Raw genomic sequence first — 72,089 nt, 5'->3', positions numbered from 1 at the left:
AAATTTTCCTTTTCATAAAAATCGTTTTGTTATAAAAAAGGGTCCATGAAAAAAATTTTTCGGTTTGGGGTATACCCAGTACTCTTTATTTCACCCATTTACTGAGATTTTTAACAAACAAGTCTTTTTAACATCTTTGTCTTACATTAAAACAATCTTATCAAGAGTATCTTATTTTATTATTTTCCCAATTTTCCCCCCATTCATTACATTGCCCACCCCCTTACCCCTCATTCTGCACTTACTTAACTTATGTTCCGAGCATGCGATGGCGCAAAATTTAAAACGCGGATTTACAAACACAAACGGTAATTTTGAAAATTTTAGGATTTGGTCGCAGTATATTGTATTGTTGTAGTTTCTCAAACAGCCCATTTGAGGTCTAATTGTTTAGCAGGTAGTGGTTTTAATTTAGAAACATGACATTCAATTTTTTTGAGAAAAATTAGTATGACGCAATTCAATAAAAATCGTAAAAAAAATTTAAAAAAATTTTAAAAATTATCTGGGGGCCATTGGGAAAGTGGTATAAAAATTTTTTCGAAACTATAATTTACAGATTTTTATCCCCCCCGGATCTATGATGGGGGAGGTTTAAGGATTGTCCTGTCCGTTCGTTGTCCTCCGTGTACGAGGTTAACCAAATCACAATGTGTAGAAACGATTTAACAACAAAACGGAAATACGATGGATTTCAGCCTTTGTTGAAATTGGAAAAAGGTGGTCAACTTTTTTCGATTGTTTTGGGATTTTCCCAAATATGTTTGTTTATTCTTTGAGTTTGAGATGTTTTCGAAGGCTGTTTTAATGTTCCTTAAAATGAATTTCCAGAATGACTTACATAAAAAGGGCAAAAACAGATGTTATGCTGGACTTCCCCAAAGGGCGTTTGAAAGGTCGATCACATAAGAAAAATTTATAAACAAAAACCCTTGGGTGTCAACCCCAAATTACCAATTGGGTAAAAATCTTTCCGTCCAACGATCCCAAAATCCCGTTAGGTCATTTTCCAGTGAATTCCTGTCTGTCGGGGTTTCCCCAGGGGTCTGTTCTTGGGCCTGTCTCTTCGGGGTTTAATCAATGACTTACCAACTCGGTAAAATTAAAAAGCAAAAAATGTTTGCGTGCACCATAATATACCTTCCATCAATCCATTTCAGTAGTGTTCTCGCAAAAGACCTCTTAATTTAAAAAACCTGGGAGAAGACGCGGGGCCCCCTCGGGGTTTTTCTACTTGTCCCCAAACCTTTTCGCCAATTTAAAAAAATTTGGACCCACTTTGAGCTTTTTGACCCAAAGTTCTGAGCCCTTTTATTTCTTTTAGTTGGCTGTCAGGGGATAGAGAAAAAAAATTGAAAATTAATTTCTTTGGGAAATAATAAAGTTTGGGGTTTAGTTTATTGTAGAAGAATTTTTTATTTTCTACTTTTTGGGGGGGAATTTCCTTTTTTTCGGCCTTTTATTTTCGGAAGGAAAATTCGGTTTTTTTATTCTAAAAGGGATTTGGGAAATTTTTAAAAGATTTTTAAAAAGTATGGTAGCAAGGATATCTTCAGTTTTTGAATTTTTCCCAAAAAAATTAACCAGGCCAGGATACAAATTGGGTCGGTTTTTTTGTTTGGGACCCATCGTTTAAAATCTTTTATGAAAACTGAGGAATTTAAAATTATCTTGAAAAAAACTACAATTTAAATGATCATTGACTTAAAAAAATTCTCAGTCATACAATTTCATGCCACAAACAGTCGCTTTTTTTTTTTTTTAAAAAACGCCCAACACATAAGTACACAGTAATCGGGGTTTTTTTTGGTGAATTCTCGGCAAGGTCAAACTACAAACTGGCAGTGTTTTGATTACTGGTTAATCATCAATTCCCCACATTTTTAGCAATTATCTTTTCAAAGTGTCACCCCAAATTCAAAAACGAATTGTCCCCACCCCCGAATGGTACGTTTTATTCACTACCCGCGTCAGGAAACCGTGTATGGGAAAAACCAATTTTTGGCCCTTATATCACTACAAAAAAAAAAAGCCGGGGAAAAAAAAATATGGCCCCTTTTTTTCGCTATTCGCAAAAAATTAGGCCAAATTTTAAAAAATTTTCGCAAATGGCGACATTGGCGTCGACAGCGGGGGCCCGCAGGTCCCTGGGGGTTCAACCCCGGGCAAGTGGAAGTCTTAGAAACTTTTGAAAAAAAAACCCGTTCCCCCCACAAACTTTACAAAAAGAGTTTTAAAAATGTGACGCTAAAATACCTAGGCATAACCCTTTCCAAAAATCTAAAATGGTCCAAATATTGCAAAATTTACTTTCCCAAAACAACTTTCCCCTCTTGCTTCATAAACGGGAAGTGAAATGACAATAAAAAGGGCAAATTTCTGCCTTACACCAAACCCCTCATTTATACGTTCAAGCGTCTGGGATCCTTGGGAAAAAACCCTCGCTACAAAGCGAAAAAGTCCAGTGGTCAGCTGCTAGGGAGTCATGTACACTACGTTCACGTAGTGTTACAAAATCGAAAAATTTTTGAATGGAAAACACTCCCAATATAGAAGGTTACAAACTCTTTTGAAAATTTTTTTAAAAAAAAAGGACCCCGACAGTTGCGTCGATCAAACCAAACTTATTTCCAACTAGAAACCTAAATTACTTTAAACCCCCTGTCTCACATCAGTACTTTTTAAAATCCTCTTCCCAAGGACCTTTTCCTTCTGGAAATCCCTACCCAAAAATGTTAAAACTAGCCCCCCTTTGGTATCTTTAGAGAGGGCTGGCGGTGGCGTATTTTCTATTGCCCCGCCCCCTTTTACTGTGCAAACTGTCTTTTACTTTTATTTTTTTAAATTGTAACATATCATTTCTTTTTAAAAACTTTTTCTTGACGCGCCGCCCAGTGAAGTCGGGAAAAAAAACTTGGGGAAAGGGATGTAGGGAAAAATGAAAACAATTCATTAAATGGTAATGTTTATGATGTTACCAAAAGTAAGATTTTATTTAAAAAAACCCCATTTTCTGAAGCAGTCACATTATAAGAATTTTTTATTTTTTTTTTCATGATTCGATTTCAGCCTTTTTTATCCCTGATTTTGTTTAAAAAAAACAAATTCGGGTGCTTGTTTTTTATTTCGCCTATTTAAATGTAGTGAAAAGAATTTTTTGTTTTTAAACATAATTGTATACTTATTTCAAAATTTTTGATACGATTTTGCCCATACTGAACGGCAGATTGTTTTTTACTAAAAGATTAAAATTCGTTTTTTACCGTTTAGGGTACAATAAACAAAACAAGGTTAAATTGCAAAGAAATACACTGGTGACTGAAAACAAAAAAACACATTAATTCAAAATGACGAAAACTAGAAAAAATCGAAACCCAAAAACACTTTTTAAAAAAAGATTTTCCCAGTAATCCCCCAAAAAAATTAACAATCAATAAATGATATAATTTATAAAAAAAAAAATATAAGATAACAAAACCATTTAAAATGGGAATCCCCTTTAAAAGTACCAAGTAATATGTGCTCAGCAAACGAATACGAGATTAGGCAAAATTAAGCAGTCCAAATTAAAGACACTCGAAAAAAAATTTAAAGGGGAAGGATTTTTTAAGACACAAGTATTATTCTTTTTTTTCCACTTATCTTTTCAAACTATGATGTATTATTTAATCTGTACAGTATTACTGGGGAATAAATATGTTTAAATAAAAAAAATTTAAAGGGTTTGGCAATTAAGCAGTCCCCAATTTTAATGACCTCGAAAAAAAAAAAAGCTGTTTTTTATCCTGATAAAAAAAAAAAAGATGGAAAATGTTTTAAAAATTTCTTAAATTTTCAAATGTAACTGGTTTGTTGTATTATTTCATCTCGTTTCCATTCCCCTTAAGTTCATGGTAGGAAACTCAATATTTTTCCCCAAAACTGATGCCGAATTTCATATTTTTGGGGGACCCAACTGTTGTTGTTGCATATTTTTTTCCCCCGAGGGAGGATATAGTTTTTGAACGCTGTATTGTCGCTGTGGTCTGTCAGTCTTCAGTCAGGGTTTTCGCGCCGCAAATTTTTGGGGGCCATATTTTTTCATCGGGAGATTTTTAAAAAAATTGGGAATGTACCACAGTAAGACGACTTCGCCGAAAAAACCAGGGCCGTGTCAAAGGTCAAAAGGCAACTTAGCTTAAAGGTCATTTTTTCATGAAAGTTGGGCGTGTCCGGTCCATATCTTTGTATCCCGGAGGATTTTTCAAATAACTTGGCATGAATGTGTACCACAGTAAGACGACGGTCGCGTGCAAACCCCGGTCCTAGCTCAAAAATCAAGGGCACACTTTGACGTTAAGGTCATTTTTCAGATTTGTGCATTCGTTCCGGGCCAAAACTTTGTCTCCAGGATGGATTTTTTAAAAAACTTGGCATAATGTGTACCACAGAAGCGAGGGTCGTGGCAAACCCAGGTCCGAGCCAAAACAAGGCCAAAAACGTTAAGGTCATATTTCAACTAGTGCATTGTGGGCGTGTCCGGTCCTATCTTTTTCATTCATGCTTTGGGTTTTTAAAAAAATTTTGGGGAGGAGTTACCACAGTAAGCGACGTGTCACGCCAAGACCCCGGGGCCGTTTGGGCAAGGGCTAAACTCAACATTGGCCATAAACACATTCAAAGTGCCATGGGGGCATGTGTCATTCTATGGGGACAGCTCTTGTTTTTCTATTTGTTTAATTTGCTAGTCCTATTTTTGACTAAAAAATTTTGATATTTCATTTATATTTAAACTGTAATGGTAGTAAAAAAAGGTTTTTAGTCCCGGCATCTACTGTAGGGGCAATAGTGACGCCCTGCCGCCGTCCGTAAAAGGAAAACCCAAATTGGGACCGTTTCGTCAGCACAATACCCCTCACAAATACTGTACAATGCAGATGTAACCCGTGACTATTTCCCCTCTTCAGAAACACCTGGCCTCAGTTTTACCCCTTTACTCTTTTGGACTTAGGTTGCTTTATATGGGGCCCTCTTTTTGGGTTTAAACCCAAAAGGGACGTTTCGTTGCATCAAAACCCCTTACAAAAATGAATTTATAATAATATGTAACCTGTGACCATTTTTCTCTTTAAACATCACCTGACCCCATTTACTTTGACCTTGACTCATTTTGGACTTTGGTTGCTTTAAAGGGCCACTCTCGGTTAACCAAAGGGGCCGTTTTGTTTTCCTTAAAAACCCCTTCAAGAATGAATTGTACAATACGAGTAACCTGTGACCATTCCATCTTAAACATCCCGACCTCAGTTTTTACCTTGCCGTTTTTTGGATTTGGGTTTCTTTGTTCGACAAGGGCCACAGGGGGCATCAGGGGGGTTTATTAAAGCGCTCCTTGTTACTTTGCATTGGGAAATATCATTCGTTCTTCGCGAAAGAAAATTTTCGCTCCTAAGTTCGCAAAATTTTTGCTGAGAATCTTCAATTTTCACAAAATTTGTATTTTTTTGACAGTTTTTTTGGAAAATTTTAAACCCCAGAATTTGGGAAAAAAAGCAAACTTTGCAATTGGGGTGGAAAACCAAAATTCGGCCCCAAAATTCCCCCAAAAAATTCCTGCAGAACCTTCTTTTTTTTGCGCAAAAAAAAACAAACACAGATTTTAAAGTACCCAAATTTCAAGTATTTCCCTTTTTTTTTGCAAACAAAAGAATGGAAAGGCACCGCTGTGTATGCAGACACCATCAGACCCAAACAACAAAGCTTGAGTGTGCTTTTGCAGCTTGAAAGTCCAAGGACAATACCGTAGTACACAGGATATAAACCTCACTCTCCTTTTAATATTAAACTTGGGGGATGGCGAAATTAAGGTTTTATGTAAAAATGACCTTTTTAAAAAGTATAAAATGAATTCAAATTTACCCAAAAAACCCCTCGCGTGCAATTATGTTCATCCAGGTGGGGAGCACAGTTGTAAAAGGTAGTTCCATTTTTTTTTTCCCCCCCAAAACGAAGTTTGGGGGAAAAAAAGGAGGAGCTTGGGAGTGGTTGGTTGGGTTGGTCGGTCAGTTGGCGGCTCGGTCCTTTTTTTTTCATGGTTTCCCCGGGTGAACCCCTTTAAAAAAGGGTGGCCGATTTAAATAATTTTTGGACACAGGTGCAACATCAGAAAAAACAGGCCAAATTTTGGGAAATTTGGGGGGCAGTAGGGCAAAGGCCAAGGTCACAGTGACCCTAACGAAAACGGGGTCCGGGGTGATACATGTAACTCATGGAAGGCTTGACCCATTTAAATAATTTTGGTACGCGGGTGTATCTAAATTCAAGTCAAGTTCACTTTGGGTCTTTTATCAAAGGGAGGTCACGGACTCTGCAGTTTTTGGGTTTTTTGGAAGATTTGGGGGAACGGTTGGGGGCCGGACAAAAATTCTAGCACAGGGAAAAATTTGAGTACAGGGCAAATTCACTTTTGAGGTGTAGGGTGAAGGTCAAGCACAGTGACCGGACAGTTTAAAACGTTTTTCCCTTTTTTTCAGAAACTTGGGGTTTTAAAGGGTCATAAATTTTTGTACACAGGTTAACGATTGAATACAGGTCTGTTTAAAAAATTGAGGCTAGTGGCAAAAAATCGAGGCCCCAAAAATAGAAAAGTTTTTAAAACGGTTTCGGGGGGAAACTTGAGAAAGCTGGGCCTAGGATCTGAAAAATTTATAGGGGGGTTGGTTAGGACCAATCAGAGACCCTAATTATTTGAGGCAAAAAGGTCAAGGTCACGTGACCCCAATACTTAAAACCCCCAAAATTTCCTACCGGGCAGCGAAAAAAGTGGGAGGGGCAAATTTTTTTTCCAGAAGCAGTAGCTAAAAATAACCATTGTAAACACAGGTAGCTTGTAGCAGACGATCTTTCAAAATACAGAAGAGCATGCAACTTACTTGCCATTTTCAGTTGTAAAAGTTATTAACCCAATTTTTGTAAATATTGTCTTTAAAACCACTAGTTTTTCTTTTCTTCACAGGTACTTGATAAGTTTTGTGTGATTTCTTTTATAAGACATTGTTCTATAGGAAGTAGATTCCCTATCAATGCTATCATTCCAGTAAACAAAGCCAAATTTATTCTCATTTGATATGTTGTTTCGTTTGAGAAATTATTTAATTAAATCCAAATTAATCAAGATGAATGTAACACTAGGACTGTGAAACACAGTGTCAAGACATGAAATGAATATTTGGCGGGATTTTTGGAGGCCTGTTTCAGTCTGACAATGTATTATCAAGGAAGTCAAGATAATAGGCAATTAGTGAGGACTGTCAAAACAATACACATTCATGGCATCAAATTTACTGTAGTTTGTGGCACTTTGCAACTGGACTTTCATACCAGATTATTCCCAAATTCAATTGATTCAGAAAATAATGCATTGAGTGGGGAAAATGGAAAATAGTTACTGTGGAAACAGAACAGTCAGAAATTACAACTTATTTATCTAACACAAGCTTCAGTAAATAAACAATTATGTACTACATGTACTAGTTATATAATAAATATTTATTCACTTCATGCACATAATAAGTGTAAATCATTTTCTGAGATGAACACAAAGGTGATAAAAAGCAGGTAAACAGAGGTGACTGTGAATGTTGTGAATAATCTTCTGCTGCAGTATTTTTGTTGATAAACAAAGCCACGTGCTTCTTCTGTTTACATTTCTCTGCTCTCTGAGGTTATGACCTCTAAGCACCTCCCGGGAAATTCAAATTTTTGACAGTTGAGATTTAAAAAAAATCTATAAGTATACTTTCTTGACATTTTTTGAAAAAAATAAATGCACCAATAGAAATGATACATATCAAAGTATAAAAGTGCATGTTTTAATTTTTTTTCATTCAGGAGTTCTTTCAGGATTTCAAAAAAGGGTTCTCTGATGTTTACCATGCATATTTTATGTAGAAACCTGCCCCAGTGCCATCTTCCTGCTTTTATATCCCAGCTGGGGGTTTAAACTGTTTTCGGACAATAACTTCAGAACGCTTGGGACTAGGATCACGAAACTTAATAGGGACGTTGGTCATGACCAGCAGATGACCTGTAATGATTTTGAGTTTCAAAGGTCAGAATGACCCAGAATGTTCATTTAAACCTTTTTCAGACAATAACTTGAGAACGCCTGGGCCGAGGATCTTGAAACTTCATAGGGAGTTTGATCATGACCAGCAGATGACCTCTATTGATTTTGAGGTTAGTAGGTCAAAGGTCAAGTTCAGCTTTGACATTGGCTTAGTTCTGTGACAAGGCCATATTGTGGGGGTATAATTCCTCACTCCTGTGACAACACTAGTTTCTAACACTGTTGATATTAGTATGTCGTGTTAGAATAGAAATAATAAGTTCCTAAGTGTGATTTATTGTAGAATAACCCAAGTTTTTCGTTCTTATGCGAAACAATATATCACTCAGGCCTATGGCCTTCGTGATACATTCTTGCGCATAAGAACATAAAACTCTGGTTATTCTAAGATAAACCACGTTTGGGAACTTATTATTTCTTAAATAACTGTACAGATTGATTTTTAGCTCACCACAGCACAAAGTGCTCAAGGTGAGCTATTGTGACCGGTCATTGTCCGGTGTGCGTTGTGTGTCGTCTGTCGTACGTCCTCTGTCAACATTTGCCTTACAAGTGAACACTCTAGAGGCCTCATTAATTTTGTGACCCAATCTTTATGAAACTTGGTCAGAATGTTAGTCTTGATGATATCTAGGTCAAGTTCAAAGCTGGGTTATTGGGGTCAAAAACTATGTCAGTAGGCCAGATCAAAGGAAAAGCTTGTGAACACTCTAGAGGCCGCAGTTGTGACCCAATACTATTACTAATGAAACTTGGTCAGAATGATTGCCTTGATGATTTTTAGGTCAGGTTCGGATCTGGGTCATGTGGGGTCAAAAACTAGGCCAGTAGGCTAGATCAAAGGAAAAGTTGTGTAGAGGCCACAGTTGTGACCCAATATTTATGAAAATTTGTCAGAATGATTTCTTGATAATTTCTAGGTCATGTTAGAATCTTGGTTATGTGGGATCAAAAACTAGGTCACCCTGTCAAAATCAAAAGAACAACTTGTGTACACTTTAGAGGCCACAGTTTTGACTCAATCTTTATGAAACTTTGTCTTAATGATTAACTCTGGTGAGCAATATAGGGGCATCATGGCCCTCTTGTTTATTTATTCCCTATTTCCCTTCACTCTTCACAGTTTTCTCAACACTTTCATTAGTAAAATGGTACCGTCATATGGTTTAAATGTTTATTCAGACAGCACTAGGACACAGAGTATTTTGAAATTTTTATCATAAGATGTTAAATGACTCTTTTGTATTAATTTACTGCCATTAAGGACTTGAAATGCTGGCCCAAATATTTCCTGTAACTTCTAGATTAGGCCTATATCAGAGGTCACAAACCTATTTTAGAGGTCAGGATGTTCTTGAAAATTTTTTTTCATTTATTAACAGTCGGGTGTTACTGTTTCAAGTTATCGCAGTTTATAACCCATGATTTGAGTTATTGCTTAAACTTTCATAACTTGTTTCAGTGATCATAAAATATTACAAAGCCCTCCTGTGCCAATTCCTCATTTTGAATGAGACTAATGCAATTATTTCCTGAATCTTTGAACTTTTATCTTTCCAGCTACAATGTATGCAGTAAAAAATGTAAAAATTTTTACCCAAGGCTGATAAGGTTTTACACAACTGTTTTAAAGCTATAAAACTTTTAATATCCCATTATGCTTATCAGGTCAGACTAAAAGAGAATTTGATTAACCACAGTTTGCTACTAATTTCACTTTAAAGGTCACTTTGTGAGAACAGCAAAAAGACTTTTTTTGAATAACTTACCTGAGTTAACTTATATTTTATAACTAAAACAGGTTATAAAATGCTTGAAAAAGTAACTAAAATAGGTTACATAACTTAAAACAGTTACACCCCTGACTGATTAAGGGATTTACCACAACAACCCAGCCATTTGGTACTATTAAGGGATTTCTACTATTATAGCAGTTTTATCAATTAAGGCGCTATCCCTGCAATAACTCAGCTTTACAGGATTTACGATTTTTAGCACACCAGAGCACAAAGTGCTCAAGGTGAGCTATTGTGACCGGTCATTGTCCGGCATGCGGTGTGCGTCATCCGTCGTGCGTCAACATTTGCCTTGTGAACACTCTAGAGGCAACATTTGTAGCCTAATCTTTATGAAATTTGGTCAGAATGTTAGTCTTGATGATCTCTAGGTCAAGTTGGGTTATGTTCGGTCAAAAGCTAGGTCAGTAGGCCAGATCAAAGGAAAAGCTTGTGAACACTAGAGGCCACCTTTGTGACCCAATCTTAACGAAACTTGGTCAGAATGTTTGTCTTGATGATCTTTAGGTCAGGTTCGAAACTGGGTCATGTGGGGTCAAAAACTAGGTAAGTAGGCCAGATCAAAGGAAAAGTTTGTGAACACTCTTGAGGCCACATTTATGACCCAATCTTTATGAAACTTGGTCAAAATGTTTGTCTTGAAAATATCTAGGTCATGTTCGAAACTTGGTCATGTGGGATTAAAAACTAGGTCAGTAGGCAGGGCTTTTTCTGGCCATTTTGGGAAAAAGGCCCCTGTGCTTTTTGAGAATTTTCGACTCGTGAATACTGCCATTTTGGGAAATATATGTATCGGTTAAACATCCAAATTAGGAAAGTAATAGTCTTTTTTTTTTCCTTACGTATATTTCTGTGATTTCTACTGCTAATATTCATAAAAGGAAACTGCTTTATATTCAAATTCAAGCTGAAAATTCAATAAAATCTACAATACAATGGTTGCACCACTATAATTTGCAACAAAATAGGTCTAAAAAAAAAAAAAAAAATTTTTTTTGTTTTTTTTTGTTTTTTTTTTTGGCTTTGATTGGGAATTTTTGAACAGCTATTGGGGAAAAAATATGCATATTTGCCATTGGGAATGGGGCCGAATTTCGGCCCCGTGGGACACACTGAAAAAGCCCTGGTAGGCCAGATCAAAGGAAAAGCTTGTGAACACTTTAGAGGCCACATTTTTGACCCAATCTGTATGAAACTTGGTCAGAATGTCTGTCTTGATGATCTTTAGGTCAACTTGAAACTGGGTCATGTAGGTCAGTAGTCCAGATCAAATAAAAAGTTTGTAAACACTGTAGAGGCCACATTTGTGACCCAATCTTTATGAAACTTGGTCAGAATGTTTGTCTTGGTGATCTCTAGGTCAAGTTCGAAACTGGTCATGTTGGGTCAAAAACTAGGTCAGTAGGCCAGATCAAAGGAAAAGCTTGTGAACACTCTAGAGACCACATTTGTGACCCAATCTTTATGAAACTTGGTCAGGTTGTTTGTCTTGAAAATATCTAGGTCAAGTTCAAAACTGGGTCATGTGGGATTAAAAACTAGGTCAGTAGGTCAGATCAAAGGAAAAGCTTGTGAATAAGAGGCCACATTTGTGACCCAATCTGTATGAAACTTGGTCAGAATGTTTGTCTTGATGATTTCTAGGTCAAGTTCGAAACTGGGACATGTGAGATCAAAATCTAGGTCAGTAGGGCAGATCAAAGGAAAAGCTTGTGAACACTCTAGATGCCACATTTGTGGCCCAATCTTTATGAAATTTGGTCAGAATGTCTGTCTTGATGATCTTTAGGTCAAGTTTGAAACTGGGTCATGTGGGATCAAAAACTAGGTCAGTAGGCCAGATCAAAGGAAAAGCTTGTGAACACTCTAGAGGCCGCATTTGTAACCCAATCTTTATGAAACTTTGTCAGAATGTTTGTCTTGATGATCTCTAGGTCAAGTTCGAATCTGGGTCATTTAGGTTCAAAGACAAGGTCACATGGTCAAATCAAATGAAAAGTTTGTGAACATTCTAAAGGCAACAGTTGTGACTCAATCTTTATGAAACTTGGTCAGAATGTTTGTCTTGATGATCTCTAGGTTAAATTTGAAACTGGCTCATGTGTGGTCAAAAACTAGGTCAGTAGGCCAGATCAACTCTGGTGAGCGATATTTAGGGCCATCATGGCCCTCTTGTTTAAAGAATTTTGATGATTTTGGTACTTTCAAATCATATGTTTAAAAAAGGCATGTTTAACTGAAGTCAGCTGAACTATTAACATTATTTTTGAAGTTGGTAATCATTTAAACTAAATTTTGATTTCAGAAATGACGCAAGCACGGTACAGAGAAGTTGTAAGGGGTGAGTTAAAGTTTAAAAAAGCCTTTTAAGGGACAATCTTGTAATTCTGATTGAATGAAATTAAAGGCATTGTTTATATTACTCAAATATATATAAGTTGTAAGTTCACAGTTTGAATGAGAAAAAAAATCCATTCCAACAGAGTTAGACATGGATGATAATATCTTACTTTAAAGGCTTTTTGCTGAAAATGACCTTTCTTTAAAATTGAAGTTAAGTCATATTATGAACATTAAACATGTTAAAATATTAGTTTTTGTTTCGAAACTATCTTAAAAATGCAAAAACAAGGAAAAAAGGTGGCCGTGTGTGGAATTGATTCTGGACCACCATGGCAATGAAATTTTTCGTCATTTTAATACGAAAAAGGGAAATTTAGCCAAATATAAATGTTACTATTTTTCACTTATTGATACTATTTTCAATCATTTCTATCAAATATTCACTTATTATTGGGGTCCTTTATGTGCATGTGCTCTAATTAAACAGTATATAAAGACTGACTTACTATTCAGATGATTAGGCAGTTGTTGGAGACATGCACTTTTCTCAAAAGCAGCTCTAGTTTATACTGTTTTCAATCATTTTTAGCTCATCTGATTTTTTGAAAAAAAAATGATGAGTTATTGTCATCACATGATCGGTGTGAAACTTGCAGCACTTGTTCACCATCATAAGCTGACCATGTACAGCAAGAAACATAACTCCAACCTGCAATTTGCAAGAATTATGGCCCCTTTTGTACTTGGAAAATATCAGTTTTCTTGAGTTATTGTCATCACTTGATCGGTGTCGGCGTCTGCGTTGGCGTTGCCTGGTAAAGTTTTATGTTTAGGTCAGCTTTCCTCATAAACTATCAAAGCTATTGCTTTAAAACTTGCAACACTTGTTCACCATCATAAGCTAACCATGTACAGCAAGAAACATAACTCCATCCTGCTTTTTGCAAGAATTATGGCCCCTTTTGGACTTAGAAAATATCAGATTTATTGGTAAAGTTTTATGTTTAGGTAAACTTTTCTCCTAAACTATGAAAGCTATTGCTTTGAAACTTGCACCAGTTGTTTACAATCATAAGCTGACTCTGTACATCAAGAAACATAACTCCATCCTGCTTTTTGCAAGAATTATGGCCCTTTTTGGACTTAGAAAATCATGGGTAGGAATATTTTTCTATTACTGTAAAATCAATTAATTTCGTGGGCATGAAATTTCGTGGTTTTGGGCAAAACGACAATTTCGTGGGGATATGAATTCGTGGATTTCAACTTTCGAACATAAAATGAATGGGAATTTTACTTGTTTGTTGGGATTAAATTTCGTGGATTGACTCAACCATGAAATCCACGAAAACTAGTCCCCCACGAATATTAATGATTTCACAGTATAAAAAAAAAATTCAGATGAGCATCAGCACCTGCGGTGCTCTTGTTAACAAATGTAACTATATTGCAGCTGTAACCTTCTTTAGAAGCACTTAAAAGAGAGTTCATATTTTTTGTTTTTAGGGGAATTTTCTTCTGAGAAAAGGGGAAAAACACTATTTTATGAGGGGAATGGGACCCATATTCGACCCAAAAAACATTCAAATGAGTGCCCTGGTTTCACACAAATGGTCCTTGTGTGACCATCTACCAAGATTGTTTAACATTAGTTCAAAATCAAATGTTTTAGGTCTTAAACGAAAATTTGACGATGACTTTTCTTTTTGAAATGAAAAAGTAGGATAAGAATTGTCTTGAAAGTCTTGTTGAATTCAAAATGAAGACTAGTGTTCTATCTATATTTGCAGATAATCTTTTGAATGGACTTAAATGTGATGCCTGTGTACCTGGAAGTGAAAGTATGTATATTTCATAATACAGCAAAAGCTGTAAATAATGAACATTAGGGATGGCAAGGATTAGCATTTTGGGTATTCAAATAATTGGTAATCAACAGTTTTACTGATCATCAAAACAAGTCAGAAGCTTATGTGTTCATCAGACCATAATAGAATAAATTCTAGATTTGTTAACATTTGAGAGACTCATAGTCCCCTACTGGTTGAATACCAGTTTCGGGGACTATAGGAATGCGTTTTTCCGTCATTCTGTCTGTCCGCAAATTCGTGTCCGGTCCATAACTCTTTTATCCATGAAGGGATTTTAATATTACCTGGCACAAATGTTCCCCATGATGAGACGACGTGTCCTGTGCAAAACCCAGATACCTAGCTTAAAGGTCAAGGTCACAATTGGAGGTCAAAGGTCAACAGGGCTTTTTTCCTGTCCGGTCCATAACTCTCCCATCCTTGAAGGGATTTTAATATCACTTGGCATAATTGTACCTCATAATAAGACGATGTGTCATGCACAACTTTCAGACCCCTGGCTCAAAGGTAAAGGTCACACTTAGCAGTCAAATGTTAACATAGCATGAACAGGGTCTGTTTCGTGTCCGGTCCATAACTCTGACATTTATTAAGAGATCATAATATCACTTGGCACAAGTGTTCCCCATGATGAGATGACATGTCGTACGCAAATCCTGGACCCCTAGCTCAAAGGTCAAGGTCACAATTGGGGGTCAAAGGTCAACAGAGTTTTTTTCCTGTCCCGTCCATAACTCTGCCATCCATGAAGGGATTTTAATATTACTTGGCACAAATGTTCCCCATGATAAGACAACATGTCATGCGCAAAGCCCAGACCCTTAGCTCAAAGGTCAAGGTCACAATTGGAGGTTAAAGGTCAATAAGGTTTTTTTCCTGTCCGATCCAGAACTCTGTCATCCATCAAGGGATTACAATATTACTTGGCATAAATGTTCCCCATGATGAGACGACGTGTCATGCGCAAAACCCAGTGCCCTAGCTTAAAGGTCAAGGTCACACTTTGAGATCAAAGGTCAAGAGGATTTTGTTTCCTGTCCAGTCTATAACTTTGTCATGCAAAACAGGATTTAGATATCAGTTGGCACAAATATTCCCCTGGATGAGACAACATGTCATGTGCTAAACCCAGGCCCAAGGTCTAATGTCAAGGTCACACTTAGAGACCAAAGGTCAGACACAAGAATGACTTTGTCTGGAGCATTTCTTCTTCATGCATGGAGGGATTGTGATGTAACTTGGACCAAATGTTCATCACCATGAGGCACCCTTGTTTTTATGCCCCCAAAGGGAGGCATATAGTTTTTGAACCGTATGTCGGTCTGTCGGTCTCTCAGTCTGTCCGCAATTTTCGTGTCCGGTCCATATCTTTGTCATCGATGGATGGATTTTCAAATAACTTGGCATGAATGTGTACCACAGTAAGACGACGTGTCGCGCGCAAGACCCAGGCCCGTAGCTCAAAGGTCAAGGTCACACTTAGACATTAAAGGATAGTGCATTGATGGGCGTGTCCGGTCCATATCTTTGTCATCGAGGGATGGATTTTCAAGTAACTTGGCATGAATGTGTACCACAGTAAGACGACGTGTCACGCGCAAGACCCAGGTCCGTAGCTCAAAGGTCAAGGTCACACTTAGACGTTAAAGGATAGTGCATTGATGGGCGTGTCCGGTCCATATCTTTGTCATCGATGGATGGATTTTCAAATAACTTGGCATGAATGTGTACCAAAGTAAGACGACATGTTGCGTGCAAGACCCAGGTCCGTAGCTCAAAGGTCAATGTCACACTTAGACATTAAAGGATAGTGCATTGATGGGCGTGTCCGGTCCATATCTTTGTCATCGATGAATGGATTTTCAAATAACTTGGCATGAATGTGTACCACAGTAAGACGACGTGTCGCGCGCAAGACCCAGGTCCATAGCTCAAAGGTCAAGGTCACACTTAGACATTAAAGGTCATTTTTCATGATAGTGCATTGATGGGCGTGTCCGGTCCATATCATTGTCATTCATGCATGGATTTTAAAATAACTACGCATGAATGTGTGACACAGTAAGACGATGTGTCGCGCGCAAGACCCAGCTACGTAGGTCAAAGGTCCTAAACTCTAACATCGGCCATAACTATTCATTCAAAGTGCCATCGGGGGCATGTGTCATCCTATGGAGACAGCTCTTGTTAAAATTACGTCCCTTTGTTTTTATTATAAATAGATTTTATTTAACTTTTTTATTACTGGCGGTAGAAAAACATCGAGACCACTTTTCTGTGGTACAGCATTCATGTTACATCCAATTTTTAATGTATTTTGACCTCTACCTGGTATAGAGTTTCTTGTGGACTTATATTATATAGATTTTTTTTTTTTTTTTTTTTTTGATTAATTTCCCTTTGTTGTTATTATGTTGTTACTATAAATAACTTATATGATAACTTTTTTATGATCAGCCAAAACAATTCAATATGAAAACAACTGTGGGTTTTTACATATGCACATTTTAATCCAAGTGTGTTGTTGTAACTTATTAACCAGGTTTTCAACGAAAACCTGAGTTATTAGATTGGGGTAGATGTCGGTCGGGGGGGCGGGCGGCGGTGGCGGTGGCGGCATCAAACTGGTGTTTCCGGTCAATAACTTTTGTTTCGGTAAAGATATTTGAATAAAACTTGGTATGTATGTAGCATATATCAAGACAAAGGCTGGGATTGATTTTGGGGTTTCTGGGGTCAAGGTCAAGGTCACTCTTACTTAAAATAGAAAAAGGGTTTCCGGTCAATAACTTAACTTAGGAATGAGCTATCATGATGAAACTGGGTGTATAGAAAACTTACATAAAGTTGTAGCTTGGGATTGATTTTGGGGTTTCTGGGATCAAGGTCAAGGTCATTGTTACTAAAAATACGGTTAGGTTAGGGTTAGGGTTAGCATATCTTCTACATGCATGGAGGGATTTTGATGAATGTTGGCACAATTGTTCACCATCATGAGACGGAGTGTCATGCGCAAGAACCAGGTCCCTAGGTCTAAGGTCAAGGTCACACTTAGAGGTCAAAGGATACAAGAATGAAAACTTTGTCCGGAGCATATCTTCCTCAGGCATAGAGGGATTTTGATGTAACTTGGCACAATTATACACCATCATGAGACGAAGTGTCTTGCGCAGTTCCCTTCTTTAGAATTACTTCCCTTTGTTGTTACTATAAATAGCTTATATTGTAACTTTTCATTACTAGACATAGGGAAAAATCGAGACCACTTTTCAGTAGTACAACATGCATGTTACATCCAATTTTGAGGTGTATTTTGACCAATCTCTACCTGGTAAGGATTTCTGTGTGGACTTTTTTTTTTGTATTTTTTTTTTTTTTTTAAGATTAACTTCCCTTAGTTGTTACTATAAATAACTTACATTGTAACTTTTTTATAATTGACCGTAGGGAAAAACCAAGACCACTTTTCTGTGGTACGACATAGTTGTTACTTTCTAATTTTAGGTGTATTTTAAGGTATCTCTACCTGGTAAGGAGTTTTTTAGTGGACTTAGAAAAACAAAAGAATTACAATGATTACTAAACAACCACAAAATTAAAATTACATCTGCAAATACAGGTGCTAGAGTAAAGAAATTTGCTTTGACGGGCATATATTGTGACATTCTGGCACTTTTGTTTATTCTTATGAAAAGTGTTGAAAACCTTGTTTCGTGGCATTGCCGCGTTTCTTGTTGTATATATAGTACAATATTGTTTATACATCATTGACAGATATCGTTTCATTATGTTATACTGCAGTAGAGAAAATTAGGTGCCTTCCAGCAGGGGACTTTGTATTGCATGGCAATACTTCATTCACTTGTTTATATAGTAAAACAGAATTTCAGTGGTTTTGTAATTAACAAATATTTATTGCCATGCTTAAAAAATGTTTTAGAGAGTCAAATGTGGCCTACATGTCATCATTTTCATACTTTTGTCAGCTTGACTATTTGAAATAATCTCAAAGGTCAAGGTCACACTTCGCGGTTGAAGGTCAGTATTGTTTTTCCAGTCTGGCCCATTACACTGTCATCCAGGTAGGGATTTTGATATTACTTGGCACAAATGTATCCCATATTTAGATGAAGTGTCCTGCATTAACGCAGATCACTAGCCCAAAGATCAAGATCATACTCAGATCAAAGGAAATATTGTTTTTTTCCTGTCCTGTCCATAATTCTTGTCATTGTTGAAGCAATATTAATATTAGTTTGCACAGATGTAACCAATAATGAGTTGACATGTCATGCTCATCACCAAGACACCTAGCTGAAAGGTCAAGGTCACATTTTAGTTATTTTTTTCACATCGGCCTGTTTGTAGCAAGTTTAAAACTATAATAAGTACAACACATATAGCTGCAGCTGTCACAATTTCCTGACTATGAGACCAGTTTAGAGGATGAAGAAAATGATCGATTTCATTATAAACAGGAGTCTAAATAGATAACGAGTTTAGAATTAAAAGAAGCTTTCATAACTGTAAATTGTTCGCAAGTAGAAGTTGAAGAGCTGAAATGAATATAAATAGTAGATTAATTAAAAGCAATTTAGCACTATCTCTTCAATTTGTGGAACAGTGATACATTGACACCTATTGATAACATGTTTTTCACTGTCTCCAACAGTACAGGTATTAAAGCATTATCCTGCTGGAGGACAGAGAATAGTTACCACATCAGCTTCAGGAGAGAGCATAGTAGCTACATCAGTTATAGGACAGAGCATAGTATACACTTGTACTGGAACTGATAGCATGGTATTTTCAACCAGTGGAGGACAGACCATTGTATCGTCAATAAGTGGAGGACCGACCATTGTATCGTCAGTAAGTGGAGGTCAGACCAATGTATCGTCAGTAAGTGGAGGACAGACCATTGTATCATCGACTGGTCTAGGACAAAGCATGGTATCGTCAACCAGTCAGGGACAAAGCTTGGTATCAACAACTGATGGAGGACAGAGCATTGTATCATCAACCAGTGGAGGACAGAGCATTGTATCACAAACCAGTGGAGGACAGAGCATTGTATCATCAACCATTAGAGGACAGAGCATTGTTTCAACAACCGGAGGAGGACAGAGATTTGTATCATCAACCATTGTAGGACAGAGATTTGTATCGTCAACCAGCCCAGGACAGAGCATTGTATCATCAACCAGCCTAGGACAGAGCATTGTATCGTCAACTAGCCCAGGACAGAGTGTTGTATCGTCAACAAGCAGAGGACAGAGCGTTGTATCACCAACCAGTAGAGGACAGAGCATTGTATCAGTAACCAGTGGAGGACATAGCATTGTATCATTAACCAGTGGAGGACAGAGCATTGTATCACCAACCAGTGGAGGACAGAGCATTGTATCAACAACCAGTGGAGGACATAGCATTGTATCATCAACCAGTGGAGGACAGAGCATTGTATCACCAACCAGTGGAGGACAGAGCATTGTATCAACAACCAGCCCAGGACAGAGATTTGTATCATCAACCATTGCAGGACAGATATTTGTATCGTCAACCAGCCCAGGACAGAGCATTGTATCATCAACCAGCGGAGGACAGAGCATTTTAACGTCAGCCAGCAGAGGGCAGAGCATTTTAACATCAACCAGCGCAGGACAGAGCATTGTATCATCAACCAGCGGAGGACAGAGCGTTTTAACATCAGCCAGCAAAGGACAGAGCGTTTTAACATCAACCAGCGGAGGACAGAGCATTTTAACGTCAACCAGTGGAGGACAGAGCACTGTATCGTCAACCAGCGAAGGACAGAGCATCCCTGCTGTGCCTACTGGAGAAAAGATTGTAGGTATGATATTGTCTTGTTTAGAATGTTTAGCATTACTTACCAATTATGTATACAGGAAAGAATGACAAAGATTCACTGAAACCTCTCACTTGAATTTTTGCTTCTCTTTTTAGCTCCCTTGAGCCAAAGGCTCAAGGTGAGCTTTTGTGACAGCTTGCTGTCCGTCGTGTGTCTGTGTCAGCAATTTCTAAAAAAATCTTCATCTTTAAAACCTCTGGGCAGATTTACACCAAACTTCACAGGAATGATCCTTGAGTGACCCCCTTTCAAAATTGCCCAAAGAATCTAAATCCATGCAGAACTTTGCTTGCCATGGCAACTGAAAGGAAAATCTTTAAAAAGCTACTCCTCAGATACTATGAGCTGGATTTGAAAAATATTTGTATCTCTAGGTGACCCTCTACCAAGATTGCTCAAGCATTTCTATTTTTGTAAAAAATATGACCACCAGGGGGACTGGGATTATTTTAGCTAGATGGCTATATTGTAAACTTCAAAAATCTTCTTCAAAACCTCTGGGCAGATTTAAAGCAAATTCCACAGGAATGATCCTTGGATGGCCCCTTTCAAAATTGCCCAAAGAATTAAAATCCATGCATAACTCTGGTTGCCATGGCAACCAAAAGGAAAATCTTAAAAAATCTTCTCAGAAACTGTGAGCCGGATTTCAAAAATATTTTGTAGAAATGCTCTCTAGGTGACTGTCAACCACAATTGCTTAAGCCATTCTATTTTGTTAAAAAAACATGACCGCCAGGGGGCCAGGCTTATTTTCCCTATATGACTATATTGTAAATTTAAAAAATCTTCTTCCTGAAACCTGAAGAACTGGAGCCTAAATGTTTGGTATGTGGCATTGTCTAGTTGACTTTTACCAAGATTGTTAAAGTTATGATCCCAGGGTCAATATTGGTCCCGCCCATAGTCCCTTGAATAATAAAATTTCACTGAACTGTTCCTCTGGTGACCTTCCTGCAACATTGTTCAAATTATTGCGACTTGTCAAAAAAACTTGGCCGCCTTGAAGTGTAATCACTTTTCCTAATTAACCAGGTTTTCAACGAGGTTTTCAACGAAAACCTGAGTTATTAGATTGGGGTAGATGTTGGTCGGGCGGGCGGGCGGCGGCGGCGGTGGTGGCGGCGGCGGCGTCAAACTGGTGTTTCCTGTCAATAACTTTTGTTTCGGTAAAGATATTTGAATAAAACTTGGTATGTATGTAGCTTATATCAAGACAAAGGCTGGGATTGATTTTGGGGTTTCTGGGGTCAAGGTCAAGGTCACTGTTACTTAAAATAGAAAAAGGGTTTCCGGTCAATAACTTTTGTTTCGTAAAGATATTTGAATAAAACTTGGTACGTATGTAGCTTATATCAAGACAAAGGCTGGGATTGATTTTGGGGTTTCTGGGGTCAAGGTCAAGGTCATTGTTACTAAAAATAGGGTTAGGGTTAAGTTAGGGTTAGGGTTAGCATATCTTCTACATGCATGGAGGGATTTTGATGAAAGTTGGCACAATTGTTCACCATCATGAGACAGAGTGTCATGCTCAAGAACCAGGTCCCTAGGTCTAAGGTCAAGGTCACACTTAGAGGTCAAAGGATACAAGAATGAAAACTTTGTCCGGAGCATATCTTCTTCATGCATAGAGGGATTTTGATGTAACTTGGCACAATTATACACCATCATGAGACGAAGTGTCTTGCGCAGTTCCCTTCTTTAGAATTACTTCCCTTTGTTGTTACTATAAATAGCTTATATTGTAACTTTTTCATTACTAGACGTAGGGAAAAATCGAGACCACTTTTCTGTAGTACAACATGCATGTTACATCCAATTTTGAGGTGTATTTTGACCAATCTCTACCCGGTAAGGATTTCTGTGTGGACTTACAATTTTTTTTTTTTTTTTTTTTTTGTTTTTTTTTTTTAAAGATTAACTTCCCTTAGTTGTTACTATAAATAACTTATATTGTAACTTTTTTTTATAATTGATCGTTGGGAAAAACCAAGACCACTTTTCTGTGGTACAACATAGTTGTTACTTTCTAATTTTAGGTGTATTTTAAGGTATCTCTACCTGGTAGGGAGTTTTTTTGTGGACTTAGAAAAACAAAAGAATTACAATGATTACTAAACAACCACAAAATTAAAATTACATCTGCAAATACAGGTGCTAGAGTAAAGAAATTTGCTGTGACGGGCGTATATTGTGACATTCTGGCACTCTTGTTTATTCTTATGAAAAGTGTTGAAAACCTTGTTTCGTGGCATTGCCGCGTTTCTTGTTTGTACTTTGTATAATCAATACCCTATTCGTATGAAATATGGTATATATTGTCAAAATGAATTAGAGTTCGATTATTATCAAGATTTTCATACCTGATTATTATGTCACCCCCATAGGTTTGCCATCTGTCTGTCCATCCGCATTAAGCTTGTCAGGCTTTCACAGGTCAGATTTCAATGAAACTTCACAGGAGTGATCAGTACCAAGCCAAGTTGTGCTTTTTGCCGGCACATTCTGCTTCGTAGCACAAAATGACCACCAGAGCTCAAAATAGAAAAATCTTGTCCTGCTTTCACAGGTCAAACTGCTGACTGGATTTCGATGAAACTTCACAGAAGTTATCAGTACTAAGCCTAGTTGTGCATATCACCGGCATGTTCTGTTTTACTGCACAAAATGGCCACCAGAGCTAAAAATAGAAAAAATTTGTCTGGCTTTCACAGGTCAGACTGCTTGCTGGATTTCGAAGAAACGTCACAGGAGTGATCATTACCAAGCCTAGTTGTGCATATTGCCGACACGTTCTGCTTTGCTGCACAAAATGGCCCCCAGAGTTAAAAAATAGAAAAATTTTGTCTGGCTTTCACAGGTCAAACTGCTGGCCAGATTTCGACAAAACATCACAGGAATGATCAGTACCAAGTCTAGTTGTGCATATTTCCGACACGTTCTGCTTTGTTGTACAAAATGTTCACAAATCAATCTGCTGGACAGATTTCTATGAAATTTCACAGGAGTGATCAGTGCCAAGCCTAGTTGTGCATATTGAAGACACATACTGCTTTGCTCTCAAAATGGCTGCCAGAGCTAAAGGTATACATGGGGGGAGACATAATGTTTTTGTGACAAAAACACCTTCAAGTTGTTTTTTACATTAGGCCCCATTTTTGACTATATTTTATCCTCGCAAACATTTTCAGGGAGCATCATCGTCCTACAGTGTTATAAAATGTTGACACCAGTCTTGTTTCCTTCCTTTGCTTAATTTCGAAATAGTCAAATGCCCAGTCTACTCTGACAGTTCTTGTCTTTAATGATGCTGATATTGATGACATATATTCTATAAGAATTTTATTTGTATTACAAGTGAATTAAATGAATTTGTTTTTAAATGGCTCCTTTTGAATAATTAGATTAAGAAAATGTGAAATTTTGCAGTTTGAATTGGTTACATTCCCACAAAATTGTTCTTTAGCATTGATCTTTATATGAAACGTCAATATATAGACTCCAGTTCTCTTGTACCATTTTTTGTTGCAGATGTTCCTGTAGGTAAACAGACACCTTTCACAAAGAAAACTGATGACATATTTACGGCTACTTTAGGTTAGTTAGTGTTCTCTGGTATCTACTGACTTTCTGTTTCATGCTATGAAGTGAATTTGCTCATATTATCAGGACATGAATGTACCATGCCCAATGTAGAAGTTTTGGCCCTTAGAAAATTAACTGTGTTATACTGAGTATATATAAGTAATGGAAGGTTTGCAAGTTCAACTGTCTGCAGAACAAATGCAGATATTAAATTGAAACTTCACATATTTGCATTAGAGGTTCTAAAACTAGTTGATTGCATCAAGTCCCATAACTCTGACATGCATTTTGGTCAAATTATGTCCCCTTTTGAACATCTCCAGAACTAATGCAGATACTGGATTGAAACTCTATAGATATTTTAACATTTAGGGTAATATTTTCTTGCTTCTGGGACAGTAATTCGAATAGTCGAGCATGAGCTGTCTTATAGACAACTCTTGTTAAAAGTATGAAGTAACAGCTGCAAAAATATTACTGTCAACAGCATTTCAAGTCTGAAGAAAAAGTTGTAAGAAAACAGAAGTAAGTAGTTTATGATCTCAAAATAGTACACGCGACTTAAAATTATGACAACACTACACTCGAATACCCAATTAAGTCATTTTGGTATACATATATCATAAACACTAGAGTCAGGACGATTGGAACATTGATGATAAATTATTGATTATTATATTATTTAATATTTATTGTGTCTGCATTAACTGCACTGAGGAAATTGTAAAATACACTGCCAGATAGATGACACTGATGTTGAATGGGCAGTCTAGACCAACAAACATTTAGGGATTTTTCTAGAGTGGAGTAGCAGGGCGCGGCGCCCTGCCCATTTTTAGCGCCGCCCTTCTGCCCGAAATCGCCGCACTTTTGCCTTTCTTCAGCGCCCCATTTGCCCTTTTAGCACCACCCCTTTGGCCATTAAGTATTTCTAAACGAACTTCCCATCAATCATCTGTCAAAATACCATCCCAGATAATTGTCAACCGATACAAAGTTATGACACGCACCGACTATACACAGGTGCTGTGTATTTGCCCGAGGCATGTATGCAGTATCAGTATGCAGACAACGACCGACCGAATTGTAACAAACAACAATTAGATAGGTCAGCAATTAAAGCAAACTGCAAAACATATTAAAGAAGGAGAAAAAACATCTTAAAGTCTGCTGCTTATAAAATGCTGATTAATGGCCAGTAATTATTAGCGTGGCACCTTATGTCAATTTTGTTGTTCACAGTTTGATCTCAGTTGAAGATAACAGTCGATATTTAATTAGTATCACTGCCTATCAGAATATCTATGATTTTGTTATATTTATTTCATCAAAATATTATTAAATTTCTATAATATTAATTTTGTTTAAAAGAAAATAAACCACTCGATCTTTTACGGAACGTAACGGCAATCTCAGAATTTAGCGTAGACAGTCAGCGCATAGAGTAGTTTCCCTTTACCAAAATGGCGAAAATCGTAAACAAAGTTATTTTGTTAAATTTTTAGTTGGAAAGTTGTCTACACCTTTGTATAATATGCACCCACGATTCGGGGTTGTGGGGGGGGGGAGGGTGTCCAGGTTAAAAAAAAAAATGTGCATTTATACACGAGTATCAACGGAACGTTTTTTGAACAGTAATATAATGAATGTATTAATAATGACAGATTTGCACCAGAATTATTAAATTATTCAATAGTATCTTTATGGTATATTTCTAATCAAGAAAACTTTCCAAACAAAAATAATGTATGCAAACATAAAACAAACTGCATGTATTTATAAATGATAAGCATGTTATATAGACAAACAGGTATTAAATTAATTATGTTTTTCCTGTCATTCAGATTCATTTCAAATATTTCTGTTGTACCTTTCAATGTAGACATTACAACAAAAACCATGGAAATCTACCTTACGATTTTCGTAGACAAAGGTACGCAATGCGCAAAATGCACCCTGCCCCTTTTTACCAGCACCCTGCCCTTTTTAGAGGTCTAGAAAAATCCCTAAAACATTTTTCCATGGTAAAATTCCAAGTAATACATGAATATCAGTAAAAAATGGTTTAGTTCAGAAAATTTGATGTTCTTTGTATTGCTACTATTTTAACTGAAAAAAGTGTATGTAAACGGCGTATAATGAAAATAAGGTAGAATCACTTAGGTTACTACAGTGGAAGTGTGAAATGGAACAGCTATGTTATATCGCAGTGCATGTATAGGCGATTTTGCTATATGTTTAATATAGCAGTTGTTGCAGATTGTGTTATAATTATCATTTAGTTATATTATTCTTTTTATCTTTACAGCAGGAACAACTGCATTTAATTCTGAAGAATTTTTCTTTCATCTGAGTAAAAGTCAAGCAGATAGGATCAAAAATTCACTGTAAGTATCAAGGGAAAACCAACTTATTTACAATGTATGTTCAATTTAGACAACCTTTTTGTGAAATAGAGAAAATATATCTGTTTGAAAACGTCCCTGTCTTTGGAATCAACAAAGGAGAATCATTGAAGGATGATTTCAGGTCTTTGAGAATAAAAGCGGTCTGTTTTGCTATATAGGAAGTAGCTTACATTTTTGCTACAGTTTAGTTTCATTTGAGGCTAATGGTTCATGCTGAACTGCAAGTACAGATGGAGTGGCCATCATTCATGATCTGTTTCTGGCTCAACTATCTGAAGAATAGCTCAAGCTATTCTCATCTGAATGTTTTTGTCGGGGGGTTACACCTTAAAGTTGTTTTGTGTGCAAGTTAATATCTTAATACCATTGCATGTATTAGGTTGATATTTACACAAGGCCCGCTACTCATCAAACTTGCTGAAACAACCAAGTTAGGTAACTTTTGATTGAATTTTAATCAAATTTTAACCATTTTCAACTTAGAAGATTATGTCTCCAACATGTTAGGGGAGACATATCGCTTTAGTGCTGCCTGTCAGTCTGTCACAAAGTTTGTGTATGCAGCTTCTTCAACACCATAAGGATTATTATGCACCAAACATCACAAAAATGATTGTTGCCATGCAGTGTTGTGCATATATCTCTCCTATGCCTGTTTTGGATAATTTCAGAGGAGTTACGGCCCTTGGTTTGTCAAATCTTATGATGTTTTTGGCCACTTCTCTTATATTATTTGGCAGATTTTCAGCAAAACTTACACATGTCATGTCATAAGTGCCAAGCCTCATTATGCATATTGTGGAATCTGATCCCACAGAGTAATTTTCAGTGAAGTTATGGCCCTTGATTTGTTGTATTTTACCTTGCCCTGATACCACCAGAAGAAATTACGCTTCATTTCAGGGACACATTTCGATTGGGTTATGACCCTTGATTTATCGTATTTTACAGAGTTTATACTACTTTACTTCAAAGTTCACCAGAATCTTACGAGTTACCAGTATGAATTGTCAACATGTTCAAGTTAAATGATTTTCGTTGGACATATGACCTTTGATTTGTCCAATTTTATTATTTCTTTGCAACTTGCTATACCACTGGTTGGAATTCCACGAAATTTTACAGGAATGGTCATTGCCAAGCCTTATTGTGTATATATTGTTGGAATGTTAGGGTTCTAGCTTGGTTAACGCTTTTTTGAGCCACTAATTAAGCTGTATCTCAGGAACAACTGTATGCATTTGATTTAAACTTCCTACAATATTTATCATCCAATGTCAGGTCATTGACATTGGTGCTTCAAGGTCCTTTTGTATGATGTATTGATATAATAAAATATATCTACTATTATAACATAGGTTAAAAATGCAGATTTTACTCTGAACTGTTAGAGTTTAATGAGTTTTAACATGAATAAAATTCTTTATTATTTCTTTCATACAGGGACAGTACTGGGAAAAATGAAACCAAAGTGCAGCTTAGGTAAGATTTTAATGCAAGAATGTTTTTCTTGATTCTTGATATCAGCAAAGTACAGAAATATAATTTTGTTATAAATGTGACAAACAATTGTTAGATTTAGTTACATGAGTGCATGTTTTCTTGTGTATTCAAGAATTCCAGTTTCTGAACTTTGTCCAAGATAAGTTTTGCAAAATGTTTGCATCCATTGGGAAATGTGGGTGTGAATGAAAGATGTTTGGTTTTTGAAAAAAAAAGTGTAAGGTAGGGTGAAATAAATGTGCAAAGGGACACTTGTCTGTTTGACTCTTGTTACTGACAAATTGGCAGATTGATAGATGAAGGACATTATGGAGAAAATACACACAGTTTTCTTTTCTCTGTTTGTCTGTCTGTTCGTGCATCTATCTGTCCATTCATCACTCAAAAATGATGAATTTTGCCATTACTTCAAAAGTACAAGATTTTGTTATGAAACCTGGAACATGGATAGAGTGAATAAGCACCTTATTTTGTCCATTTGCGCATCCATTCATCCAATATAATTATATACCACTGTCTGTCACAGAAGGTAGATCTTGTAATAACTTAAATAGTACAATGGCTAAAAAAAGCTCACCTGAGCAATGCGTCAGCAACAATTGTGTTTAAAAGACATCTCCTCCAAAACCACTGAATGGATTTTGATGAAACTTGGCATGGATTTTCCTTAGATGTTCCTCTACCAAAGTTGTTCAGATGGTTTCACTTGGTTGTACATAGTACAAAGGCAGAGCTAAAAATAGAAAAAATATTTTTTAACAACATCTCATCCTAAACCCATGGTCCGATTTTGAAAAGAATCTAAAACAAATGGTCTTTACGTCACCCACTACAAGGATTGTTCAATTTATACCGATTCGTCAAAAAACATGGCCGCCAGGGGGCATGGTCACTTTTCGCTATAATTATGTATATAGTGGAAATTGAAAAAAAAAAATTGTGTAAAACTCCTGGCCAAATTTTAAAATAATTTTCTACAAATGGTCCTTGTGTGACCCTCTACCAAGATTGTTCAAATTATTCTGATTTGTCAAAAAACATGGTGGCCAGAGGGCGTGGTCACTTTCCCCTATGTGTGAAACTGCTAGCCGGATTTTAAAATAATTTGACACGAATGGTTTTTGTGTGACCCTCTACCAAAATTGTTCAAATTATTCAGATTCATCAAAAAACATGGCTGCCAGGAGGCATGGGCACTTTTCCCTTTATGTATAAAGTAGAATCTTAGAAAATCTTCTTGTATAAAACTGTTTGCCCAAGTTTAAAATAATTTCACACAAATTGTCCTTGTGTGACCTTCTACAAATGCTGTTCAGATTTTTTTTGATTCGTCAAAAAACATGGCTGCCAGGAGGCATGGGCACTTTTCTCTTTATGTATATAGTAGAATCTTAGAAAATCTTCTTGTATAAAACTTTTCATCAGCAATTTTTTTATACGACATCTCCAGAACCACTGAATGGATTTTAATGAAACTTAACACAAATGATCTCAATGTAGCTCTCTTTCAAAGTTGTTCAAATGGTTCCGGTTCATTGAACATGTTGGTCTTTTTGGTTAAAAATAGGTTTTCAGCTATCAGACTTTTAACAATCCTTTTCTCTAGAGCTGTGATATTTGGCATGTGATATAAGGGTTTGACTCTCTACTATACTTTTCGAAATCATTGCCCTAAGGTAAAAAAAAATGGCCATGCCCCTGTGTCTGACATGTACTTGCTATAAGCTTTTATATAAGAAACTTTTAAAAGGATTCTTCTCTGAATCAATAATAGCTAGAGTATTGATATTTGGCATGTGATATCAGATTTTTAATGTGTACCTTAATTGTTCAAGTTATTGCCCTAGGTTCAAAAATGTGTGTGACATGTACAGTGAAACACCGCTGGCTCGAGCATCGATGAATCGAGCACCCGGGCTCACTTGAGCAATTCATGTGGTCCTGGTCGATTTCCTTCTATTTCCTATGTGAAATTACCATGGCTGGGTCGAGCAGCGATAACTCAATTGCTCTAGCTTGACACCTGGTCCCTGTGTATTAATTTACTCTTTGTTGCTTCTAGCAAACTCGAGCAGAGGTCTAAAAAAAAAAATTTCATATCTTCGCGGACAGAATGTATCGGTTAATTTAAGATTTTCTTACGTCAAAGAATTGTTTGGTCTATTCCCTGACTATCTTAAATGTTTGTTTGTTGGTACATTTGATTTGGTACTGAGATTAATTATTAATGAAAGGTTGAAGAAAAGTTTTATTGATCAATTTCTGTTTGTTTTAGATTAAAGCAATTATGTTATTACTTATTACAGTAAACCTCACTTATAAGGAACTCGGATATAAGGAACACTCGGTTACAAGGATCAGTTTTCAATTCCCCGATCTAATTCCTTCTTTATTCAATGTAAAAATCCTCGGTTATAGGGAACTCGGTTATAAGGAACACTCGGTTATAAGGAACACTTTTTCCAGTCCCAAAGTATGAAATTCAATGGAAAACACCTCGATTATAGCGAACAGACATCATGGACATAAAGAATAAAAATAATTGAAAACCGGAAATAAACAGCAGAATCGCTGATGACGTCAGAGTAACGCCAGCACTTTCATGCGCTTTCATGTACATGGATAGACACAAATTAATTTATTTCTATGATATTCATGGATATGATTAAAAGAAAATATATAATAGCATCATTAACATTTACCAAATACTAGAAGATAGTAGGCTTATATTTACTTAAAATTATGTACTAGAGCTACATGTATTAGAGTATTTCATGTTAACAATAGTGAACGAAAATCAGTCACGGTCACGGTCATACTATCCTTAACAAATGTGCTAATTACGTGTGATTAACAATGGCAAACAATCCAGTTTACCAAATTTTCAATTGTAAAAAATAAAGCAGGTGCTAAAATGGACAGTAAGAAACTATAGGTATAATTTACACTTTGATCTGTATGTATGGCGCCGTTGTCTAGTCGCAATACACTGTATGTCAAAACACCCTACTTTTAATCTTAACGGGTAGTCTAATTTAACATTTTTGTAATAAAAATATGAACATTTATTTTATATTAGTATTGGTGCCTATTCACATAACATGCAGTCGAGCAAGGTAAGGGGGGTAACTGCAACTATAGTCATAATAGGCTCTCATAAAAAGAAATAGAAATGCCACAACAAGTAAACACAAATCGTCATTAGAGTACTTTGGCTTAGTTTAATGCCTTTTAACAGTCCAGCACAACATACGACTTACACCACAAGGAAAGGACGTACAATTGCACTTCTACTAAGTTTAGCGTCCGAATTGAAGTGAGTCTTTCAGCTTAGTAATGTGTTCGCTATACAATTGTGTCTTATACAACTTACAAGGATAGTTGCATACGATAGACTTATAAGACAATTTTAGAGCCAGCTTCCTTATAGCAGGTTAGTACACTTTCTACAGAACATAAGAGACATTACCATCATTGCATCTCAGAAGGACCTCGTACTGCTTGCCAATGCTTTTTACTCAAATCATGGTAAACTGAGATTTTTGATGGTCTCTCGTTGAATTGAGATGAGTCATTTTCAGACTTATTCAAAGTAGTTATCTGCTATACAAAGTTCATTATACAACCTGTTGACAAGGTACAGTTCCTTAGGATATAAGGATCTTGTTGTTGACTGAATTTAGTGAATTTTTAACTGAGCCAAATGTTCCTTATAAGCAGTTTATGACCTTTTGTACAAAGCATAATTATGTTCGTTATCTTCACGATGTTGGCCATAATGTTTGCGGTTCTCAAAAAGTCTTACTGGAAATTGAGCATTTGTGTCATCCTTACAACCTTGGGCTGTCGATGTCATGATTTTGGATGAAACTTATAAACACCTGAGCCTTTTAAAGTGCCTTTAGTCAATACATTGTTTATGAATGGTCATTAGATTTATTTAACTTGAAGTATGCGGTCTTTCAGTTTAGCATTTTACTGTCTAACAATCTTGTCTTATCACTTGATGGAATTCTGTAAAAATCTTTTTATACTGTTTGAATTGTACCTCAGTGTTAAAGCCTGTCGCCTTCTTGTTTAGACTGCAAGTTGATACACTACAAAAGTCAAAGATACCTTGTGACAACTTAAAGCTGTTGCTTGCACCTGTGTATGCATCGTTGCTTTATTAACAGTGTTTACTAAATCATGATGGATTTTACAATAAGACTTTGCCTTAAGTGTTTAGGTAACATTATTGCACGCTATGTCGCGCGCAAGACAATACGTAAGACAAAACGGTCAAGTACTTTACAATTCTTAACTCTGAACTACTCCTTCAACAGAGACTCTGTTAACTGAGTTTCACTAAAAGTTAGTCAGAGGTTTGTAAAGATGTTGGTTCATCTTCAGTACCAACTTAGACCCATTAGTGTTCACTTTTTATTTCAGATTCTGGAAGATTAATACCAAACGTGAAGAAGAGCAGATACGGTCTGGGTCTTTTCACGTGGTTGTAAACTTTCACGTTGTAGATAGTGTAAGTTGGGTAAAATAACAGTGCTCACCCTGAAAGTAACACCTTGTAGCAAATTGCTAAATTATACTGAGTACATCTAGAAACGCAACACTTGGGTCTTTTAACTGACGATGCCTTGCATTGGTAAATGCAAATGGTGGTTTTACACCGTATTAACTGTGTGCTTGTTCAAATGTGAATTTGGACCCTTGATATGATTAAAATATACATGTACAAGGAGATTATAAAGGAAAGTATGAAAAAATCAAGGGTAAAAACGTTTCTATATGTACTGAGCATATAAACTTAACGCAATGCTTTCCAGTCATCAAACAGCTGAAATGATCAAATTAGCTTACTCTTGGTTGAATTTAATCCAAATTATTGCCCTCTTTATACGCCCGTCTCTGAAAGAGCGGGGCGAATTATGTGAACACGCGTTGTGGGTGAGCATGTGGGCGATCAACGTCCAAACGCATGTCCGCTCTCTAAGTCAAACAGTTTTCATCCGATCTTCACCAAACCTGTTGACAATGTTTGTGGGCATAATATCTCGGCCAAGTTCGATAAGCAGCAAAATTGCTTTAGGCGCTCTTGAGTTATGGCCCTTGAATTACTCGAAATCTGCAAATTTAGCCTTGCCTGCTCTCTAAGTCGAACAGTATTTATTCAGTTTTCACCAAACTTGGGGACAATGTTTGTGGGCATAATATTTCGGCCAAGTTCAACAACCAGCCAAATCGTCCCATGCACTCTTGGATTATAGCCCTTTTTAGCTCACCTGTCACAGAGTGACAAGGTGAGCTTCTGTGATCGCGCAGCGTCCGTCGTCCGTCCGTGCGTAAACTTTTGCTTGTGACCACTCTAGAGGTCACATTTTTCATGGAGTATTTATGAAAATTGGTCAGAATATTCATCCTGATGATATCTAGGTCAAGTTCAAACTGGTTCACGTGCAGTCAAAAACTAGGTCAGTAGGTCTAAAAATAGAAAAACCTTGTGACCTCTCTAGAGGCCATATTTTTCATGGGATCTGTATGAAAGTTGGTCTGAATGTTCATCTTCATGATATCTAGGTCAAGTTCAAAACTGGATCACGTGCTTCAAAAATTAGGTCATTAGGTCTAAAAATAGAAAAACCTTGTGACCTTTCTAGAGGCCATACTTTTGAATGGATCTTCATGAAAATTGGTCAGTATGTTCATCTTGATGATATCTAGGTCAAGTTTGAAACTGGGGTACATGCCTTCAATAACTAGGTCAGTAGGTCAAATAACAAAAAAACCTTGTGACCTCTCTAGAGGCCATATTTTTCGTGGGATCTGTATGAAAGTTTGTCTGAATGTTCATCTTGATGATATCTAGGTCAAGTGCGACACTGGGTCAACTGTGTTAAAAACTAGGTCAGTAGGTCTAAAAATAGAAAACCCTGTGACCTCTCTAGAGGCCATATTTTTCACAAGATCTTCATGAAAATTGGTCAGAATGTTCACCTTGATGATATCTAGGTCAAGTTTGAAACTGGGTCACGTGCCATCAAAAACTAGGTCAGTAGGTCAAATAATAGAAAAACCATGTGACCTCTCTAGAGGTCATATTTTTCATGGGATCTGTATGAAAGTTGGTCTGAATGTTCATCTTGATGATATCTAGGTCAAGTTCGAAACTGGGTTAGCTGCGGTCAAAAACTAGGTCATTAGGTCTAAAAATAGAAAAACCTTGTGACCTCTCTAGAGGCCATACTTTTGAATGGATCTTCATGAAAATTGATCAGAATGTTCGTCATGATGATATCTAGGTCAAGTTTGAAACTGGGTCACGTGCCTTCAATAACTAGGTCAGTAGGTCAAATAATGAAAAAACCTTGTGACCTCTCTAAAGGCCATACTTTTCATGGGATCTGTATGAAAGTTGTTCATCTTGATGATATCTAGGTCAGGTTCAAAACTGGGTCACATTAGCTCAAAAACTAGGTCACTATGTCAAATAATAGAAAAAAACAACATCATACTCAGTTCAAAACTGGGTCATGTTGGAACAGGTGAGTGATTCAGGACCATCATGGTCCTCTTGTTTATATATATTTTTTATAGGCCAAGTTTGATGACAAGCGTATTTTGTGACAGTCTGCCAGTCTTGTTAGCTATTTCTTTTGGAATTCTAAAACTTTTGCAGCATAAATCTAGTTACATTTGAAGATATGGATCACAGATTTACTTTCCATATTAATCATTTACTCAGATACAGTGTATAAACATGCTTTCACAAACAGATTCATGTATGTATAAAATTCCGTATGTGGCAAGCTTATACATTCTGCTATTTGGTAAGATAGTTCTTCAAATTTTTATCTGCAAAGAAATGGCATTTTAAGTAAAAATTGTCTATGCAAATTAGTAATACACTAAGAGACTTTTTAGCTTGACTATGTATGTAGAGCTATCCTACTCAACCTGGCATCGGCATCCTTCCGCATCCCCACTTTAGTTAAAGTTTTGATGCACTTTCTCTTTATCTTTGTTATTACTCAATGGATTTGCTTTAAACTTAAAATATTTGTTCCTCATCATCACCCACATCATATGGCACATGGGTCATAACTCTTGCACCAATATTTCATGAATTATCCCCCCTTTTTACTTAGAATTTCAGGTTAAAGTTTTGGTGCACTTTCTCTTTATATCAGTTATTACTAAATGGATTTGATTCAAACTTAAAATAGTTGTTCCACATCATCACCCACATCATATGACATAAGGTCCATAACTCTTGCACCAATTTTTCAGGAATTATGCCCCCTTTTTACTTAGAATTTTATTTTGATTTTGCTGCATTTTCACTATATCACTGTTATTTCAGAAGGGATTTGGTTCAAACATAAAATAATTGTTCATCATCACCCCTACATCATTTGACACAAGGGTCATAACTGTGACCATGTATTTTATGAATTATCCCCCTTTTAACTTAATTTCAGGTTAAAGTTTTATGCACTTTCACTCTATCTATGTTATTACCTAACAGATTCTATTCAAACTTTAAACAGTTGTACCACATCATCATCCACATCATATGATGCAAGGGTATAACTCTTACACCAATATTTTTTTTTTTTAATTATACCCCTTTTTGCTTAAAATTTCAGGTTAAACTGATGCACTTCCACTTTATCTGTGTTATTACCAAATGGATTTGACTCAAACTTAGAATAGTTGTACTACATCATCACACACATCATATGATGCAAGGGCCGTGACTCCTGCTCCAATATTTCATGAAATATGCCCCTTTTTACTGAGAATTTCAGGTTAATTGTGGTGCACTTTCACTATATCTTTGGCATTTCTTAATGCATTTTATTAAAACTTAAATTAGTTTTTCCAAATCATCATCAGTACTTGAAGGTGGGGATCGAAATAATTATCTAGCTCTTTGGTAACGTTTTTGTGGTAACTCATTAGAGCCTCGTTATTGTTGAGCCAGATATTTCCATCTGCACATTCAACCAGTGGAAGATGCATATATTCTGATACTGTTCTTTTATTTCGTAGTTTTATGCAACCACGAATTTCATGAAAATTAATCCATCACAAGTATTTATGGTTTCAGTTTGTCTTGAAAATATGCTAATCTGGAGACCAGACCTGTCAAAAATATGAGATTAGATTTGCATTTTCTTTCAGGGAAAGATGGTTTTTGATATTGACAAAGAACAGAAGAAGCAGGAGCCTGTTGACATAACAGCTTATTTACACTTAAATTCCAGGAATAGAGTAAGAGTTGCCCACATTATGAAAGACGTAAGTTTCCCTTGCAAAAATTATAAAATTGAGTCGCGCCATGAGATAACCAACATAGTGTGTTTGCGACCAGCATGGATCCAGAAAACCCTGCGCATCTGCACAGTCTGGTCAGGATCCATGCTGTTTGCAAACAGTTTCTCTGTTTGTAATGGGCTTTGAAAGTGAACAGTATGGATCCTGACCAGATTGCGCAAATGCTGGTTGCAAAGTCACTATGTTGGTTTTCTCATGGCGCAGCTCAGTTATCTTTCCTGATAATTTAGAAGGTATGAATTAGTGTAAATTAGTTGTCAGTTCCGGAACTTTTACATCTGCATGTAAATATTTCTCGTCTGAACCCATTTGGTGGAAGTTGATGTTTCTTTGATGGTCATCTTTTGAATTTGACAAGTGGATTCAGAAATCAATAGCCACATAGAATAAAAATCAATTTATTATATAGGTCAGACATTTCAACTCTTTAACTAGTCTTTTTTCAAGGTAAAGAATGTATAAAAAATATCAATGTATAGAAAATTGGGAGTAAGTTTCGCTCACATGATATATTTCTGAAAAATATGATAGTTAATATATTCATCCTATCAACTCGTTAGCCTTAAGCATGTTAAGTGGCGGTAAGTGTTTCTGTCTTTGCAACCAGTGCATGCCAAGATCAGCCCACACATCTAATCCTGGTCTGCACTGTTAGCGATTTTGTCAATAAATTTTCAGTCAACAACACCCCTTTGAATAATAAGTGGTACTGCCCAAATTGAATGATGGACAAGTTCATTTTAGAAATTTGGATGGGTAAAGTTTGAAAAGAAGTACTACATTTAAGAAATATTATAATTCATAGCAAAAGAGTGTTTTAACACTATTTGTGCACGATGGGTGGTTTTATGTCGGTCATAATAATTTCACGTGGGTGCAGCCTGATTGAAATTATTTATATGATGTATTACTGCCAGAGTGTATGAATAGTGTTAAAACACAGTTTTGTTATAAATTATTTTGATTCTAGAAGCGCTTTTTCTTTGTCGGAACAAAAATATGTACGTCACCACATGTTAATCTGATGTCATCCTAGCGTAAGAATGTTTTAAGAAAGAAAAGTATATTAGAATGTACAATATCAAACATCAAAAAAGCTTTTCATGTTTTTTACCAGGCATTTCATTGTGCTTGTGAATTGGTACAGAAGAGAACTGTAGATGAGTTGGTAGATGTGATGACTGTTGCTTCACCACAACATACAGAAGACATGAGTAAGTTTTCTTCTATATCGAGCAGTATTGAAATAATTTTCATAGCATTTTGAAATTTTTTGACAAGAATCTCTGACTTGAGTTATCTTCCCCCCCCCCCCCCCCCCCCCCCCACCCCACCCAGATACGTATTTCATAAGTAAATAAGTAAGTTATTCTAAACTAGTTTTGTGGTGACTATAGCTTTATGCCTCATACCTCCGTCTACCTCATTAAGGTCAGGGTAATATTTTAGCAAAATTATGCCCCTTTTTCAACTTAAAAAAGAGTTTGTTAAGTCTTTTGTATGTTGGAAGAACTTCAAATAGTCCAGTATGCTGTCATCATGTCATTCATATCTCAGAAAGTATTTGATCAAGAGTCATCAGACTTCACAGGATTGTTATTCAGCATGGGAACCAGTGCACCTGGCCTTTTTATTTGGATCTCACACAGTCAGACCAGAGTTATGGTCCTTGACTCAGTCAAAAATAAGCATAAAAAGGGCATAAGTTTGTTTTGCATGTATTTCAAAAAAAGTATTTGACCCAGTATTATAAAACATTGCAGGAATATTATTTAGCATGCATCTGGAGTTTTGTTTGAGATATCAGTCGGACTAAAGTTATGGCCCTTAAGTTTAAAAAAAATGTGCATAAAAAGGCATGAAAGTTGGGTTGCACATACCTCAAAAAGTATATGACTTAGGATCATGAAACATCATAGGAATATTATTCAGCATGTAAAGTTGTGCACATGGGATTTTGCTTTGGATTTGTTTAGTTAGAGCAGAGTTATGATCCTTGATTGTATAAAATATGCATAAATGGGATACAAGTTTGTGTCAGATGTATTTCAAAAAATATTGTTTAGCTCAGTTTGGTGAGCGTTGGTGTAAGGATTGTGGGGTCGTGAGTTCGTTCTCCGTGACTATTTGGTAAAAAACATTTTGTCTAAAATGATTTGTCCTCAACCTCTGATTCATGTGGGGAAGTTAGCAGTTACTTGCAGAGAACAGGTTTGTAATGGTACAGAATCCAAGAACACTGGTAAGGTTAACTGCCTGTCGTTACATGACTAAAGTACTGTTGAAAATGGTGTTAAGCCCAAAACAAACAAAAAGTATTTGACTTAAGAGTCATAAAACAGTTACGTACCTGTGTTCTGTTTGGGATTTCAGTCAGTCAGATTGGAGTTATGGTCCTTGATTTAGTGAAAAATACACTAAAAGTGCTTGTGCTGCATAAAGAAATTCTCGCAAGAGTCATGAAATCATGAAAGAATATTATCCAGCATGTGAATTTGTGCACCTGAGTTATGACCCTTGATTTAGTACAAATATAAGTTTATGCTGCATGTACAGTTGACATCGTACTTGCGACCACCTCTATTAAGCAATTTTTGTATTAAACGACCAGTCAAAATCCTTCCCGAACGTTTTTAGTATATCAATTCATTCCATTAAACGACTTTTTATACGCCCAAAGGGACGTATTATGTTATGACACTGGTCTCCGTCTGTCCGTCCGTCCGTCTGTCTGTTAGCAATTTTGTGTCCGCTCTGTAACTCTTGAACCCCTTGAAGGATTTCAAGGAAACTTTACACAAATGTTCACCACACAGAGACGATGTGCAGAGGGCATGTTTTGGATGTCTCGCTTCAAGGTCAAGGTCACACTTAGGGGTCAAAAGTCGTATCAGTTTGTTTCGTGTCCGCTCTGTAACTCTTGAACCCCTTGAAGGATTTCAAAGAAACTTGACACAAATGTTCACCACACCAAGACGACGTGCAGAGCGCATGTTCCGGATGACTTGCTTCAAGGTCAAGGTCACACTTAGGGGTCAAAAGTCATATCAGTTTGTTTCATGTCCGCTCTGTAACTCTTGAACTGCTGGAAGGATTTCAAAGAAACTTGGCAGAAATGTTCACCACATTGTAACAATGTGCAGAGCGCATGCTCCGTATGACTCGCTTCAAGGTCAAGGTCACACTTAAGGGTCAAAGGTCATATATGACTTTGCTTTGTGTATATTGCTCTGCATTGCAGTGCTCTTGTTTTTATTTGGCAGATCTCTTTTTTGTATTTACAATAATTTTTTTTTTGAATTACTTCCCTTTTATGTTACTATAAATAGCTTATTTTGAAACTTCTTATTATTGGCCGTAGGGAAAAACCGAGACCACTTTTCTGTGGTACAACATGGATAGTACCTCTAATTTTAAGGTGTATTTTTACATACCTGTACATGATAAGGATTTTTTGTAGACTTTGAATAATTTTTTTGTGGACTTAGTCTCTTAGATTTGTTTTTTGAAGTTTTCCTTTTGTTGTTCCAGTCCTTTGGGGCTACAACAGTCAAGTTCTTAAAATTTTGCTCCCATCCTATGGTGTAAGCCTTCGGGCGTATATTGCCCAGCTTGGCGGCGCTCTTGTTTATTAAGTGACCAGCAGTCCCGACAGGTAATATATTCAACAAAAGTATCCATTAAGCGACCAGGTACCAAAATTCTACCGGGCATTTCTTCATTGGTGTAATTAGCATGTATGTTTTGTGCGTGACTGAATGCAATTAACCTTTGTATCAGTTAAACTGACAAACAATCTAGCCCTAATTTTTACGGTTTGTGGACATGGAAAAGTGTTCACGATGTTAAAACAGATTTTGAAACCATATAATCTATGTTCATAATAAATACAGTTGCATTAACAGTTAAAAATAACTTTCCTTTTCATCTGACTGAAATTCATTAAGAGACCATTCCATTAAGAGACCACTTCTTAGCAGTCCTTTGGGTGGTCTCTTAATACAATGCCGACTGTATGTCAAAATGTACTTTACCTAAAGGATTGTTTTATAGCCTATGAAGTGTTGCTCTGGGTGTTCTCTTTGAGATTTTACTCAGCTAGGTCAGAGTTATGGCCCTTCACTAAGTGAAAAATATACATAAAGTTCTAAAAAGTTTATGTTGCAAACATCTTAAAAATATTAAAACTTGAGTTATAAAACCATGTACAATGACAAGAGTGGGGGTGGGGGCAGGAGTGCACATGTGTATATGGGCACACATCTAGTTTTAATTAATACTTTTATTATATTTTTCAGTCAAGGAGAAATTTAAAGGAGACGATGACTGTGAGGTAGCAACTACAAATATAAAGGCCAGCTTGATATGTCCAGTAAGTGTTGATTTGGTTTTTGTGTCTCTTTTTTAGCTCACCTGTCACAAAGTGACAAGGTGAGCTTTTGTGATCGCGCGGTGTCCGTCGTGCGTCAGTGCGTCCGTGCGTCCGTAAACTTTTGCTTGTGACCACTCTAGAGGTCACATTTTTCATGGGATCTTTATGAAAGTTGGTCAGAATGTTCATCTAGATGATATCTAGGTCAAGTTCGAAACTGGGTCACGTGCCATCAAAAACTAGGTCAGTAGGTCTAAAAATAGAAAAACCTTGTGACCTCTCTAGAGGCCATATATTTCACAAGATCTTCATGAAAATTGGTCAGAATGTTCACCTTGATGATATCTAGGTCAAGTTCGAAACTGGGTCACGTGGGATCAAAAACTAGGTCAGTAGATCTAAAAATAGAAAAACCTTGTGACCTCTCTAGAGGCCATATTTTTCATGAGATCTTCATGAATATTGGTCAGAATGTTTATCTTGATGATATCTAGGTCAAGTTCGAAACTGGGTCACGTAGGGTCAAAAACTAGGTCATTAGGTCTAAAAATAGAAAAACCTTGTGACCTCTCTAGAGGCCATATTTCTCAATGCATCTTCATGAAAATTGGTCAGAATGTTCATCTTGATGATATCTAGGTCAAGTTTGAAACTGGGTCACGTGGGGTTAAAAACTAGGTCAGTAGATCTAAAAATAGAAAAACCTTGTGACCTCTCTAGAGGCCATATTTTTCATGAGATCTTCATTAATATTGGTCAGAATGTTCACCTTGATGATATCTAGGTCAAGTTCGAAACTGGGTCACGTGGGGTCAAAAACTAGGTCACTAGGTCTAAAAATAGAAAAACCTTGTGACCTCTCTAGAGGCCAAATATTTCACAAGATCTTCATGAAAATTGGTCAGAATGTTCATCTTGATGATATCTAGGTCAAGTTCGAAACTGGGTCACGTAGGGTCAAAAACTAGGTCATTAGGTCTAAAAATAGAAAAACCTTGTGACCTCTCTAGAGGCCATATTTCTCAATGCATCTTCATGAAAATTGGTCAGAATGTTCATCTTGATTATATCTAGGTCAAGTTCGAAACTGGGTCACGTGGGGTTAAAAACTAGGTGAGTAGATCTAAAAATAGAAAAACCTTGTGACCTCTCTAGAGGCCATATTTTTCATGAGATCTTCATGAATATTGGTCAGAATGTTCACCTTGATGATATCTAGGTCAAGTTCGAAACTGGGTCATGTGGGGTCAAAAACTAGGTCAGTAGATCTAAAAATAGAAAAACCTTGTGACCTCTCTAGTGGCCATATTTCTCAATGGATCTTCATGAAAGTTGGTCAGAATGTTCACCTTGATGATATCTAGGTCGAGTTCGAAACTGGGTCATGTGCGGTCTAAAACTAGGTCAGTAGGTCTAAAAATAGGAAAACCTTGTGACCTCTCTAGAGGCGATATTTTTCAATGGATCTTCATGAAAATTGGTCAGAATGTTTACCTTGAAGATATCTAGGTCAAGTTCGAAACTGGGTCACGTGGGGTTAAAAACTAGGTCAGTAGATCTAAAAATAGAAAAACCTTGTGACCTCTCAAGAGGCCATATTTTTCATGAGATCTTCATGAATATTGGTCAGAATGTTCATCTTGATGATATCTAAGTCAGATACAAAACTGGGTCACGTGGGGTCAAAAACTAGGTCAGTAGGTCTAAAATAGAAAAAACCTTGTGACCTCTCTAGAGGCCGTATTTCTCAATGGATCTTCATGAAAATTGGTGAGAATGTTCACCTTGATGATATCTAGGTCAGGTTCGTAACTGGGTCATGTGCGGTCAAAAACTAGGTCAGTAGGTCGAAAAGTAGAAAAACCTTGTGACCTCTCTAGAGGCCATATTTTTCACGAGATCTTCATGAAAATTGGTGAGAATGTTCACCTTGATGATATCTAGGTCAAGTTTAAAAGTGGGTCACGTGCCTTCAAAAACTTGGTCATTAGGTCAAATAATAGAAAAACCTTGTGACCTCTCTAGAGGCCATGTTTTTCAATGGATCTTCATGAAAATTGGTCAGAATTTTTTATCTTGATGATATCTAGGTCACATGTGCTCAAAAACTAGGTCACTATGTCAAATAATAGAAATAAGGATGTCATACTCAGTTGAACACTGGGTCATGTGGAGATAGGTGAGCGATTCAGGACCATCATGGTCCTCTTGTTTTTTTTGCTGGCCTGAGCACGAAGTACTCAAGGTGAGCTATAGTGATAACGCTGTCTCCACAGTGCACTCCTTTGGCCGTTTTGGGGTCGAATATGGCCCCCATGCCCCGCATTTAATAATAATTTTTCATCCTCTTTCTCAGAAGAAAATTCCCCTGACACAACTAAATATGAACTCTCTTTCAAGTTATATTATAATGCTTCTAAAGGTTAGTGCTGCAATATCATAGTTACATTTTTATAGCTAAAAATTTCCCCTTTTTGTCAATAAACAACAAAAAATCCCCTTCCTGAGGGTATGGGTACCTGTCCCCAAAAGTTACTTAGTGCCTTGCTCTGTCACTGTCATCGTCCATCATTAAATCTTCTGCTGTATAGATCTTATTTTGGCCCAATTTTAATGAAACTGAAAGAATGGGTGCCATAATAAGATGTAGGACAATACCTATATTGAATCATTTGTGGTTGAAAAGTAGATTACTGAAAACCTTGTTAACACTTTATACCATTGAATCCTGGTCAGATTGTTTTTTTTATGGAATCCATGTGAAGTTTTAGGAAAGTCTTGTTTACAGTCTAGAGGACATATTTTCTACAAGGTATTTATGAATCTTAGTCAGAATTAGGCGAAGTTAGAAACTGGTTCAACTAGGGCCAGAAAGTAGGTCACTAGATCCAGTCAAACTTTGTTAGTATTCAGAGGAGAGCTTTTGTGATCACCCTGTGTCTGTCCATTCTCAACAATTTGACTTTTGACACTCTAGAGGTCACAGTTTTGGCCCAGTTTTAATGAAACTTGCTCAGAATATTAACCTCAGTAAAATTGTGGATGAGTTTGATATGAGGTCATCTTGGGTCAAAACCTAGGTCATCAGGTCAAATCAAAGGAAAAGCTAGTTAATGCTGTAGAGGCCACATTTATGATAATATTTCTATGAAACTTGGTCAGAATGCTAATCTTGATGACCTTTAGGTCAGGCTAAAATGTGGGTCAAAAACTAGAGAAACCCTAGAGACCACATTGATGATACATCTTCATGGAACTTTGCCAGAATGTTAACCTTGATGATATTTAGGTTAGCTTTAAATCTGCGTCATGTGGGGTAAAAAAGTAAGCAACCAGGTCAAATCAAAGGAAAAGCTTGTTAGCACTCTAGAGGTCACATTTATGACTAAATCTTCATGAAAATTTGTCAATGTTAATTCTGATGATCTTCATGTGGAGTTGGAATCTTGGTCATGTGGAATAAAAAATTATGTCACCAGGTCAAATCAAAAGAAAAGCTAGTTAACACACTAGAGACCACATTTATGACCATATCTTAATGAAATTTGGTCAGAATGTTAATCTTTATGATCTTAAAGTCAAGATTTAATGTTGGTCAGGTGGGTTCATAAACTAGGTTAACAGGTCAAATCAAAGGTAAGGCTTAACAATCTAGAGGCCACATTAATGATTATCTTCCTGAAACTTGGTCAGAATGTTAATTTTTATGATCTTTAGGTCAAATTCGAATGTGGTTCATTTGGGATCAAAAACTAGGTCAAATCAAATGAAAAGTCAGTTAACACTCTAGAGGCCACATTTATGACCATATGTTAATGAAACTTGGTCAGAATGTTAATTTTGATGATCTTTAGGTCAAGTTGTAATCTTGGTCAGGTGGGATCAAAAACTAGGTCACCAGTTCAAATCAGTGGTAAAGCTTGTTAGGCCTAACACTCTAGAGACCCAACTTCAAGTTTAAAACTCATGAGAATTGATCAGAATATATGTCTTAATGACTTCTAGGTCAGGATTGAATCTGGGTCATGTGGGGTCAAAAACTAGGACACCAGTTCAAATCAAAGGAAAAGCATGTTGACACTCTAGGGGCCACATTTATGACCTTATATTCACCGTACGTGATCAGAATGTTATTCCTGATGATCTTTAGGTCAGGTTTGAATCTGGGTCATGTGGGATCAAAAACTTGGTCTTTGGGTGAAATTAAAGGAAAAGGTTGTTAACTCTTTAGAGTCCACATTCATGACCATATATATATATATATATATTTTTTTTTTTGTTGGGTTTAACGTCGCACCGACACAATTATAGGTCATATGGCGACTTTCCAGCTTAGATGGTGGAGGAAGACCCCAGGTGCCCCTCTGTGCATTATTTCATCACAAGCAGGCACCTGGGTAGAACCACCGCCACCGACCTTCAGTAAGCCAGCTGGATGGCTTCCTCACATGAAGAATTCAACGCCCCGAATGAGGCTCGAACCCACATCGATGAGGGACAAGTGATTTGAAGTCAGCGACCTTAACCTCTCGGCCACGAAGGCCCCCTGACCATATCTTCATGAACCTTAAATTTTAATACGGGTTATGTGGGGTCAAAAACTAGGTCATATGCTGAAATCACAAGAATAGCTTGTTAACAGTCTAGAGGTCACATTTATAATCCTATCTTCATGAAACTTGGTCAAAATGTTTATCTTGATCTCTGCACCATATTTGAATCCGGGTCATATGTAGTCAAAAATTAGGTCACACGGCTTGAAATTTGGATGACCTGTACGGTTTTGCACATCAATCTTTCAGTGACCATGAATGTGACCTACTGACCTACATTCTTGTTCTTGATGATACAGCCTTGAAATTCTTAATCGTAATATTTGGTACGGATTTCAGTATTCATATTGAATAGCCCTAATTGTGACCTACTGACCTACTTGTTTTGAAGTTACAGCGACGAAATTTGGACCACATTTATAATATTTGATACATATTTCAGTATTTGTCTTGAATAGCCTAAATAATGACCTACTGACCCCAGGGCCCTCTTGTTTAAACCATTGTCCTATCTTTCATCTTTTAGGGTGAATGTTTTCACACAAAACAAAACTGTTGTACTTAAAATGATAAAGTATGTCATAATATATATTTAGGTTCAAAGTCTGATTGGCTTCTTTAAGGCCATTTAGCCCCCTTGATTCTTAAGGTTTCATCTTATGGAAATTAGGACTGGAAAGAAAGTCAAGAAATCTTTTTAGGTAAATTCTTGTAAAATCATTATCAAAGAAAGGATGAAAAAGAAATGCATGGCTCAAACTGGCTTAAAATTTGTCTGAGCATTTCAAAAGTAAGCAGGCTAAAAGTATCTTTAAAATTAAAACTGGCATTCAGTTCAATATTGGAATGATGTCGGAAAAGAAATAATAGTTTGGCTTCTACTACAGTACTGTGATAGCAGAATTGGTGTGGTTACCTAAATACTCAACAGATAGCCGCTCCATGAGAAAACCAACTATAGTGTTATTTCTAGAGCTCAAAAAGGGCAGGGTGCTGTCTAAAAGGGGCAGGGTGCTGCCAAAATGGGACAGACTGCCGTTTTAAACGTGAAAGTTACCGCAACAGTAGTTATACATTTCTAGATGTTTATAGTTATGTATTCATTACATTTATGATTATTGCATATTTATATATATCAAAGAATAAAGTGGTAAAAGATATGTTCCCAAAACCAGTAATAGAGTTTACAAATGGTTTTACATTACTTTATGGGTTTTTAGCTTACCAGAGCACAAAGTGCTCAGGGTGAGCTATTGTGATCGCTCACCATCCGTCGTCCGTCCGTCCGTCGTCTGTCCATCCGTCGGTCCACACTTTCCTTTAAACAACATCTCCTCCTAAACCAACAGGCCAATTTTGATGAAACTTCTCAGGGATGTTCCTTGGATGGTCTTCTTTAAAAATTATTCAAAGAATTGAATTCCATGCAGAACTCTGGTTGCCATGGCAACAGAAAGGAAAAACTTTAAAAATCTTCTTCTCAAAAACCAGAAGACCTAGAGCTTAGATATTTGGTGTGAGGCATTGCCTAGTGGACCTCTACCAAGTTTGTTCAAATCATGACCCCGGGGTCAAAATTGACCCTGCGCTAGGGGTCACTTGATTTTACATAGGAAAATCTTAAAAAATCTTCTTCTCAAAAACCAGAAGCCCTAGAGCTTAGATATTTGACATGAAGCATTGCCTAGAGGACCTCTACTAAAGTTGTTCAAATCATGACCCCGGGGTCAAAATTGACCCCGCCCCAGGGGTCACTTGATTTTACATAGGAAAATCTTCAAAAATTTTCTAAAAATAAACAGAAGGCCTAGAGCTTAGATATTTCACGTGTAGCATTGCCTAGTGGACCTCTACAAAATTTGTTCAAATCATGACCCCCAGGGTCAAAATTGACCCCGCCCCAGAGGTCACTTGATTTTACATAGGAAATTCTTCAAAAATTTTCTAAAAATAAACCAGAAGGCCTAGATCTTAGATATTTAACGTGTAGCATTGCCTAGTAGACTTCTACAAAATTTGTTCAAATCATGACCTCCGGGATAAAATTGACCCCGCCCATTGGGGTTACTTGATTGTACATAGAAAAATCTTCAAATTTTTCTAAAAATAAACCAGAAGGCCTACAGCTTAGATATTTGACATGTAGCATTGCCTAATGGACTCTACAAAATTTGTTCAAATCATAACTCGGCCCAGGGGTCACTTGATTTTACATAGGAAAATCTTCAAAAATTTTCTAAAAATAAACCAGAAGGCCTACAGCTTAGATATTTCACATGTAGCATTGCCTAGTGGACCTCTACAAAATCTGTTCAAATCATGACCCCCGGGGTCAAAATTGACCCCGACCCAGAGGTCACTTGATTTAACATAGGAAAATCTTCAAAAATTTTCTAAAAATAAACCCAAAGGCCTAGATCTTAGATATTTGACATGTAGCATTGCCTAGTAGACTTCTACAAAAAAGATTCAAATCATGACCCCGGGGTCAAATTGACCCCGCCCCATGGGGTCACTTGATTTTACATAGGAAAATCTTCAAAAAATTTCTAAAAATAAACCAGAAGGCCTAGATCTTAGATGTTTGATGTGTAGCATTGCCTAGTAGACTTCTACAAAAAAAATTCAAATCTGGACCCCCCAGGGTCAAACTTACCCAGCCCCAGGGGTTACTTGATTGTATATAGGGAAATCTTCATAAATTTGCTAAAAATAAACCAGAAGGCCTAGATCTTAGATATTTGATATGTTACATTGCCTAGTAGACTTCTACAATCTTTGTTCCATTCATGACCCCCGGGGTAAACTTGGCCCCGCCCCAGGGGTTACTTGATTGTACATCAGAAAATCTTCCAAAAAAATTCTAAAAATCATCAGTTTGACATTTGGAACATGTAGCTCATATTATTCTGGTGAGCGATCCAGGGTCATCATGACCCTCTTGTTTCGTCAAACCATTCATTGAAGCCTTTTTCTTAAAAAATGTCACCAAGGATGTCAACTTATTAATCCCCCGCCACAAGTGGTGGGGGGTTATAGGAATGGTCTCCGTACGTCCTTCCGTCCGTCCTTCCTTCTGTCTGTAACACTTTGTGTCTGCTCCATAATTCCTAAACCCCTTGAAGAAATTTCATAAAACTTGGGTCAGATGATCATCTCATCAAGACGATGTGCAGAACCCATGAGCCAGCCTTGTTGGCTCAAGGTCGAGGTCACAACTCAAGGTCAAAGGTTTGAGCCTTCCATTTTGTGTCCGCTCTATATCTCCTAAACCCCTTGAAGGAATTTTATAAAACTTGGGTCAAATGATCACCTCATCAAGAAAATGTGCAGAACCCATGAGTCAGCCATGCCGGCTCAAGGTCAAGGTCACAACTTGGGGTGAAAGGTTTGAGCCTTCTATTTTGTTTCTGCTCTATATCTTCTAAACCCCTCGAAGGATTTTCATCAAACTTGGGTCAAATGATCACCTCATCAAGGCGATGTGCAGAAATTATGAGTCAGCCATGCCGGCTCAAGGTCAAGGTCACAACTGAAGGTCAAAGGTTTGAGCCTTCCATTTTGTGTCTGCTCTGTATCTCCTAATTCCCTTGAAGGATTCAAATGAAACTTGGGTCAAATGATGACCTCATCAAGGCAATGTGCAGAACTCATGAGTCAGCCATGCTGGCTCAAGGTCAAGGTCACAACTCAAGGTCAAAGGTTTGAGCCTTCCATTTTATGTCCACTCTGTATCTCCTAAACCCCTTGAAGGATTTTCATCAAACTTGGGTCAAATGATCACCTCATCAAGAACTCATGAGTCAGCCATGTCAACTCAAGGTCAAGGTCACAACTCAAGGTCAAAGGTTTGAGCTCTTTATCTCCTAAATCCCTTGAAGGATTTTCATGAAACTTGGGTCAAATGATCACCTCATCAAGACGTTGCACAGAATTCATGAGTCAACCATGTCAGTTCAAGGTCCAGGTCACAGTTAAAGGTCAAGGGTTTATCCTTTCACTTTCCATTGCAGTGGCGGGGGATTTAGCTGTCTTTCAGACTGCCTTGTTCATATGAATATGATACATGTATAGTGGAGGGCTTTTATATGTTTAAGCTTGAAACCAAGATCATGTTACAACATGATAAAAAGGTCAGTTTCAGGTTACATTGTAAACTAATATGTATGAAATTCATGTCATATCAATTAGATCTTTCATCAATATTTCATTAACAGAAAAGTGCTAAAAACATCAGATTCTGTAAAAAATATATATCTGAAATGTACACATTTGGAATGTCGTGTGAAAGTGTTTCTTTTTTCTCAGTTACTTGCTAAGGTAAACCAGAGATAATTCCTCAAATTATGATGATACTTATCATAAAAAATAACACTAATAGCTTTTTTGAAGGAATTAAAGGTAAAATTTGCATACGACATTGGGTGTAATTAGAATCGTGATTTGATATTCTAAACTTATTTTTCCTTTTGAAATTCATTAAAATTTGTGGATTTTCTAGTTGAAATTAAGGTAGGATCAGACCGCAAAGATATATCCTTAATATTACACTAAACAATAGTCTAATTTCAAGCTTGCATGAAGAAATTTTACAGGGCACTTTCCACGTGCTCGGTAATCAGCTGGTCGCTTACAGATAATTTATTAATTGGCGCTTTTTTGACAGTACACATCAATGCTCTATCAATTAATCATACACTTCATTGATTCTCGTGACCTGTGTGCACTCACCGTGACATAATTTGCTGATCAAAAAATCAGCGAGGCATGTCTACAGCATAAAGGTCGGGATTTAGCAGAAGATCATTGTAAAGGCAGGAGAGTTCATCGTGGCGGCAGTTAAAAAGGGCAGGGTGATGCACCCCGCTGCTTTGCTCTAGAAATAACACTATCAACATAATTCATTTGCGACCAGCATGGATGAAGATCAGCCTGCGCATCCACGCAGATCCATACTGTTCGCTTTCAAAACCTATTACAATCAGAGAAATTGTTAGGGAACAGCATGGATCCTAAAAAATTAGTGATTTACATCCTAGTCTTATAATTTCATGCCATACTACAATTACCAGTTTAATATTAAGAAATGGATGAGTGATGGTTATATACACTTGTGTACATACTGGTACATGTCCTATGGACTTTCAAGCTGCATAATGCACACTCAAGTCTTTGTTGTTTGGGCCTGATGGTGTCATTGCATACACAGCAGGTAGCCTTTTCCATTCTTTAACTCTGCAAGTACAAAAGGATGGTACTTGGATACATATGAGCCGCACTATGAGATAACAAACATAGTGCGTTTGTGACCAGCAAGAATCCAGACCAGCCTTCACATCTGCGCAGTCTGGTCAGGATCCATGCTGTTCGCCAATGGTTTCTCTAATTGCAACAGACTGTGAAAGCGAACAGCATGGATCCTGACCAGACTGCACGGATGCGCAGGCTGGTCTGGATCCATGCTGGGCGCAAATGCACTATGTTGGTTTTCTCATTGTGCGGCTCATTTATGGATTATTTAACAAATCCTTTAATTTCTTGGCTAGGCCATGAAATTTTGTTGTAAAATAACCAGTCAAGACAAGAATTCATGGATTTTAAGGATAAAATGATTAGGATTTTTTTTTATCTGTTGGTAAACTTTGGACATTATTGATCCTCTACAAAATCTACAAAACTAGTTGCCCATGTTGATGCACAGTAATAGGTTTTTCAGTACTATTCTTTACAATCTTTTTCAGATAGGGAGGATGAGGCTTGTAAAGCCGTGCAGAAGTAAACATTGCAGCCATGTGCAGTGTATAGATGCTAAAACCATCCTTAGTATGTGTCGTAATAAACCTGTGTGGAAATGTCAGATTTGCCAGGAACCAGCAGAGTGGAAAGATCTTTATATAGATGGGTAAGAAAGAGAAAAGTTTGTGAAATAATACATAGGTTAGTGACTGCACAGAGGTTGGTAATGCAGTAAAATATATTATGCAAAGTTACTGTTCTGCTGAAACATACATGTGATAAGTTCAGAATCCCAAAACTGGAGGTTTGCCATTTTTCAGCTGGAGTTGGGGTCTCAAAACTGGAGGTTTTTTATCGACATAAATTAAGCGCGCGGACACATAACTTAGAGACAAAATCCAGTATTTTTGGCCACACAATAATGTATACACCAGAAGAAACGATCCTCATAACTTTTGCTTTGAATTTTGACAGCGTTATGCCACTTTTTAACTTACATTTTTTTTGTTAAAGTTTTATATAATGTCTAATATATCTGTACATTCAAAGCTATTGACTATTATGCCCCTTTTACTAGCAAAGCTTTAATTGCCCCTTTTACTGGCAAAGCTTTAATTCAGAGTTAATCACTGTGAAAAGTCGAGCATGCTGTCTTACAGAAGCTCCCACTTGTTCTAACTTTAAACTTTCTTAACTTTCAAATTGTAGAAACAAAGTCTCAATTTAGGTCTGAAATGGTGGTGAACATGCATTAACATTATTCTGCTCGAGGACTGAAAAAAAAACGAAGCTTTATATTGGTCTGAACACAGCTCATAAGGCATACAGACACTAAATAGCCTGAGCACCTATGAAAAAATGGTAGTCGCATAATGGCGGATTCAAATAGTTCTCAGTTTTTTTTGCTGTAAGAAGGATTTTCCTTGAAATCATTGCTATATATTGGTTGAAATCATATTGCATGCCTATACTTGACATACTGGTAGCATTTGCATGTTGAAAAAAGACTCCAAACTGATTTAACATGTGAAATTTATTCATACACCCCTACCCTAAATTGTGATTGTCATTTCAGTGTAAAAATTACGGTGTGTCCGTTTGACCAGAAATATTTTTCTTGCATCAAACATGACCCCTACTTTTCTTTGGATATTTTTACAGTATTAATGTTGATCTACAAGAAAATGTAAGCTAAAGAAATTTAAAATGGGTCTAGGTGTGTATTGCAGCATTGTGAAAACTTGTCATTTTATATAGAATATATAGTGGTGGCTATTTAGTGTGTTATAACCTATAAGAATTGTCACCCGGTAGAATTACTAAAATTTTCTGTCGTCTGCAAATAAAAAAAAAATTGTAAACATTGCACATCAACCCAGACAATTGATTTTTGAAAGAATTAAGCAAAAAATAAATGATAATTCTATACCGGTGGGGGAAAAAGGGTGTCGGAAATGGCTTGGTTGTACGACAGTAAATAAAAATCCTAGCTATGGAAAAATAACCACAAAACTGCCTGGAGAAACTGTCAGAAAACAATATTATGTGCACAGACTTATGTGTCAGGCCACTAGAAATATTTTAAAAATACCCGAAGGCCTACACGTGTCGCATATATGCCATTTTTCTCTTTGTGTGAACCCGGAACATTTGAGCAGAAATGTGGGGACCAATGCTCAGGCCATAAGTTTAGGGAGTTTTCTTTCAAGGACTGTATTCTATGGTATACAGTAGTTTACTATTTTTGTATAATATTTTTGATAAATATAGCACTATTATATACACAACTTATACAAGGCTTATTTACATTTGTGCGGTTAATATAACTTGTTATATGTGTACAGTGCCGGCTCAGCTGGCCACAAGGCAGCACAATAATTTTACTTATAACCATCTTTATTTCATCCTAATATCACACTCTGTGCATAAGCATGATCTTTTAGGTGTGGGGTGCTAGAAAAGTCAGGCTTGGGGTCAGTGAGACCCTTTGAATAGTGTAAATCTGTATGTAATTTGTACCTATACTGGCGTGATGCAAAACGACTGCGTCTTGCTCGCGATATGTACCTAGTAGTTTTACGCAACTTGTCGTAGTACTCTGTTCTTAAAAGGTGTCTGATAACAGAAGAGCCATGTGACAGTTTTACACCATTTACCCTAGCTTTAAGGATAACAGTGTCAGCAAGCCCATGATTTAGTCTTAGAATCTGGCCATGGATACGGCCATGGCAGTTGCGGAGAAATGTAACATTTTTGGGCAAGCATGCATTGTAGGATCTGTTCACTGCTTCACATTTCTGTGTAGATGTTAAAAATTTAGTATTTTCTATGCTTTCTGGACCAAGGAGAATTTCAATACATTTCCTGAGTAAAGTCTCATCATCATCAGTCATTTTAAGCCTGACATTGTCTAGCATATAGTTTTTTGCTTTTCTGTAGTTGTCAGAACAAACCAAGCTGTATTTAGAACATGAGGTACCACAGTAACCTTTGAAACATAGTACTATTTCTGAAATTATATTAGGCATTTTGTGTTTTATTACTTTCAAATTGCTTTTGTACTTCTTATGTGGACTTGATAGCTCTGAAACACACCTAGATTTAATAGATAGAGCAAATCTGTTTTTAGATTAAACTTCTGTTTACCACGGAACATTTTGTCACTAAATGGTGCCCGGTTAATTTGCCTTTTTAGAGAATTTGCTAGGTGCCTCACATCTTTCAAGTGCACAGTTTTAGTTCCTTGACCTTTGTCTACATCAGAATGACCTTTACTGACTGTTTATATCTTTATTCGTTGTTACGAGATGTTGTTAGACTTCGGGTTCGCTCTGTGTATTGTTCGGTATGATGTCGAATTGTCGAAAAACAGATAAATATATGAAAATATGTTGAGGTAATTTTAAAAGTTGATTCATTTGAATAACTGAATGCAGTGTTTGAATGGGAAAATAGCTGATAATATTTTTTTCCTGGCCATGTAAAGAAAGTAGTTGAAAACATAGCTTCTGCGGGGTAAAAACCCTTGTCTATGGAGTAGTTATATTAGTATGATTTTTTACATAATTATGGCTCTAGGACTCAAATATAAGCCATTAAACTGAATCCACTCATGTGCCGGACCCCTTTGATTGGAAGAAAATGGCGTAACTGCATCAGGGGAAATAACACTCCTTTTCTAAAAATAGTAATGGGTTGGTTTTTCCAACAATATTACCGAACAAAACTTTTTTTGAATAATTAAAATTCATTTCAATTGGGAATTATTTCTTATGACTGGGAGTTTTTTGCTTCAAATTGGTAAAAAAAAATGGAGCCTAAAGTTCTGGCATTGAGAATAGGCCGATATTCGGCCCCGTGAGACAGGTGGAAAAGGCCCTGCTTGTCTAATCCCTTATCAAAACAAACAATTAATAATTCACCTGTGAAAAACAACTCTTTCCTCCAGCTACATGCGTGTCAAACATGTATAATACACAACAGTCGGTGACACTTTGATTTACTGTGTAAACATGTTTGGCACTCCTCGGTAATTATTAACCCATTCATAATATTGATTTTTTTTGAAAAGCGGGAGAAATATGGCTTTGGTCGGGAGACGGGAGGCAAGGTGAAAAAATCGGGAATTTGACCCTCCCGCGCGGGAGATCACATGTATGGCTGAAAAAGTCATAGAGTTATTAAGTGAATAGAAAATAAATGCAGTTGAAACACATTCTATACTGACTTATATCATAGTCTCATGTCAAAGAAATCTTCCATTAGAATGGGAATACTCAGCCATTTCATTTATCTTCCATCAGAATGCCTTATGTATGTATTTTGGCTTAATAAAGATAAATTAGTCGTACTCCAGCTCCAATTATGTTCAAACAAACTCTAAATCCCCTGAATCAAACTTTATTTGCTTACCCATACATGCCATAATTTTTCAGGACATTTCCGGGATTCTGAGTTAAAATTTCCGGGATTTTTACCTTTTGTCCGGGACATACACCGTGACATCGGTATTCGTCTGTTTCATGCAAAAATATCATAATACTACATGTAGTTTCCTGAGATAAACATTGTTCTCGCTTGTAACTATAAGCATAATAATTTGCTGCAAAAGTCGTCTAGCTTTCTAAGGGAGGTAAATAAGGGCAATACACATCTATAGTTCGGCACGTGAATTTATTGCGGTCCCGAGGTGAACAGAATTAGGAGACTTACTATATACGAAGAATCAACCTGGTCATCGTGATAAAGATTCTAGCTAATTTGGTATCATTTTATAGCTTAAACGTTTATCTAATAATTAAATTGAATCCTGAAAGGAATAAAATAAATCTTGTAGATTAAATCGATGATAAAAATACTTGGAGTCGGGTCAATTTTCGTGGGTCAGTCGGAAACGGCATTCAGCATTTTAATTTAGAATGTGTGACAATCTATCTAGATCTTAAATGATTACAACCTTAACAAATAATTATTGTTTAATTGACCGTTTTCAATAATCTCTTCCATAAAGTCTACATGTAGCTTTACCGCCAACGTGCTAAAAACAACGAGATTTTCGACTGTTTTTCCTAATTTAAGTATCATAAAACAGTTATTGATTGCATAATCATGTCAATTCTTGTTTAATCAGGGTCATCATAATAACTGACTGTTACTTAATCAGTGTCGTCAAAAGATTGTCGCGTGATCAAAGCGGGCTTAATCAACACGTGTCCCGCTCGAGGGCATGAAACCGATATTGGATAATTAGGAATAAACAGTGTGACACCGAGGACTGTTTATTGTGTAAAATTCAACAACTTATAGACAAAAAACAAGTTTTTTAGGGGATTATTTTTATTTTTTCCTTTATTTCTATTTTACCGGGACATTTTAACACTGTCCGGGACACCGGGACGAGTATGTAATTTCCGGGACAATCCCGGACAATCCGGGACGTATCACATGTATGGCTTACCCCTTGATTCTTTGAGGTAAATAAAATAGGGTTACTATAATGGTAGCTAGATCTGGGATACTGTAATCAGCTGGAGGATCTGACTTGAAAGTAGTACGGCAACAAAGTTTTGAACATACAATACAAATTTTTTCTGCCTGGTCATATTAACTTGTGGAATACAGGCCGTACTTTTAACAGAATATATATAGGTATATAATAAAAGATAATATTGCCCAATAAAACAACAATATAGTGTAATCATGCCTCTAAATTCACATCTGTCAAAATTGGCATTTGTATATTTATCTATTGTGATATATTAATCTTGGTATAATTGTTCATTATTATATAATACATGAAATTCTTGTTAAATGTAAGTCAAGAGCCAAGTCCTTCAGAATTGAAATCATTAAAAGAAAATGCGGTTTATTGTGTTGAACACAATTTGTGGTCTTGCCTCAATTCCAGCATGAAACAATGGAAAACTCGGTTTATCCAGTGTTTTTAGTTGTCAGTAACATTTGTGACCAGAGAGATATTTCTTTAGCCCTTATTATGCTGGACACGATCGAGTCTGCCTTTGCTACCAATATAGATCATGATCAGGCAGCACATCTGTGCAGTCTAATCATGATCTGCAATGTTTGCCATTCAGTCAGTATCTTTTTAAGTAAGCACCCCTTTTAACAGTTAATGGTACTTCCAAATTGAAAGATTGACAAGTTCATTTTAGAAATTTAGCAGGATAAAGGTTAGTCATTAAATGTAGAAAACATATTTGTTTTTAAACATGTTGGGAAAACAAGAATAGCTTGCTACTCTTGTTTTAAACAGGCTATTTTCAAATAACCATGATGTCTATTGAATTGAACTTTTGTAACACTGTTCCCATTCTCTTTCTTTTTGTTCCAGCTTATTTGTAGATATACTTAAGACAGTTCCCTGGGATGTGGTAGAAGTGGAGTTTCTGAGTGATGGTTCTTGGACACACAAGAAAGCGGCTAGTACACATAAGGATGCGACAGACAAAGATAAAGAAAACATTTGTGATTTGCTCAGTATGTCTTGATTATATTATTGAAAGGGTTATATTTTTCACAATTCCAAACAATCTATTCTTTACCGCCTTGAAATAATTTCAAGTTAAAATTTGGAAAAAAGGTTAGGTAGCCATACAAATGGCTCAGTAAAGGTGGATTTTAAATTAGAATTTTGAACATAAAATGAAATGAAATTTTACTTTGTAATTAATTATTTAATTTTATGAATTGACTGAACCACTGAATTCATAAAAGTTAGTTTTCCATGAATATAAACAATTTCACAAAGTGCAAAATGTTCTATGTAGCCTTTTAGAATATACGTTTGCACTATGTAGAGATAAACTAGAAAAATATGTTTTTATGCCCCCGAAGAGAGGCATATTAGTTTTCAACTGTCCGTCCGTTAGTTCGTTCGTCACAACGTTAACTTTTTGCATGAAGGCACTTTACTTGCGAACCACTGCACCCAGGACCTTCAAACTTCACATGCTGATAGTACTTATTGAGTACACGACCCCTACTGACTTTGGGGTCACCAGGTCAAAGGTCAAGGCGCTGCGGGGGCATTTGTCACCATTAGTGACAGCTCTTGTTACTTTTAAGGGATGTGCTGGCCAACCGCAGAAATGAGAAATTATGAATAAGAGGTTTAATTCATAACATGATAGTTGATGAGATTTTATTGATGGTGGATCCTGGCCTCCTAACAATACATGTATCCCCCAAATAAAGCCTAGTCTAGTGTTATGTGTTTGGTCAACATCATTGCTAGTTCAATATATTCATAGGCATGTGAAAGGACTTTTTAGCAGATTTAACTGTGAAAACTATTTTTTGTTTAATGTCAATGCCTTTTTCGAGTGTTACTGACAACTGTTACTTGAGGTAAGAAAAGAATTTGTTAAAGGATGGTGGATCTAGCATCAGCAAAGTTGATAAAACTTGACCAGTCTCAAGGCTTATATTCAAAATCAGTGAAATAACAGTTATTTTACTGTCCAAGTTCTGAAAAGTCAGCTGTTCAGAAAAATTTTGGCAAGTGACCTCAGCTAATTTTGATTATGATCATCCATCAATCATGCTGTGTCAGGATTGCTGCCAACCTTGAAAAGTTAGAAAGGTAGTTTTTTTCAAGGTCAGGAAATAATGAAAATTGGCCCGACGTTGAAAAATCAAAATTCCATCAAGTCATTTTGAATTTTAAGTTTAATTCAAGCAATCTTAGAAAGTATTTTATCTTGCTTTGCTTGCATTGTATTTTGCTCTGATTAATCAACTTGGAAATAATGATTCATTCCCAGCATTTAGGGGCCTCCATAGCCAAGTAGTTGAGGTTACTGACTTTGAATCACTTGCCACTCATGAGTATGGTTCAAGCTTTACTCGGGGCATTGAATTCTTCATGTGTGGAAGCCATCCAGCTGGCTTACAGCAGGCTGGACATTCTTCTCTGCTGCCTGCCAGTAATAATGCAAGGAGGAGCACCTTAGTCTTCCTCCACCATCAAAGCTGGAAAGTCGCCATATGACCTGCAATCGTATCTGCAATGTTAATCCCCAACAGCAACAGAATCCCAGCATTAATCCCTGTAACATCATTTAACAAGTAATATTATATTTGTCTATAATTTTATAGATGACACCATTGACAAATTAGATGTGATAGATTTAACAGAGACAGACGATGAAGGCACCCCTGCAAAAAAGACTCCACTCAAGACAAACAGTTCTTTGATGAATAAGATCAACAAGGCGAAGAACATATGCGCTAAACTAACAAGTCGTATTGAAGTGTAATACAAATATTTAGATAATTATTTGTCTTCTGTGTCCCCTAAGTTGGGCATATTGAAATTGCACTGTCCGTCCATGTGTGAGTCCATGTAAATTCTTGTCTGGGCTGTAACTGCCATCCATGCAGAGATCTTGAAATGTTCCCCTTAATGAGAAAACATATCATGGGCAGGACCTAGAACCATGCTTCAAGGTCAAGGTCACACTTGGAGGTCAAAGGTTAACAGGGTCTGTTTTATGTCTCGATCCATAATTCTGCCATCCTTGAAGAAATTTTGAAATAACTTTATCTGCCATAAATATTTACAATAATGAGACGATATGTCCTGCAAAGACCCAGATCCCTAGTGACAGCTCTTGTTTTGTGATGATACTGCCATGTACCAAACTTATCCTTTCCAAACTAGATGCAAGTTAAAAAATTTCATATTTAGAGCTATGACTAAATTTCAGTTATTTAGCATAGTTTTTCAACATTTTCTTGCAGTGATTTAGTTTTGAATATTTATTCAAACAAATTAAAAGAAAACATAAATGAGCCGCGCCATGAGAAACCCAACATAGTAGCTTTGCGACCAGCATGGATCCAGACCAGCCTGCACATATGCACAGACTTGTCAGGATCCATGCTGTTTGCTTTCAAACCCTATTACAATTAGAGAATCTGTTAGCGAACATCATGGATCCTGACCAGACTGCGAGGATGCACAGGCTGGTCTGGATCCATGCTGGTAGCAAAGCCACTATGTTGGTTTTCTCATAGCACAGCTCAAATACCACTGCAAGTTTTAGGGGAAAAGACCACTATAGTTCTCAAAGTCCTTGATTCTGATGTATTCTTTGATAAAGCAATCATCACATTTTGTCAGATACCATACATAAACGAAGAAACTACAAGCAGAACATTTATGATTGGTTGTTTATATTGTTACCATTGAAATTGTATTATTTATAGGGAGAGAGTTTTCAGAAAAGCTTATAGCTTTCTGCTCAATCATGTATGTTTGTACATTTAACAATTTACTTTAACAGATGTAATTATGTCAATAAAATACTGTTTAAACCAAAGTAATCATCAGACATTTCTTTCCATTTATGCTGCACAAACAAACTGCTAAAACAAAAGCTATGATAAATATTGGGATTTACTTTTGCATTTATTCTGTAACTCGGTATGAAATTGCTATTTTTATTTGTTATAAATACTGGTATTTATATATTTTATAAGTTTTTCATCTACCTCAAAAAACTAACTTCAGTTTCAAAATTTGGCAAGTTCTTAACTTTAGGAAAAGCAAAATTTAAAAAGTATGATTTTTCTGAATATCAACTAAAGAAATCATGAAGTAGTAAAATTGATAATATAATCGTATTTCAACATCTTTAGTGCAGCAAACCCAGACGGTTGCATTTAATTGATTTTGAATTATTATTTTTAGGCTGTCCTCGTCATACCAAACAGATATTGAGGAGCGTACTTCTTCATATGGTTGCCATAGAAACAACAGAAATCACTATCGTCAGCCTGGACCTTATGAAAGATACAAGAGGAACAATAGTACAAATTATGTTGGACAAAACAGTTACAGAAGTAGTCACTACTACCAGCCTTCAGTAAATCTGTATAGTTGGAGAAACAATAATGTAACATCCACAGGGTCAAATCCAAGCTATCAACAGAATAGCAGTTCCAGTGGCAGTTTCTTTGGACATGTCATTAGACCATTTTGGAGATGAAAAAATTGTGCGATATCAACAGTGGATATTTTTATTAGCTCACTCTGTTGAGTTATTGTGATCGCTCAATCTTCTTTTGTCTTTACACACTGAGGTTGTGTATGCAATAGAAGCTGCACTATTTACCTGATCTTCATGAAATTTGATCAGAATGATTGCCTTGATGAAATCTAGGCCAAGTTTGAATATTGGTCATCTGGGATCAAAAACTAGGTCACTAGGTAAAATCAAAGAAAAACCTTGGGCTGCTTTTAAATTCATGGGTGTTAAATCAAATAATAAAAAAACCTTGTGACCTCTCTAGAGGCTGTATTTTTCATGGGATCTGTATGAAAGTTGGTTTGAATGTTCATCTTGATGATATCTAGGTCAAGTTCGAAACTGGGTCAACTGTGCTCAAAAACTAGGTCAGTAGGTCTAAAAATAGAAAAACCTTGTGACCTCTCTAGAGGCCATACCTTCAAATGGATCTTCATGAAAATTGGTCAGAATGTTCACCTTGATGATATCTAGGTCAAATTCGAAACTGGGTCACGTGCGGTCAATAACTAGGTCAGTAGGTCAAATAATAAAAAAACCTTGTGACCTCTCTAGAGGCCATATTTTTCATGGGATCTGTATGAAAGTTGGTCTGAATGTTGATCTTGATGATATCTAGGTCAAATTTGAAACTGGGTCAACTGCTGTCAAAAACTAGGTCATTAGGTCTAAAAATAGAAAAACCTTGTGACCTCTCTAGAGGCCATACTTTTGAATGGATCTTCATGAAAATTGGTCAGAATATTCACCTTGATGATATCTAGGTCAGATTCGAAACTGGGTTACGTGCCATCAATAACTAGGTCAGTAGGTCAAATAATAAAAAACCTTGTGACCTCTCTAGAGGCCATATTTTTCAATGGATCTTCATGAAAATTGGTCAGAATTTTTATCTTGATGATATCTAGGTCAAGTTCAAAACTGGGTCACATGAGTTCAAAAACTAGGTCACTATGTCAAATAATAGAAAAAACAACGTCATACTCAGTTCAAAACTGGGTCATGTGGGAAGAGGTGAGCGATTCAGGACCATCATGGTCCTCTTGTTATTTGATGTGGTCAGAATGTTTGCCTCCATGAAATCTCGGATGAGTTCTTATCTGGGACAAATGGGTTCAAAAACTAGGTCAAATCAAAGAAAAAGCTTGTTTACACTCTAGGGGCCTTATTTTATATTCAATCTTCATAAAACTTGGTCAGAATTTTTATTATTATGAAGTCTTGGATGATTTTGAATCTGGGTCATATGGGGTAAAAAACTAGGTCAGTACTTCAAATCAAAGGAAAAGCTTGTTTACACTCTAGGGGCCATAGTTTTTATTCAGTCTTCATAAAACTTGGTCAGAATTTTTATTATTATGAAGACTTGGATGATTTTAAATCTGGGTCACATGGGGTCAAAAACTAGATCAGTAATTCAAATCAAAGGAAAAGCTTGTTTGCACTCTAGAGGCCACTTTTTGCTCCAGTCTTCACTAAACTTTTTCAGAATGTCTTTGTGAAATCTGGGTTGTGGTTGGTCAAAAACAAGGTCACTAGGTCAAATCAAAAGAAATGCTTGTTTACATTCAAGAGGGCACATTCTTGGTCCAATCTTAATGAAAATTGGTCAGAATATTTGTCTCCATAAAATAGCGGATTGGTTAAAAATTGGGTCATGTGGTGTAAAATAACTAGGTCACTAGGCCAAATCGAAGAAAAATGTTTTTTACACTCTAGAGGCCACATTTTTCTCCAATATTCATGCAGTTTGGTCAGAAAGTTTATCTCCTTGAAAACTCAGATGAGTTTGAAACTGGGTCATGTGGTGTCAAAAACTGGGCACTAGGCCAAACATGTTTACACTGTTGTGGTGTGTTACTCAGGTGATTGACCTAGGGCCTTCTTGGCCCTCTTGTTTTACACTTGCAATTTATACTCCCACACAGTTTGGGTAAATTTTTACCAAGTTGGCATGAAGTAGTAGGTAAAGAAAAAGCGTTTCTTATTTGAAGAAAAGTAGCAAGACTGTTGTTTTTACTGCATTATTTTAAAAGTATGATCATTGGTTTATTTTAGTCTGCTCAATAATTTTTGGACTTGATTAATAGTATATCTTGCAAAAATATTATGTCTGTAACTTTGTTCCACTATTTTCGAATTGTCAAGCATTGGCTGTTTTAAGAACATTGGCTGTCTTAAGAACAGCTCTTGTTGATATAAAAAAAAGTAGGTCTTATAAATATGACCAAGACGCTTTGATAAAATAAGCCGATTTTTTCAGGTTTATTTCAGTTTTAAGCAAAACAAAAGTGAAAAGTACTGAATGATTTTTAGGTTGTTGAATTTTATGACTATCAGGTTAGAAAGCATACAGAAACAGGGTCAACAGTTGAAATACTGTAGACTAGACATTATTTCCACCCTATTTATTCCATGATTTTTTTTTCTTTTGTGAACTTTCATGGTTCAGGGCGTAACAGCTGTTTCAAGGGAACATGATTTCATATATTTCAATTCTTAAGTATAGAATATATATGAGCCACGCCATGAGAAAACCAACATAGTGCATTTGCGAACAGCATGGATCCTGACCAGACTGCACGGATGCGCAGGCTGGTCTGGATCCATGCTGGTCGCAACGCACTATATTGGTTTTTTCATGGCGTGGGTCATATGAGAATTATATTACTTTGTTACAATTAACTGTGTGGATTGAGCCACTAAACCCAGGAAAAGTAGTCCCTCAAAATTATTGGTGATTTAACAGTATGCAACATGGCCAGTGCTATTTTACGATATTACAACAGTTGATATTATTGACTGTTTAAGACTCACCTATTATATCAATAGTGAGTATAACTTAAAGTCAAGGATAGGTAGGTGTTATGTAAGGGAAGGGAATGTTTTGAAGATGTTGTGTGGCTATATTGTGTGTTTATTGACTGTCCTACTGTAAAGACACATTAAGTTTTGTTGGGATGAATTTTAAGAAACACCTGTGGTTATATAATTGTCTCAAATGACTTACTGGTATAAGTGAAAAAATAAGAGGATGGATAAGATTTTTTTGATGATTTGATTTCAAGATGTTTTATATGTAAAACACTAATTACTTAGATAAAAGTAACTGTATTACATACATTTTATAGTATGAAAAGGGTTTTGTTAAAGATGCATATTCAAGTGTTCCTGACAAAGTATACAGTAATAGCATATCATTTTTCAAGGCATGGCCTTAACTTTAGATAATATTAGCTATTTATTGATCAAAATCATATGCAATAAGGGTTCACAAAATTATCTACAGTCTGTTTGTTGTGATGTCATTTTTATGCACCAGTTTTTAGCTCACCTCATCGCCCTGTGTCCGCTGTCCGTCCGTCCTCGTCGTCAACAATTTGACTGTTAACACTCTGGAGGTCACAATTTTGGCCCAATCTTAATGAAACTTGGTCAGAATGTTACCCTCAATAAAATCTTGGAAGAGTTTGATATTGGGTCATCTGGGTCAAGAACTAGGTCACCAGGTAAAATTAAAAAAAGCTTGTTCACACTGTAGAGGCCACATTTATGACTGTATCTTCATTAAACTTGGTCAGAATTTTAATCTTGATGATCTCAAGGTCCAGTTTGAATCTGGGTCATGTAGGGTCAAAAACTAGGTCACCAGGTCAAATCAAAGAAAAAGCTAGTTAACACTCTAAAGGCCACATTTATGACCATATCTTAATGATATTTGGTCAGAATGTTAATGTTGATGATTCCTAGATCAGGTGAGCGATACAGGGCCTTCATGGCCCTCTTGTTAGCTCACCTGAGCACAAAGTGCTCAAAGTGAGCTTTTGTGATCATCCTGTGTCCGTCATCAGTCATCCATCATCAACAGATTGACTGTTAACACTCTAGAGGTCACAATTTTAACACATTTAATGAAACTTGGTCAGAATGTTACCCTCAGTAAAACCTTGAACAAGTTCGATATTGGGTCATCTAGGGTCAAAAAACAACTAAATCAAAGGAAAAGCTTAACACTCCAGAGGCCACATTTATGACAATATCTCTATGAAACTTGATCAGAATGTTAATCTTGATGATCTTTAGTTGAAGTTTAAATCTGGGTCATGTGGGGAAAAGCTTGTTAACACTCTAGATGCCACATTTATGACTGTATCTTCATGAGACTTGGTCAGAATGTTAGTCTTGGTGATCTTTAGGTCAAGTTTGAGTTTGGGTAATGTGGGGTCAAAACTAGGCCACCAGGTCAAATCAAAGGAAAAGCTAGTTAACACTAGAGACCACATTTATAATGCAAACTTAGACTTAGAGGTTAAAATTAGGTTAGGTGAGCAATATAGGGCCTTCAGGGTCCTCTTGTTTAAAAATGGACTTATTATGTTGTGGTGCATTCATTTGTCTGTCCTTTATTTTTCATGTCCAGAACATAACTCCAAATTTCAAGCTACTGACTTCAATCTTGGAGTAGAAGTAGGGGACAATAAGACTATGTGCAGAGCACATGGACCAGGTCTGAAGGTCAGAGGTAAAGGTCACAACCAGGTGAAATCTGTCATATTTTATGTAATAACCGTTCAAGATAATGACTTGGTATATAGGTAGGTGGTGATGAGTCCATGTGCTCTGCATATGGACTTGGTTGATAGGTCAAAGGTCATCGCATGTTGAGTTCAAATCTTCAAAATTATTCAAGGTATTGATTCTAAACTTAGAATATTGGTAATTGGGGAGTGCAACAATATCATTCAATTTTATATTCTTGTGCCTTAGTATTCAAATCCATGAACTTGTTTGGTAGGTCAAAGAACATGATCCCAAATTGAGTTCAAATGTAAAATATGTCCTTTGGATTTTTGCGTCCACAGCAAAACTTCAAACCAAAGTATTGAATATAAGTGGTTATTGATGAGATGATTTGAGGAGTGCAGCAATCGTCCTTACTCCACCCCTGACCCCCTAACCCCAACACCACCAAAGAAAAAAAAAATTATTTCCTTGTGTCTTAATATTCCATCACCACCATTGTACAACCACCCAAAAAAATTCTTTAAATTTTACTTCCTCTCCATCTAGAACTCTAGAGAGGTACATTGCTCCACCTTACTTTGTTGTTCTTGTTTTTGTACCTGTAAATATTATTGTTATGTTAAGCCTGTATCTTTTGCATACAAACATTACTTACATTCTCATGAAAGTGGTTAGATGAGATAAGGATGAATTATCTATATATTTTGTGGAGGATATTTGTTCTTTTCTACTCAACAAAACCAGGAAGGTCTAATACGGGGAGTAGAAACTCCGTATAAATCAATACATTTATCTGTACTATGCTGTCGTCCATACCTGTAAATATCGACCAGTCGTTAGCGATCGATATTTTGTTTTCGCCACTATCGATTAGCGCGTAATTAGCATATTACCTAATGTTAATCATGGAGCTATAACACTTATTGTTCAAAGGGTTTAACAGTCACATGTTAAGTGGCGATAATTAGATGATCAGAGATTGATCTAAAGGGATTCTGAAGCAAAAACAGCATGCAACTGCATGTGGTGATATGCTTAATTATTATGAATTAACTCGAGCTCACTTCCCTGAAGAAATATTTTACCACGTAACTTCAAACCTTTATCAAAGGGCCGATTTTTGTTGGATTTTAATTAAAAAAATGGAAAATAACAGAAAGCTGACACTTTTCTTAATCTTGTAGAGCCTTAATTATAATTATTGTTTATAATGTCAGATTTCTACATACAGAAACAAACATTCTTCTTGAACGTAGGGAATGTTTCAAACGAAATTGTTGTTTAAACTCCAAAAATTAGTTTAATAAATTTAATCTTAAAACTGATGTGTGAAAAATACAATGTATTTAAATAAAAATAACAATATTTTTTTTAAAAAAGGCCGACAACGAAGTTACATTTAGTATTCCAAACTTTTAGATAAAACTGCAGAAAATCATCTAGGTTTAACACGCATTTAAATGGTGAAGAACAGAGCAATATCATAAACAAATATTTTCAGGCAACAGTTTACAGTTTTGACTTGCTATTTTCATTAAAATATGTCCTAATTTTTTTATTCTAAATACTCTGAATCAACAAGGCAAATATCATGTAAAAAACGACATCTTTCTCTCTGGGTAAGACAAGTCTAGATTTAGCCATTTTCACAGGGCGAAAAGTAACATTAATGTAGATATTTTCCATTTAAAAACAGATGCAGGCAATAATTTCATGGCAGAACTTTTGTCTTCAACAAAAAATTCAACAAATGCTTTCCCAGATTTTCACTGAAAGGACGAGTTAAACTGTAAGGCGTAAGTGTTTGAGTAATAGCAGAATAACCTACGGCATACGCTTCGATTGGACGACAGCATCAGATAAGATAAATGCCAGTTTCCAGTCCCCGTATCAGTTGTTCCAGACAAAACTGAAGTTTCAGGATGAGATGTTAGTATAGGTGGATGGTTTGGCATCCATAGATTATCGTCCATCTCATGAAGGAGTTGATGGATCTTCATCAAACTTGGTCTTTAGCATCACTGTAAGGTCCTCTCCTAATTTTGTTCAGTGTGCACACTTGGCGACTTCTAAGGGACCACTAGATCTAAAAATAGAAAACCCTTATAACAACTTCTTCTCATGAACCTATTTATAGATCTTCATTTAACATGGTCTTTTATATATATATTTAATTATAGGGTGCTCCCTCAAATTTGTACAAATGAGAGCCCTTGGCCAGTTCTAGGGACCACTAGAGTTTGACAAATAGTGGCCCCATGTGGTTCTGGGACGATCTGTGTATGAAAAGAATTTGAACCACTGCCTTACCCTTGCATGATCGTAAGAAGGGACTAATAGGGTCTTAACACTTGGTTTTGCAGTAAATCTGTGATCCCAGCAGGTATGCAAATTTTGATTCCATACCTCATGTTTTTATTTCGATGTAAATGAGATGTGGAACCAAAATTTGTAGTCCTGTTTGGCGCCATATAACCTATACTGTGTTGGTGCACCGTAAAACCCAAATAAATAAATAAATGACAAATAGTGACACTTGGTCCAGTGTAAGGGCCACTAGAACTATAAATATAAATACCTTTGAACAACTTCTTCTCATTAAACTTGGTCTAAGCATCATTGTAAAGTCCTTTAAATTTATTGAAATGGGGCACCCGGCCCCTTTTAGGCCCCACTAGAGTTAAAGATAGAAATACCTTTAAACAACTTTTCATTAATTGCTTGATGAATTTTTGCCAAACTTGATCAATTGTAGCTTCTTATAAGGTCCTCCACAAACCTGTTCAAATGGGGACACTCGGCCCCCTTGTAGGGCCACTAGAGTTAAATATAGAACTACCTTTAAACAATTCTTCTTATGAACTTCTGGATAGCATCTCCCAATTTTATGCAAATTTGGGCACTTGGTTCTATGCAAGGTCTGCTAGAGATAAAAAAATAGAACCATTATCAAAAGACCTTCCAAAACATTGTCATTATGCCCCAATATTTTTGTATGTACTATTTCCTCACAGTTTTAAAGACATAAGAAGCATGTAATGTAAGAACTGTTTGTCATCTGTCACACTTATTTATGTAATAAGTTCTACTGCTTCCAGGTCTTTCAACACCTTGGGCATATTATGTTCCTCTTTCAAAGTTGAGCACACTCTAGCCTGTTTAAGCTCTGAAAGTCAAGTGAGCGATCTAAGGCCATCATGGTTCTCTTGTAAAGATATTGCTTAAATAACAAATTGAGGGCTAGCTGTTTTGTTCAATGTATTTCGTCAAGCATGCTGCAAAGGAAATATTTTCAAGAGGAGCACAATCAAAATTGAAGATACAACGTGTTCTAATAAGGATAGAAATTTTAATTTTCAACCCAAATCAGACAAATTTTACTTTTATTTCATACAGTTTAATACACAGGAAATGCATGTGTAAGTAATTCAAACCCAAAATGCATGAAATGAACATGCTTGACTACATGTCACATGTAAATTCAGAAATGAATATGTTGTCATTGTTTCATTAAAAGCATTTAAAAGAAAAGAGAGTTTTTTTGTTTTTCTTTGTCTTGCAAAGACTAGTTCATTCTCTATTCCTGCCCACCCGCTTAGCTCAGTAGGTAGAGCATTGGTCTATGGATTGCGGGGTTGTGAGTTCGATCCTCGGGCGGGGCATATGTTCTCCATGACTATTTGATAAACGACATTGTGTCTGAAATCATTAGTCCTCCACCTCTGATTCATGTAGGGAAGTTGGCAGTTACTTGCAGAGAACAGGTCTGTACTGGTACAGAATCCAGGAACACTGGTTAGGTTAACTGCTCGCCGTTACATGACTGAAATACTGTTGAAAAACGGTGTTAAACCCAAAACAAACATTCTCTATTCCTGCATGTTAGTCTAGCTATCAAAATTTATGTAGTTCTTCTAGTAGTATTTGTCATGTATGGCATTGGGAAATTTTTAGGTATGTTATTCATCATGTGTGAAGTTGTAAATCTGTGGTTTGCATTAGATTTCACTCGGTGAAACAAGACAAAATGCTTTAAGGGCATGGTTTGTGTTAACAGGTATCTCTTTAAAGTATTTGACATAGAATCGTGAGACTTCATTAGATGGTTATTTAGCTGGTACAGTTTCTCTACAGTGTCAATTTTTTAATGTGCATGCATTGTTATATGCCCAAAGGGAGGTATTATGTTATGACGCCGGTGTCCATCTGTCCGTCCATTAGCAGTTTTGTGTTTCCTCTGTAACTCTTACACTATGAAGGACGTGCGGAGCGCATGTTTTGGATGGCTCGCTTTAAGGTCATGGTCACACTTAGGGGTCAAAGGTCATATGAATTTGTTTTGTGTTCGCTCTAACTCTTGAACTGCTTGAAGGATTTTAAAGAAACTTGGCGCAAATGTTCACCACATCGAGACGACATGCAGAGCACATGTTTTGGATAGCTCACTGCAAGGTCAAGGTCACACTTAGGTGTCAAAGGTCATACCTTCGGTACTCCTGTTACATTTCCATTGCTGCCTTACATGTATAAATATTTAATGCTCGCCCTACTTTTTTATGCACTCCCCACCCCAAAATATATTGTTTGGCACTTAGTCTGATTTAAAAAGAAAAAAAAAAAACCTAGAGGGTATTGTCATCACTTGATGGTTGGCCGTGGTTAAAAATTTTGTTTAGGTCCACCTTTTCTCAAAATGTATAAGATCTTCAGCTTTGAAACTTTGCACACTTGTTTATCATCATAAGATGACTGTGTAGGATAAGAACTATAACTCTAACCTGCATTTTGTCAGAATTATGGCCCTTTTTGTACTTTAACTCGTTTTCTTACATATTGTCCAGCACTTGCAGTTGAGCCATGTCACAGTGCTTTTGTTATGACCGAAGTTTTTTGGATTAAAGTATATTTGGCTTGATTTTAATCCCCCGCCACGTGTGGTCGGGGTGGGGGGGGGCGTTATATGAATGGTCTCCTTCCATCCGTCCATAACAATTGTGTCGGCTCCATATAACTTAAACCCCTTGAAGGATTTTCATGAAACTTTGGTCAAATGATCTATTATTCGTTATCTGTATCACTATCCTCTTTAGAATCTGGCTCAGGTAATTTGTCTACCACGGACTGACTGGATGGCAAGTTTTTGTAATAGATGTGCTATTTCTGTGGGATAACAACAGACTTGCAGATATTTACTTGGCCTAGATCTATTTTCTTTGCCAATGAAATTGGCAACCGAAGGTTCACGGTGAGCTATAAGTATAGGGTGGATGGTCAGGCGTAGGCTATGTGTCTTCCGTCGTCCACATTGTTTAGCTCATCTGAGCTCCTGGTGAGGTATTGTGATCATGCTGTGTCCATCGTGCGTCCCTCAGTCAAGTCGTCTGCCTGTCATCAACAATTGTGTTTAAACAACATCTCAAAAACCACTGAATGGATTTTGAAGAAACTACACAAATGATCTCCGGGTAGCCCTCTTTTAAAGTTGTTCAGATGGTTCTGGTTCATTGAACATATGGATCTTTTTGGTTAGAAATAGGTTTTCAGCTATCAGACTTTAAAAATCTTTCTCTCTAGAGCTTTGATATATGGCATGTGATATAAGGGTGTGACTCCCTACCATAATTGTCCAAATTATTGCCCTAAGGTAAAAATCTTCTCTGAATCAATAGAAGGTAGAGTCTTGATATTTGCATGTGATATCAGAGTTGTACTGTTTACCATAATAGTTCAAATAATTGCCCTAAGTACAAAAATGTGTTTGACATGTATATATTATACTTTTATTAGGCTAACATAGAAGAAACCTAACTTTGTACTTGTTCCAATATGTTACACAAACACACTTGAAGCCTTGTACACAGGGGAGCGCTTAAACATCTCTAAAACTACTGGTCAGAATAACACCAAAATTGGTCTGTAGCATCCTGGTGAGGTCCACTATCAAGTTTGTTCAAAGTAGGCATTTGCCCCCTTTAGGGGCTGCTAGAGCTAAAAATGGAAAAATCTTTAAATGACTTCTTCTTATGAACTGCTTGATGGATCTTTATCAAACTTGGTCTGTAGCATCATTATAAGGTCCTCTTTCAAGTTTGTTCAAATGGGGGCACTTTCACTAGAGCGAAAAATAGAGAAAAAAACCTTTAAACAACTTCTTCTCATGAACCGTTTGATTGATCTTTATCAAACTTGGTTTGTAGCATCATTATAAGGTCCTCTTTCAAGTTTGTTCAAATGGGTGCACTTTGCCCTTTTAGGGGCCGCTAGAGCTAAAAATAGAAAAACCCTGAATTGACTTCTTCTCATGAACTGCATGATGGATCTTCATCAAACTTGGTCTGTAGTATTGTTATATGGTCCTCTCCCAAACTTGTTCAAATGGGGCACTTGGCCCATTTTAGGGGCTGCTAGAGATAAAAATAGAAAACATATAAATGACTTCTTAACATGAACTGCTGGATTGATCTTCATCAAACATAGGCTTTAGCATCATTATATGGTCCTCTACCAAGTTTGTTCAAATGGGGGCCGCTAGAGCTAAAAATTGAAAAAAAAACTTCAAACAACTTCTTCTCATGAATCGCTTAATGGATCTTCATCAAACTTGGTCTGTAGCATTGTTATATGGTCCTCTCCCAAGTTATGGGGGCCACTTGGCCCCTTTAAGGGGCTGCTAGAGCTAAAAATAGAAAAACCTTTAAACAACTTCTCATGAACCGCTTAATGGATCCTCATCAAACTTGGTCTGTAGCATTGTTATATGGTCCTCTCACAAGTTATGGGGGCATGATGTCCCTTTAAGGGGCAGCTAGAGCTAAAGATAGAAAAACCTTTAAACAGCTTCTTCTCATGAACCACTTAATGGATCTTCATCAAACTTGGTCTGTAGCATCATTATAAGGTCCTCTCACAAGTTTGTTCAAATGGAGGCATTTGGCCCCTTTTAGGGGCCGCTAGAGCTAAAAATAAAAATATGTTTAAACGACTTTTTACCACTTGATTGATCTTCATCAAGTTTGGTTTGAAGCATCATTATATGGTCCTCTCCAAATTTTGTTCAAATGGGGACTAGAGCTAAAAATCTTTTTTTTTATATTTAATACTTTTCTCAAGTAAGATCTAATTAGGTCAAAGTCGGCCTCAGGTGAGCGACTTAGGCCCACTTGGGCCTCTTGTTTGTATTTGCTTGGAAGATCTTCCTGTAAGCAGCTCTGATTTTGAGCTTTTGTATTCAGCATTCTCACATACTGAAACTCGTCTCTAATATCGCATTTAAAATACAATAGGCGCGGGTTTTCTTTCACTTCATCTTCGTCCATGCTGTTTATTCCCCTCTTTAGAAAGTTTGTTCGGATTTTGATTTGTTCTTCCTTAAAATCAATGATGTCAGTATATTTCAGCGGAACTACACTGTAAGGATCCTTCCTTCTGGCCATAGTTAATATACATATCCCACTGACTGCATTTCCTTCTTGGCGAATTCGATGGCTTCATGCAACGAATCACACTCCATACGAGTGTGACCACTTTCCAGAAA

General features: G+C 36.6%; 1 protein-coding gene across 1 annotated transcript; it reads left to right on the top strand.

The window, feature by feature from the left end:
- The first annotated feature begins 12,210 nt into the window (after positions 1-12,210).
- LOC123561565 (uncharacterized) lies at positions 12,211-62,205 on the top strand. Its single transcript, XM_053516916.1, has 14 exons — positions 12,211-12,244; positions 14,037-14,087; positions 18,790-19,971; positions 23,521-23,586; positions 25,883-25,961; positions 27,426-27,464; positions 31,917-32,004; positions 35,667-35,783; positions 36,937-37,033; positions 40,118-40,191; positions 50,486-50,646; positions 56,332-56,477; positions 58,098-58,254; positions 59,695-62,205. The coding sequence occupies exons 1-14, from the start codon at positions 12,211-12,213 to the stop codon at positions 59,990-59,992; spliced, it is 2,589 nt and encodes an 862-aa protein (XP_053372891.1). The 3' UTR covers positions 59,993-62,205.
- Positions 62,206-72,089: the final 9,884 nt, after the last annotated feature.

The sequence above is a fragment of the Mercenaria mercenaria genome, chromosome 10 (genome assembly GCF_021730395.1).
Source record: "Mercenaria mercenaria strain notata chromosome 10, MADL_Memer_1, whole genome shotgun sequence".
NCBI lineage: Eukaryota > Metazoa > Mollusca > Bivalvia > Venerida > Veneridae > Mercenaria > Mercenaria mercenaria.
The sequence above is the reverse complement of the archived record's forward strand: the minus strand, read 5'-3'. Positions and strand labels throughout refer to the sequence as shown.

Excerpts from the sequence above, each read along its gene's own strand:
- LOC123561565 (XM_053516916.1), top strand. The coding sequence starts at position 12,211 with ATGACGCAAGCACGGTACAGAGAAGTTGTAAGGG. Across the intron at positions 19,972-23,520 it reads TACTGGAGAAAAGATTGTAG|ATGTTCCTGTAGGTAAACAG; the intron begins GTATGATATTGT and ends TTTTTGTTGCAG. Across the intron at positions 40,192-50,485 it reads AGGCCAGCTTGATATGTCCA|ATAGGGAGGATGAGGCTTGT; the intron begins GTAAGTGTTGAT and ends AATCTTTTTCAG.